The 72089-nt window shown below is 45.2% G+C and overlaps 1 non-coding gene across 1 annotated transcript; it reads right to left on the bottom strand.

Annotated features, from left to right (window-relative positions):
- Positions 1-41818: 41818 nt before the first annotated feature.
- On the bottom strand, positions 41819-41891 carry trnaf-gaa (transfer RNA phenylalanine (anticodon GAA)). Its single transcript has one exon. It is a non-coding gene; the product is annotated as a tRNA-Phe (tRNA).
- Between the last annotated feature and the right edge of the window lie 30198 nt (positions 41892-72089).

Genomic DNA, 72089 nt, shown 5'->3' with positions numbered 1-72089 from the left:
CATGGGAGCTCACCCTGGATGCCACCTCCTCCCAGGCATGTTTGGTGAGGTGGGTGGGGTGTCCTCCTCCTCCCGTCCCTGGGGACAAGGATCTCTCTCCGTGCTGCCACCTCCTGCAGGAGGGCAGCAAAACAATCATCAGATAAACGCTGGGCCGACTGGCCCTGCTGACCTGCCCTCCCTCCACTTGCCATGTTCACCAGTAACCAGCTCCACGAGGAGGTGCTTGTGTTTCGCTGGCAGCCTTGGCATGGCTGCTATGGCCGCTTCTGAATCATCCGCTGGGTCACCATTGGACCCGACGGACATTGAGCTCCCACCCCTGCCTGGCCCGGCCCTTCTCCCTGTTGCCGTTTTTGCGTCTTACACCGGGCAGGCCTTAATTAGGCCCGCCCGTGTAAAACCGCGGTGTGGAGCCAATCGCGGGCGGCAGTCAGCTTCCCTACCGCTCCCGCCAAGTCCCCCGCACGCCGAACCTAAAATTCTGGCCCATGTGACAGAGTCACATTTGGGGACATGTTTTCCTTATTTTTATTTATATCTCATGTTAAAAACCTTCAGCCCCCTGAGGCAGCTCTGTGCCTTCAGGGAGCTTTCACTGAGCGCGCCCCAGCGCACGCGCCCACTGCAGCGCATGTGCTCCTCCCGCCACCCCCCCCAACCCCGGCAGCGCTGAGGTTATCAATGCGCGATTCACGCTCACTGGCCGTTAATTGACCAGCCAGTGTGACATCGCGGTCGGGGCCCGATCGCAGGCGGCAGAGACCATTGCACAATCGCTCTGGGGCCCACCCACGGCTCCCACCCAACGAGGGGAAAATCCTCCCCATAACTTCCCAGCTTTTCAGTTCCACAGCCTCAGAAATGAATTCCATTGTTTTGTTTGCTTTCTTTTTGGCCTATTTAACCTCTGCCGCTACTTTTAGCGATTTGAGTATCTGGTGTCTGATTTTTTTTCTTCTGTGTGCGGTAAAATGATTGTTAAAGAATGTCTCAATGCAATGCATTAATCAATCTTCAGTTAGCTGAGCAGGAACCAAAGGCCACTGTGGCTCTCTCTGCTGCTCTTTGGCATTGACATCCAATGCACTCCATCCGTTTCCAGTCTATATATTGATCGATTGTAGTAGTCCTCCACATTGCATCTGTCCATTATATTGCATCAGCTAGTCATGTTCCACTTGGATTTTGATCTATTATCAGCAACCTTTCCCAAACAGTAACAATTATGACAGCCTAACGCTGTGGGCACATTACACAGTTGGAAGTTCCCCTCCAAGCCACCCACCATCCTGACTGGAAACGTATTGCCGTTCCTTCACTGTCGCTGGGTCAAAATCCTGGAACTCCCTCCCTAACAGCACTGTGGGTGTACCCACACCACCTGGACTGCAGCACTTCAAGAAGGCAGCTCACCACCACCTTCTCAAGGGGCAATTAGGGATGAGAAATAAATGCTGGCCTAGCCAGCGATGCCCACATGCCATGAATGAATGAATAAAAAAAAATACAGCAATCACAGGGAATTGTTTCTGTTAATGTTTCTCATCTTCTGCCTACTTCAACATCCTCATTCGCTTATGTCTGACTTATTCCTGCATATCGCATCAGAGCTTGCCTTTCACAAGCCCTCAGTCTCCTCAGTTCAAAGTTCAATTTTCACATCTCTACAACGTGGTTGACCACTGGAGCATTGTGTCCAGGATCCACGCTCTTTTATTTCAGAACTGTGCATTTTGTGGCAATGAGTGGCCAGTCAGGAATAAAAGTTTGTGAAATATTAACTTCAAAAGTGCAGCAGGTGGGCTGCAGTAATCTTCATATGATGGATACAAGTGAGGAGTGAGTTTCACAAGATCCTTCACCCAGAAGGAAAGAGAGAACTTGCATCTGTTTTGGGCCTTCACAAACTTGAGATAGCAAAAAGTGGTTCATAGCAACGGTAAACCCTTATCTCACACAGGAAAATGTGCCAGCCAATGTGTAAACAATGCCAACCAAACCAATCCTCCTCCACCCTCAACTAGTCACAACCATAGCCTGTTTCTTAGATGATGTCCCAAGTCTTTGACCAAATCACCTGACACCGAAGGCCACTCTTTTGGGGTCAATTACCTGAAACTAGCCTCTCCTCATTTAGGGGAATGGTTGTGTGGTGCTAATGTCACTGGACTAGTAATCCAGAGGCCTAGGCTAATGCTTTGGGGACATGGGTTCAAATCCCACCATGGCAACTATTGGACTTTAAATTCAATTAATGAACAAAAAATCTGGAATTAAAAGCTAGTCTGAGTAATGGTGACCATGAAAATATTGGATTGTCCTTACCTGAACTGACCAACATGTGACTCCCAAACAATGGAGGTTGTCTGAAATGGCCTAGCATGCCAATTAGTTGTATCAAACTACTACAGGATGGTTATAGGAGAAGGAATAAATCTGGACATACCACAATCAGGAGTGTGTTGTATGTTACAAACAGGAGGGGTGTTAATTAAAACAACACTAATTTCTCATCTCACCACCCATCCATAAACAGAAAGGTGCTTTGATTGGTTTCCCTCTTTATAAGCAGTGGCGTATTTCCCAACCCCTGCGTTTTTGTGTGATCCAATTTTCTATTAACAACCCCACAGCGAACTCAAGATAGGATGGACGCAAAGGGATAGTTTATTTGCACACACTCAACACATGAAAGGAGGGTTGAAACTTAGCCTCCACGGTCAGACAGTAAAGAGAGGGATAGAGAAAAGAAGGTTTTACAGTACAGAGACCAAAGAGAAAATAATTTTTTTTTCACATGGGTTCCAGAGTGAAGAATTAAAGTCCAATGAGGTATTCCTTCATGGAGGTTGGTGGGTTGAAAACCAATGCTGGATAATTCACTTTACCAGTAGTGTTCACTTCACACAATGAGATAGGTATGCAGAGATGAATCAGTCTTGTAGGTGATGGTACAGAATTTCCAGCAGAAGCAGCGTAGATGGGGGTTAGGTATTCCACCTGGGCAGAGTTCCTTGTCTGTGAGGCTGTTAGTTAGATGGTAAACAGCGAACTGAACTATACAGTTCAGCAAGGCAAGAGTACTTGTTCCACAAGCCAGAGGCCCATGTCACATGATTCCTACCTCTCCACCATCTTTGACAAAGGATGTGTATCCATTGTCTGGATTCCAAAGACTGCTAAATGTCTCAGCCATTAGGAATTGAAAGGAAGGTTGCGGGGCCTTTGTCTTAGCAGATGATCCATCTCCTTCTGGCCAGCCTGGGTTATTAAATTCAGGTGGCCTTTGTATAGCTCTCTTTGAAGTTGGGCTGTATAGTCCACAGGCGGTCATTAGTGGCTCCTCAGGGCTAATGCGGTGTGAGTTTTCTTAAAACTGCCCTGTAGCTTCTTTTGTCCAGGGGTCACAGGCACACTTAGGTTCAGCCATTTTAAAGGTCTTTGTTCAGTTTTAAAATTTTAGAAATAGTAATGAGCATGTCTATATATGTTTTATAAAAATATGCGGTGTGAGGTCTTTGTCCCTCACATGGGATATTTTCCACCTGCCCGGTTCCAACAACACTCAAGAAGCTCAACGCCATCCAGGACAAAGGAGCCTGCCTGATTGACACCCTCTCCAGCATCTTAAATATTCACTCCCTCTGCCACTAGCACACCATGGCTGCAAAGCAGGGCAGAGTTCTCCCAGATATGCACTAAGTGCAGTAGCAGGTGGGGAAAAGAAGGTTTTACCCGCCGACCGCAATGGTGGCTTTTCACGCTGTATTGCCCCACTGCCACCTCATTAATCATGCATTCCCAGGAAACACGCTGTTTGGATGGCGGGCTGTCACCTTGCTGCTTCGTCACGCCAACAGCCATATTTAAAGTGCAGCCGTGCGCATACCTCTCAGTGCTTCCAGCCCAAGGACTGCTGCACAGGAGACATGGCCCCCGAAAGGCAAGAAGACTGCAGCTACCTGCCCCCCCCCCACCCCACCAATTCAGAGATGCGGCCTTTTGGATGCCATGGAGGCCCGCCATGATGTCCTCTGCCCCTGCTCTGCCCGCAGGATGGGCAGCAATCTCACCATTCTGACTTGGTAGGTGATGGCAGGGGTGATCTGTGTCAATGCTGCACAGAAGCATTTTTTTTTATCCATTCATGGGACATGGGCTTCGCTGGCTGGGCCAGCATTTATTGCCCATCCCTAGTTGCCCTTGAGAAGGTGGTGGTGAGCTGCCTTCTTGAACCGCTGCAGTCCATATGGTGTAGGTACACCCACAGTGCTGTTAGGAAGGGAGTTCCATGATTTTGACCCAGTGACAGTGAAGGAACGGCGATAGATTTCCAAGTCAGGATGGTGAGTGACTTGGAGGGGAACTTCTAGGTGGTGGTGTTCCCATCTACCTGCTGCCCTTGTCCTTCTAGCTGGTAGCTGTCGTGAGTTTGGAAGGTGCTGTCGAAGGAGCCTTGTTGAATTCCTGCAGTGCATCTTGTAGATGGTACACACTGCTGGTACTATGCATTGGTGGTGCAGAGGGTAAATGTTTGTTGACATAGTGCCAATCAAGCAGGCTGCTTTGTCCTGGACAGTGTCAAGCTTCTTGAGTGGTGTGGGAGCTGCACTCATCCAAACAAGTGGGGAGTTTTCCATCACACTCCTGACCTGAGCCTTGTATATGGTGAACAGGCTTTGGGGAGTCTAGAGGTGAGTTACTCGTCGCAGGATTCCTAGCCTCTGACCTGCTTTTGTCGCCACAGTATTCATATGGCTAGTTCAGTTCAGTTTCTGGTCAATGGTAACCCCCAGGATGTTGATAGTGAGGGATTCAGTGATGGTAATGCCATTGGAAGTCAAGGAGCGATGGTTGGATTCTCTCTTGTTGGAGATGGTCATTACCTGGCACTTGTGTAGTGCGACTGTTACTTGCCACTTGTCAGCCCAAGGCTGGATATTGTCCAGGTCTTGCTGCATTTGGACATAGACTGCTTCAGTATCCGGGGTTTCACAAATGGTGCTGAACATTGTGCAATCATCATCGAACATCCCCACTTCTGACCTTATGATAGAAGGAAGATTATTGATGAAGCAGCTGAAGATGGTTGGGCCTAGGACAATACCCTGAGGAACTCCTGCGGTGATGTCCTGGAGCTGAGATGGCTGACTTCCAACAACCACAACCATATTCCATTGTGCTAGGTATGACACCAACCAGCGGAGAGTTTTCCCCAGATTCCCTTTAACTTCAGTTTTGCTAGGACTCCTTGATGGGCAGTCACTCTCGCCTCATCTCGGGAGTTCGGCTCTTTAGTCCATATTTCAACCAAGGCTGTAATGAGATCAGGAGCTGAGTGGTCCTGCCAGAACCCAACCTTGGCGTCAGTGAGCAGGTTATTGCTAAGCAAGTGCCACTTGATAGCACTGTTGATGACCCTTTCCATTACTTTACTGATGATCGAAAGTAGGCTGATGGGGCGGTAATTGGCCGGGTTGGATTTGTCCTGCTTTTTGTGTACAGGACATACCTGCGCAATTTTCCACATAGCCGAATAGATGCCAGTGTTGTAGCTGGTCTGAAACAGCTTGGCAAGGGGTGCGGCAAGTTCTGGAGCACAAATCTTCAGCACTGTTGCCAGAATATTGTCAGGGCCCATAGCCTTTGCAGTATCCAGTACCTTCAGCCATTTCTTGACATCACATGGAATGGATCAAATTGGCTGAAGACTGGCATATATGATGCAGGGGACCTCTGGAGGAAGCCGAGATGGATCATCCACTCGGCACTTCTGGCTGAAGATTGTAGCAAATGCTTCAGCCTTAGCTTTTGCACTGATGTGCTGGGCTCCTCCATCATTGAGGATGGGGATATTTGTGGAGCCTCCTCCACCAGTGAGTTGTTTAATTATCCACCACCATTCACGACTGGATGTGGCAGGGCTGCAGAGCTTAGATTTGATCCGTTGGTTGTGACATCACTTAGCTCTGTCTATCACTTGCTGCATATGTTGCTTGGCACGCAAGTAGTCCTGCGTTATAAATTGACCAGGTTTTAGGTATGACTGGTGCTGCTCCTGGCATGCCCTCCTACACTCTTCATTGAAACAGAGTTGATTCCCCTGGCTTGATGGTAATGGTAGAGTGGGGGATATGCCAGGACATGAGGTTCCAGATTGTGTTCGAGTACAATCCTGCTGCTGCTGGTGGCCCACAGCGCCTCATGGATTACCCAGTCTTGAGTTGATAGATCTGTTCGAAACAGTTAGCATTTAGTATACCGTTTAGCACAGTGGTAGTGCCACACAACACAATGGAGGGTATCCTCAATGTGAAGGCAGTACTCCGTCTCCACAATGACTGTGTGGTTGTCACTCCTACCGATAATGTCATGGACTGATGGATCTGCGCCAGGCAGGCTGGTGAGGATGACGTCAAATATGTTTTTCCCTCTTGTTGGTTCCCTCACCACCTGCCGCAGACCCAGTCTATCATATTAGGACTCGGCCAGTAGTGATGCTACCGAGCCACACTTGGTGATAGACATTGAAGTCCTCCACCCAGAGTACATTCTGTACCCTTGCCACCCTTAGTGCCCAGTGCTTCCACCAAGTGGTGTTCAACATGGAGGAGCATTGATTCATCAGCTGAGAGAGGGCAGTACATGGTAATCAGCAGGAAGTTTCCTTGCCCACGTTTGACCTGATGCCATGAGAGTTCGTGGGGTCAGGAGTCTATGTTGAGGACTCCCAGGGCAATTCCCTCCTGACTGTTTACCATGGTGCCACTGCCTCTGCAGGTGGGACAGAGGTCGATATCAGGTGGTCCGTCCAGTTTCATTCCTTTTTTTGTGACTTTGTAGCGGTTTGTTACAACTGAGTGGCTTGCTAGACCATTTCAGAGGGCATTTAAGAGGCAACCACATCTCCATAGGCCAGACAGGTCTCCTTCCCTAAAGGATATTAGTGAACCAGATGGGTTTTTACAACAATCAACAACGGTTATCATCAGACTTTTAAATTTTATTGGATTTAAATTCCACCATCTGTCATGGCGGCTTTCAAACCCGGGTCCACAGAGCATTATCCTGGGTCTCTGGAATACTAGTTCAGCGACACCACTACACCATTGCCTCCCCCCAGGTTGGCCACCCAATGCAGAAAAAGGATGAATGATCTCATCCGTGCTGCCAGGGTAATGCAGACGTCTTATCACTCTAAACTCACACACTCAAGTCCAGCACACATTCACTGGCATCTCACTCATTGCCAAAGCAAGGGACATCACCACTCACACACAACCCCTCATATCTCCATCTGGCCTCATCTCCTCTGGAGACTGCCTCCTCAGCCCTCACCATCTTGAGGCCACTTGCACAAATCAACTTGTGCCCCTTCACACACCCTGGGATACTCCCCCGCCACTTCCCCAGTACATCCCTAACCCTGCAGCCTCTCCTCTTACTTAAGGCCACTTCTCCCTCTTCCCCAAGCAAACCGTAGCCCTGCAGCCATTGAAAAGCTACCCCTGCCTCACGGCTGGACTGGTAAGTAGAGACCTGCCCATCTGGCCCTTAAAAGCGATGTGGTGTTGCCTGTGAAGCCTGGCGTTGATGACCGCGAGTGCTGCCCGATCCAAGGTAGGCAAACAAACCTCGAAGTCCCGAGTGAAGTGCAGCCTGCCAGGTGCACATCACTTGTGTACAGTTGTGAAACGCATTGGCGTGCAATCATGCCAACATGCTCGGAAGATCCAGCGTCGGGGGGGATGATTCTGGCAAGCTGGTCTTATAACGATATGCAGATGTATCCCAATGAAGTTCCCGATGTCCGACGGTGGGAAACACGGCCCACCATTGACGGTCGGAGCAGACATTTGCAAACTGGTTTCACAATGTCACGAAAGCGATTTTTGGCCTTCTCGCCCTATTGTCTGCTCAGGCCGTCAAGCATGCCTGCCACTAACGGGCACGGAAAATTAGAGTCATAGAGGTCAACAGCACAGAAAAAGGCCCTTCGGCCCATCGAGTCGGCACCAGTCAAACAAGTACCTGACTATTCTAATTCCATTTTCCAGCACTAGGCCCATAGCCTTCTAAGCCATGGCATCGCAAGTGCACATACAAATACTTCTTAAATGTTATGAGGGTTTCTGCCTCTACCACCCTTTCAGGTAGTGAGTTCTAGATTCTATGCTAATTTCTTTTAATTATATCACAGTCCTTCTGCCTGATTTCCATACCCATGTCGTCCCTCTCACTTGGGAACACCGACACAAAGTATTCATTTAGAACCCTACCTACGTCTTCCGGCTCCACACACAAATTACCACTATGGTCCTTAATGGGCCCTATTCTTTCCCCAGTTATCCTCTTACTCTTAATGTGCTTGTAAAATAACTTTGGATTTTCCTTTATTTTACTTCCCAATGTTTTTTCATGCCCCCTTTTTGCTCTCCTAATTTCCTTTTTAAGTCCCCCCCTACACATTCTATACTCTGCTAGGGCTTCTGCTGTTTTGAGCCCTTGGTATCTGCCATAAGCCTCCCTTTTAACTCTTTATCCAATCCTGTATATCCCTCAATATCCAGGGTTCTGTGGATTTGTTGGTCCTACCCTTTATCTTTTCTGGAATATGTTGGCCCTGTACTCTCCCTATTTCCTTCTTGAATGAGTCCCACTGCCCTGACGCAGATTTACCTAAAAGTAGCTGTTCCCAATCCACTCTGGCCAAATCATATCTGATCTTATTAAAATCGGCCTTCCCCCAATTTAGAACACTGATTTCTGGCCCATCTTTGTCCTTTTCCATAACAACCTTGAATACAACGGAGTTATGATCACTATCTGCAAAATGCTCCCCCACTGATACCTCTACCACTTGCCTGGCTTCATTCCCTGAAATTAAATCCAGGACCACCCCCTCTCTTGTAGGACCTTCTACGTATTGGCTTAAAATGCTCTCCTGGATGCATTTTAAGAATTCTACTCCCTCTAAACCTATCACACTATGACGAACCCAGTTAATGTGGAGAAGTTGAAATCCCCCACTATTACTACCCTATTATTTTTACACTTCTCTGAATTTTGCCTACATATCTGCTCTTCTATTTCTCTCGGGCTGTTTGGGGGCCTATAGTACACTCCCAGCAATGTGATTGCTCCTTTTTTGTTTTTACGTTCTACCCATATGGCTTCAATTGAGGAGCCTTCTAAGATGTCATCCCTCATTACTGATGTAATTGATTCCTTGATCAATAATGCGATACCCCCCCTTCTTTTACCTTCTTCCCTGTCTTGCCTGAAGACCCTTTGCCCTGGAATATTGAGCTGCCAACCCTGTTCCTCTCTCAACCATGTCTCTGTGACAGCAATGACATCATACTTCCATGTCTTAATTTGTGCCCTCAACTCATCTGTCTTATTCATCAGAGTCCTTGCATTAAAATAAATACCATCCAACCTTGGCAAACTCCCTTGTGCCTTAACTGGCCTATAATTTCTATGCCTTCCAGACTCACTTGCTCTCTCTTCTAATTTTGGCTGTGCATCTCTCCCTGCTGAACCTCCTCTCAGGATCGCATCCCCCTGCCAATTTGTTTAACAGTGTGTACAAGTACAAGATGCACAGAAGCAACTTGCCAAGCCTCCTATTGACAGCAACTTTCCAACCCCATGATCTCTACCACCTCATAGGACAAGGTCCCTGCAAGTTCCCCTCCAATTTACACACCATCCTCACTTGGAACTCTATTGCCATTCCTTCCTTGCTGTTGGATCAAAATCCTGGAACTCCCTCCATAACAGCACTGGGTGTACCTGTACCAGATGGACTGCAGCAGTTCAAGAATGTGGCTCACCATCTCCGTCTGAAGGGCAATTAGGGATGGGCAACAAATGTTGGCCTCACCAGTGATGCTCAAATCTCATGAAAGGATAAAAAGAAACACTTTGTACTCTCTGTCCTTCTTTCACAGTTTAACTTGAATTAATGTTCTGGATTTAACTTAATCACAGGTGTTCTTTTTGCTTGGTCAGTTATTCTAAAAAAGAAATTCAATTGGAAAGCAAAATATTAGAATGCATTCACTTTTACATACATTGTTGATAGAGTGCCTTATACTCTCAGAGTTCCTACTGCAGTTTATTTTTTGTTGTCCCAATCTTTTCTCATTTTATCCATTCACTAATTCTGTCTTGTTCTTGTTGTAATATGCCTTTGAGGGACAGCAACAAACCATCACTAGAAGGGAAATGTGATCCAGTCTCATTTGCTTTGACCTGTGAGCAGAACACAACATACACATTATATCTTCAAACTTTCTACATTTGTATAGCTGTTTTTATGTGCCTCATCTAAATAATTGAACCCACAACGTGTTTACCCAATCCCTTGTGAGAGATCGGTGCCTTTATATCATTATAAAAGCACCACATACTGGTAGCAGTGCGATACAAACCCATACCAATGAAATAACTGGGTATACATGATAACCATCCGTGGTGACAAGGCTTTGTTCAGAACTAAGGCTCTATGAAGTCACTACACACAAAAGTACAATGGTGAGGCTTAGCCGAGCACATATCAGGTCCATTCCAGCTCCCTGAACACCGTACAGTCCTATTACATTGAGGACACGATCCCAAACACAACAAGGGACAACATCCAAGAATGACAACCTCATAGGTCATTGTAAGCAATTCCAGAAACCTCCAGGCAAGGTTACCATCACAAGACCTGGGCATACCAGCAGGTCACCTTTAAGCTTTGTGAGACTCATAGATTCACACTTATGTAATGGTAACTAAACATGAACATGTATTGTAAATATCTATACTTCTTTGGAAGGGAGGAGGGAAAGTATCTTTAAAAAGAAAGGGCGATGTTGTAATATGCCTTTAAGGGATAGCAGTATGTCATCACCAGAAGGGAAGTGCGTCATGTGATCCAGTCTCAGTTTCACTTTGGCCTGTGAGCAGAACACAACATACACAGCTCTGCTGCTAATGTCTTCAAGCATTGTTCCTTTGTATAGCTATTATTCTGTGACTACTCCAAATAAGTGAACCCACAAAATGTTTACACAATCCCTGATGAGTGACCGGTGCCTTTATATCATCGTAAAAATGCAACATGGTGTTCAGCAGTGGTCAAACAGTGTGGCTGCAAGATTAAGTACAGGTATGACATGGTGAACAGCCTTAGATTGTGCTACATAGCATGAGACGACCCTCGATGTTTTTCTCAGACCGCAATGACCTTGCAGCATCGGAGTGTTGAAATCGCAGTGTGGTGACTGCACAGGAAAGCCTTGAAGACACAGGCTGAGGTACCGCTTAAGTGAAGAGCTGGCAAGCAGACGGATTCCTCACAGTGAGATTGCAGTGCATAGCCTGTTAGTTCCGTGAATGGGACACTTCGTGGAGAGGGCCAGCACCTGGTTAGCTCAGCTGGGAAAGGCGAGTGACCAGATTGTGGGCCAGATCGATAGTGAGTGAGGGAGAGTCAGATGAAAAGAAAAACAAAACAAAGCCGTCACAAATATTGAGCCAGAGAAGGTTGCAATTATAACAGGTGACTTCGGGAGCTGCTGAACAATAAATTGAATAAAACAAGGAGGGAGGTCAAAGGGATATTGTCAAAATGTCCACAAAATTCCCCAGGTTGAATTGGGATGCAGCTGACCTGCTATCTGAATTCAAAATGTTTAAACAGCGTACAGAGCTATGATTTTTTGATTCAGGTATGTCTGAGCCAGACAAGCAAACCATAAAAATTCACCGGCAATTAGGAATGAAGGTCTGTACGGGCTGCATATGTCAGGATTATTGAAGAAGAGCTAAAGAATCCCCAAAAGATATGGGCCAGAATTTTACATTACCCCACCGGTGGGTTCTGAGGTGGGGGGGGGGGTCGGGGGATTGTGAAATTGCATGGACGGGATTCCCTCTGGGATCACACCTGCCCCGACCTGGTTGTGATTTTACGATGGGGCGGGCAGGGCCTAAGGGGGGAAAACTCGCCCTTGCCCCAATTAATGCCTTTAAATGGCCACTTGAGGGATTTTCCTCCCCAGCCTCAATTTTCAGGCTGGAGGGCAAATGACAGATCAGAGGGGCAAACCCGAAAATGTACAGAGTTTGGTCTTGGATGGGTAGGTGGGGGATGGGGCTTCGCTCCGGGCAGCTCCCTGCAGTGCCTTTTCCGGCCACTGCAGCGCTGTTCCTGGAGGACCTGGAGAGATGCTGGCCAATCAGATTGGCTGGCAGCTCTCCGAGGCAAGACTTCCTCTCGGTGACGGGCAGAAGTCCCGCCTTATGCAAATGAACTCTTATTAGAGCATGAAATGGAATCAGGACTGCTGGCGTGGATGTGTTCCCAGATGACCCTTCAGATGTTGGGGGTTGAGCCTCCACCATCCTGAAAATTCAGGCCATAGATTACATTGGAAGACCAGTTCAAAGTCAGGTTAAACTTCTGAATTCATTAATTAGAGTTCTTGTCATTTCGACAACTGCCTACCAGAATCCATAGACCACTTTGTCAGGAGACGCAGAGAAAAGGGGTGCATACTGTGATTTTTCAAATGCAGGGCCAGCAGACAGCATTGTTGAGTTGGTGATTGTGTCCACCCCCATGGAAGTATCCCAGAAAGCTCTGCTAGACAAGCCCAAAACATATAGCATTGCCGGCCTACTCAAGGATGGGTGTAAGTACGAAGCGATTCTGGTAGGCTGATGAAGCTTACAGGTCCTAAGTACAACCACAATTGTTGACACACTCACTAGAACATGCAAACCCAGCAAGACATGTGGAAGGTGTGGCCTTCTGCTTGCACCAAGGAAATGCTCAGCTTCTAAGCAATCCTGCAAGGTGTGTGGCAGAAAGGGCCATTGGCAGCAGCAGTGCACTACAGAAAGGCTGATGTAGCTACAAAGAGCCACTCACTGATCCAAACAGACCATGTACACTATGGGTACCTTCAAGTAGTAAGAATGACCATTTGGTATCCTGTCAGAAACATATACATGAGGTGATTGACAAACCCAAAATTGATGATGATGCGCACGACGAGACAATGAGCGGTGAACACGTTTCACACCGGCAATCTCGTGGGAAACCTAAATGCCATCACACCGTCCAAAGTGTTTGCCAAGCTTAAAATTATCTGCCCTAAGAAAGTTGGCATCTATTTGTTATTGGTCAAGGTGGACACAGGGACAAATGCCAACATCCTACCTCTGTAGATTCTAAAAGATATGTATCCACAGGTGTGGCGGGCCATGGCAAAACCTAACACGGTGCAATTTTCAGCGTACAACAGTTCACTTATTCCATGTGTAGGATCCGTAGTTCTGGAGTGCAAGTACAATCAATCCTCCTGGGCCTCACTGATGTTCTACATCATGGAGACTACAGGCCCAGTGATTGTAGGTCTACCGGCATGATGTGACCTTACACAAGTGACAATCAAACCTCACAAGGCAGGACAACCTCAGAATCTACTCCTATCCATTCAATTCACAAATTAACATTGGGACGCCCAGAATGTTTTGACGAAATTGGCAGTTTCAAGGAAGCTGTGACATGACACTTACAGGAGAATGCAAGTCTGTCAATTGATCTGGCACATTTTGTGCAACTCAAATGTCAGCAGCTACAAGAAGAAATGGCAAAAGATTCAACATTACTAAACTGTGGGAAACCATCATCCAAGGATGGCCTCATTCAATTCTGCATGTTCACGAGCACATGACCACTTTTTCTTTAATGGGATGAGCTAGGCATCTCCCCGGAATCATTTCTAAAAGCAGGCTGGTCATCAAACCGGAATCTTTGCAAATCGATACTCTTCAACAGCTTTATCAACCAGCTGAGGTGGCGAGCATTTGTTTAGAACAAAGGTCCTATGAAGTCATTACACACGATGGCGAGGTGTAACCAAGGGCAAAACAGATTCATTCCAGCTCTTCGACCACCAAAAAGTCCTATTGCGCCAAGGGCAAGATCCCAAACGCAATCAGGAACAACATCCAAGAATGACAATTGCACAGATCACTGAGAGCAATAGGGGTGGAAGGGAGCAAGATGGTGGCATAGAGGTAATGTCACTGGATTAGTAAGCCAGAGGCCCCAATGCTATGGGGACATGGGTTCAAATTCTACTATAGCAGTTGGTGGAATATAAATTCAATTCATGAAATTTGGAACTAAAAGCTAGTGACCATGAAACCATTAAAAAGAAACAATGGCTCACTGATGTCCTGTAGAAAAGGAAATCTTCTTAAAATTAGGATTTCTCCTTTCAGGACAGAGATGAGGAGAATGTTTTTCTCTCAGAGGTTTGTGCGACTTTGGAACCCTCTGCCTCAGAAGGCGGTGGAGGGGGGGGTCATTGAATATTTTTAAGGCTGAGGTAAGGAGATTCTTGTTAGGCAAGGGAGTCAAAGGTGATCGGGGTAGTTGGAAATGTGGAATTCAAAACACAAACAGATCAAACATGATCTTATTGAGTGGCAGAGCAGGTTTGAGGAGCTGAATGGCCTACTTCTGCTCCTATTTTGTTAGTTCATATGTAAACCTCCAGACAAGGTTACCATCGCAAGATGTGGGTGTACCAGCAGATTACATCCATGCTTTAAAGATTCATAGGTTCGCCAGTCCCACACACCTATGTAATGGTAATTAAACATTAACATATTGTAAATAGTTATATTTCTTTGGAAGGGGGAAAGTATCTTTAAAAATTAAAGGGGGGGGGGTGTTGAAATGTGCCTTTTAGGGATAGCAGCATGATATCACTAGAAAGGAAGTGTGTCATGTGATCCTGGTTCGGTTACACTTTAGCCTGTGAACATAATGCAGTACACACAGCTCTGCTGCTGATGTCTTCAACCTTCCTACATTTGTATAGCGGTTCTTTTGTGCCTAGTCTAAATACATAAACCCACAACATGTTTACCCAATCCCTTATGAGTGATTGGTGTCTTTATATTATTATAAAAGTACAACAATTTTCTTCAAACCATTCCCTGTCCTTCTCTTGCATACGCTCTCTCCCCTTTCGACTTATCCATATTTCATTACCTCTGTTCACCTTTTCCATCAATGCGCTAAAGACCAGAAAGTATGGGCAGAATTTTGCCCTCGGTTGGCGGGCGGGCCCCACCAGCTCGGCGGCGGGCGGGTAGCCAAACTCCGCCGCCGAAACGGGGCCCGCCACCATTTTGAGTGTGCGGGCCAATTAAGGCCTGCCCGACAGGAAGCGCTATGTGCTTCCTGTGCCGGGGAGGGGAGGGATTCCCAATCTGTCAAAGTGCTCACTGCTCCCTGAGGCAAAGTGCTGTCTCAGGGAGATTAGTGACAACTTAAAAATCATGAAAAATAGAAAAATAAAAAAATTATTAACATGTCCCCCTCATGGGACAATGTCACACGAGATGGGACATGTTAAGAAATCTCACATAAACTTTATTAAAGTTTTTAAAACGAACATGAAACCTCATCCCGCCAGTGGATGAGGTTTCATGTTTTTTCAGAAGCCCGCTGGGGCTCCTGGTCCCCCCGCCAGCCTTAAGGTTGGACGGGCAGGTCTTTAATTATCTGAATGACCCCGTCAATGGCCTCAATTGGCTATTGACAGGTCGGCGGGTGGACAGCTGATTTCGCTGTCCGCCTGCCTTCCTAAAAATTTAAAGGGACCGGGATGATGTCGGGGGTTCCTCCTGATGTCATCCTGCATTATTTTCCCCTCGGCGAGCGGGCCCCGCCCCCAAATCGCTGATGGGAAAATTCTGGCCTATGTTTTGGTAGCACTGGTTGCACAATAAATATTAGCCGATGCACTGGAGAGAAATCCCCTGCTCTTGGAAGTAGTGTCATGGGCTATTTTATATCTGCCTGATAGGGTAACAGGGGATTGTTTTCTGTCTCATCTCAAATATGACACATCTGACAGTGCAGCTCTCCTTCAGTACTGCACTGGAGTGTCAGCTGAGATTTTGTACTCTGGTTTCCCGAGTGGGAATGTCACTATTTTTGGAATCAGTGTTGCCTGGTGTTTTGCTTTATAATGCATGCCTAATGCTGGCTTTACTCCAAAGTTGTGATCACTTTGGTGTATGCTAAGGTTTCCCATTACGGAATTTAAGAACAGACCTAATGGCTCTAGTGCGAGAAAATGAAATGACTTTCTTTTATACAACCTTCCTCTGAAACCTAATGTCTTCTGAGTACTTCAGAAAGAGAAAGTAAAGCAATTCAGCAGGAAGACTGAGTTCAATATTTTCTTTTGCTTTGTACATGTATCAAAAAATATGGAGCTCTGGAGCAGATTAGCCACGGGTGGAGAAAGTGTGAGGAGCTGAGTGGTTTATTGCTGTTCCTATGTCCCTATGAACAGAACAGAGAAAAAAAAATCAAAAACTGAACAGTGAAGCTAAATTTGGGTTTCAATAGACTGTCATTGGTAAGACTGAAAGAAGTGAGACACAGTTAGTTTAGGAGGTGGAACTAATGTGCATAGAGGTTCTCCAAATTAATAAAAAAAAAACATTTATGTTGGGTAGAATTATTTAAAGCTAACATTTCTGACACTTCTGTACACATGAATTTTCAGAAGGCATATGGTGAGGTGCCACATGGAGGATGTGTCATGAAAACTATGATACAACAGAGAATATAGCCACAAAGCTTGAGGGATGGGCAGGATACAGGGTGCAAAGTATCGGGTTAAGTGGTGTTAATTGGGTTAGTAGGGTGTGGGCAGTGCTACGGCTAAGGCTCTGTGCCGAGACTCCTTTTGCTTTTCCCATTCATGTTTCTGGTCTCGAGAGATGATGTAGAAATTTTCTGCTGATGCCAAACATAAGAAACATAAGAAGAAGGAGCAGGAGTAGACTATTTGGCCCCTTGAGCCATTTTAAGAAAGGAAGAGTTCAGGAGGACATAAAGAGGATGACAAAGGCAGCAGGTGCATAAAAATCTGAAGTTGTGTGTATTGAAGAGAAAGAATGTTGGAAAATGTATAAACTTATGGGAATGAAAGCTCAAAGATCTACGGAGGAAGATTGATAGATATTTAAAGGTTGAGATTGCAGATTTGAAAAAAAAGGCCACTAAAAAAAAAGCAGATGGGATTCTGGGTTTTAAGCATAAAATAAATCCTTGCATTTATATAATGACTTTCACTTCCTCAGGATGTCCCAACATGCTTTACAACCAATTAAATGCAGTCACAGTTGGAAGATGGGAGACATCATGCCAATTTGTGCACTGTAAAATCCCAAAATGAGCAATGAGTTAAAGACCAGATGCTATATTGTTGTTTGAGGGATAAATGTTGGCCAGGACACTCTCCTGATCTTCTTCAAACTAATTGCACAGGACCTTTACACCCATCTGAGAGGACTGGCAGGACCTCAGTTTTTTATTTATTCATTCACAGGATGTGGCGCGTCGCTGGCTAGGCCAGCATTTATTGCCCATCCCGAATTCACAGAATCACTCAGTGCAAAAGAGGCCCTTCAGCCCATCGAGTCTGCACTGACACGTGAGAAACACCTGACCTACCTACCTAATCCCAATTGCCCTTGAAAAGGTGGTGGTGGTGAGCTGCCTTCTTGAGCTGCTGCAATCCCTGTGCTGTTAGGAAGTGAGGTCCAGGATTTCAACCAAGCGACAGTAAAGGAACGGTGATATATTTCCAAGTCAGGTGAGTGGCTTGAAGCAGAATTGCAGGTGGTGGTGTTCCCATGTATCTATGTTCTAGATGGTAGAGGTTGCAGGTTTGGAAGGTACTGTCGAAGGAGCCTTGATGAGTTCCTGTAGGGCATCTTGTAGATGATACACACAGCTGCCACTGTGTATCAGTGATGAAGGGAGCGAATGTTTAAGATGATGGATGAGGTGCCAATCAAGTGGGCTGCTTCTTTGAGTGTTTCTTGAGTGTTGTTGGAGCTGCACGCATCCAGGCAAGTGAAGAGTAACCCATCTCACTTGTGCCTTGTAGATTGTGGACAGGTTTGCGGAATCAGTAGGTGAGTTAATCGCCGCAGAATTCACAGCCTCTGACCTACTTCTGTAGCCACAGTATTTATATAGCTAGTCCAGTTTAGTTTCTGATAATGTAATTGAATACCAAGTGGTGATGGTTAAATTCTCTCTTGTTGGAGATGGTCATTGCCTGGCACTTGTGTGGCATGAGTGTTACTTGCTACTTGTCAGTATAAGCCTGGATATTGTCCAGGCCTTGCTGCATAGGGGCACGGCTGCTTCAATTTCTGAAGAGTTGCGAGTGGTGCTAAATATTGTGCAATCATCTGCAAACATCCCCATTCCTGATCTTATGATGAAAGGTTGTTCATTGATGAAGGTGGGTGGGCTTAGGACACTGCCCTGAGGAACTCCTGCAGTCATGTCCTGGAACTGAGATGATTGGCCTCCAACAATCACAACCATAAGACCATAAGATATAGGAGCAGAAATTAGGCCATTCGGCCCATTGAGCCTGTTCCGCCATTCAATCACGGCTGATAAGTTTCTCAACCCCATTCTCCCGCCTTCTCCCCGTAACCTTTGATCCCCTTACCAATCAAGAACCTATCTATCTCGCTCTTAAATACACTCAATGACCTGGCCTCCACAGCCTTCTGTGGCAATGAATTCCATAGTTTCACCACTCTCTGGTTAAAGAAGTTGCTCCTCATCTCTGTTCTAAACTGTCTTCCCTTTGCTCTGAGGCTGTGCCTTCGGGTCCTAGTCTCTCCTACTAATGGAAACATCTTCCCCACGTCCACTCTATCCAGGCCTTTCAGCATTCTGTAAGTTTCAAACAGATCCCACTCATCCTTCTAAACTCCATCGAGTATAGACCCAGAGTCCTCAAACGTTCCTCATATGTTAAGCCTTTCATTCCTGGGATCATTCTCATGAACCTCCTCTGGACCCTCTCCAGGACCAGAACATCCTTCCTGAGATACAGGGCCCAAAATTGCTCACAATATTCTAAATGTGGTCTGACCAGAGCCTTATAAAGCCCCAGCAGCACATCCCTGCTTTTATATTCTAGTCCTCTTGAAATAAATGCCAACATTGCATTTGCCTTCCTAACTACCGACTCAACCTGCAAGTTAACCTTAAGAGAATCCTGGACTAGGACTCCCAAGTCCCTTTGCAATCCAGATTTCTGAAATCTCTCCCCATTTAGAAAATAGTCTATGCCTCTATTCTTCCTACCAAAATGCATGACCTCACACTTCCCCACGTTGTATTCCATCTGCCACTTCTTTGCCCATTCTGCTAACCTGTCTAAATCCTTCTGCAGCCTCCCCACCTCCTCAATACTACCTGTCCCTCCACCTATCTTTGTATCATCTGCAAACTTAGCCAGAATGCCCTCAGTTCCTTCATCTAGATCACTAATGTATAAAGTGAAAAGTTGTGGTCCCAACACGGACCCCTGCGGAACTCCACTAGTCACCAGCCGCCATCCTGAGAAGGACCCCCTTATCCCCACTCTCTGCCTCCTGCCACACAGCCAGTCTTTTATCCATGCTAGTACCTTGCCTCTAGCACCATGGGCTCTTATCTTACTGAGCAGCCTCCTGTGCGGCACCTTGTCAAAGGCCTTCTGGAAGTAAAAGTAGATAACATCCATTGGCTCTCCTTTGTCTAACCTGCTCGTTACCTCCTCAAAGAATTCTAACAGATTTGTCAGGCATGACCTCCCCTTGATGAAACCATGCTGACTTTGCCCTATTTTACCATGCACTTCCAAGTATTCTGAAATCTCATCCTTAATAATGGACTCTAAAATCTTACCAACGACCGAGGTCAGGCTAATCGGCCTGTAATTTCCCGTCTTTTGCCTCACTCCCTTCTTAAACCGGGGGGGTTACATTAGCGATTTTCCAGTCCTCTGGGACCCTCCCTGACTCCAGTGATTCCTGAAAGATCACCACTAACGCCCCCACTATCTCTTCAGCTATCTCCTTCAGAACTCTGGGGTGTAATCCATCTGGTCCGGGTGATTTAGCCACCCTCAGACCTTTCAGTTTTCCTAGCACCTTCTCCTTGGTAATGGCCACCATACTCACCTCTGCCCCCGCGACTCTCTTGAACCATCTTACTTTGTGCTGGGTATGACTTCAATCAGCGGAGAGTTTTCCCCCTGATTCCCATTGACTCCAGTTTTGCTAGGGCTCCTTGATGCCACACTCGGTCAAATGCCACCTTGATGTCAAGGGTAGTCACTCTCACTTCACCTCAAGTTTAGCTCTTTTGTCTATGTTTCAGTCAAGGCTGTAATGAGGTCAGGAGCTGAGTGGCTCTTGTGGAACCCAAACTGAGCATCACTGAGCAGGTTATTGCTGAGAAGTTCTGTTTGATAGCACTGTCGATGACACCTTCCCATTTTGCTAATGATCGAGAGTAGATTGATGGGGCAGTAATTGGTTGGTTTGAATTTATCCTGCTTTCTGTGGACAGGACATACCTGGGAAATTTTCCACATTGCCAGATAGATGCCAGTGTTGCACCTGTACTAAAACTAATACCAAAACTGGGGAATTTGTAATAAGAAATAAGGAGATGGCATATTAATTGAACTGGTATTTTGCATCGGACTTCATTATAGAGTGTACAAGTAACATCCCAGAAATTGCTGTAAATCAGGAATTTTAAGGGAGGCAGCAAAATTACAATCACCAGGAAAGTGATACTTAGCAAATTGTTGTAGCTTTGGGCTGACAAATCCCCGGGTCCTGATGGGCTTCATCCTAGGGTCTTGAAAGAAGTGGCTAGTGAGATAGTTGATGTGTTGGTTTTAATTTCCCAAAATTCCCTAGGTTCAGGGAAGGTTCCATTAGATTGAAAATAGCAAATGTAACTACTCTATTCAAAAAGGGAGGGAAACAGAAAACAGGAAACTATAGGCCAGTTGGCTTAACATCTGTCATAGGGTAAGTTTTAGAAGCTATTATTAAAGATGTTATGGCAGGACAGATAGAAAACATCAAGGCAATCAGGCAGAGTCAACATGGTTTTGTGAAGGGGAAATCATGTTTAACCAATTATTGGAATTCTTTGAAGGAGTAACATGTTCTGTGGATAAAGGGGAGCCTGTAGATGTACTGTACTTAGTTTGAGAAGCAAGGGGGTGAAAGGTTATCAGGGGCAGGCAGGAAGTTACAATCAGACCAGCCATGATCTTATTGAATGGCCAAGCAGGCCATTAGCCAAGTAGCCTTCTCCTGATCCTAATTCATAAGCTTGTATGTGAAACAGTTTGGCTCGGGGCGCAACTAGTCTTCAGTTCAATTACCGGAATGTTATCAGGGCTCTTTGCCTTTGCAGCATCCAGTGCCTTCAGCTGTTTCTTGATATCATGTCGAGTGAACCGAATTGGCTGAAGACTGGCATCTGTAATGCTGGGGACCTCTAATATCCAACCTGGATTTTGTGTTCAGGTCTCTGCAGTGGGTCACAAAACCACAATATTCAGACTTCTGAAGTCTGAGTTCTATCAGATAAGCCACAGTTGATATTGCGAGTAGCAAAAGGAAATGATCTTAATTTTGTACAAAATATTGGTTGGCAGTATTGGTACGGTAGGTACCATTGTAGGAAATATATCAGAACTTTATCAAATCCCTTCAAAAATTCATATATGCAAGGAATTAGACAATTTTTACAATGCAGTAAAAGATTGACCAAGTCTATCCCTTTTAGATGTCATGAGATATTGGAGCCATGGGAAGGATACAGCAAAGATACAAGCAATAAGCAGTTATTGTTTTTTTGAAGGAAGGCTAAAAAGTTCAGCATTTTTTTGTCAGAGAGTTCTCAAAGTTTTTCAAAATTATGAAAGTTTTCATGAAGAGAAATATTGAAAGATTGTTTCCACTGCTTAGGAATGGATAACAAGAAACCAGACATTCAGTTATCTCAGGAGAATGAAAGAGGAAATTGGAAGAAAATTTTGCACGGAATGGATTGCTAGAACACAATGCCATGCTAAAAGTGGTTATTGAGGAAGGAGCTATAACATTATTCAAAAGGGAATCAGTAGGCATTTCAAGAATATATACAAAGATCTGGAACTGGGATTACAATTGACTGCTGCAGTTGAAGAGTTTACACTAGGACCAGAGTGATGGGCCAAATGGCCTCTTGCCCTGCTGTAAACCCCAGAAGTGCTGATGCTTGTTTAATACACAATGGGACACATCAAGGGAGTGCAGTCAGAATCCTGAGACTTCATTGAGAATCACTGCTCCTTTCCTACGCAACTCAATCTACATCCTGCTATCATCTGACAATTTGGGCTCGATTCTCAGTCTGGGGTAAGGAACCCGACACCTGGATCATTTCCGGGTCCTGACCTTGTGCTGCGTCTTATGTTACTTCTAAACGCAGATCCCCAAATTGGGCCAGAGGTGAGCTTGGCCCCCATTAGGGGCACCGGGCACCACCCAGGAGACAGGAACTGACTCCAGGGTACAGTGCTCATTTAAGCAGCCGGCAGGCAGGAGCAGGCTTGCCACTGCCTCGCAGAATAGAGGAGACAGGAGGGCCAGCCACCTCACAGATCAGCCAAACAGCCAGATGGTCAATGAGAAGTTACTAGAGCCGCTCCGTGTGAATAATTCTTCGTTTCCAAAAGGTTTTATGCAGCAGAAACATCAGTTAATGGCACTCAGCATTGCACTTGGTAGCTGTGCGCAAACATGCACCAGACTGTTCAGGTTTGCCAATCCACAATTTAAGAATCGCCTTTTGGGCCCCTTCCAAGCCCATTAACAAGCTCCTCAGAGAGTTTAGGGGGCAGTTAATTGGAGGCAAGTGGGTTGCCGGCTCCCTCTCTCCACCTTGACTTTGAAAATTCCAGCATATTCCTGAGACATTGGGACATGGAGACGATCTGGGAGCGCTATTTTCAAAGTGAACCTGCACCAGACCTTGGGCCAATGAAAATCAAGCCCTCAAGGTTGCCCTACAGGATCATAGAATAATACATCACAGAAAGAGGCCATATAGCTCACTCAGCTTGCGCCAGCTCTTTGAAAGGCTTATCCAAGTAATCTTGTGTCTCGACTCTGTCCCCCATAGGCCTGTTTAGAGAAAAAAAAATGCTCTTCAAAGTAAATTTTTTTTTACCATATTTCTTCTAATTTTCTCACCTATCATTTTAAATCTGTGTCTTCTGGTCAATGACCCTACTATCATTGGAAACAGTTTCTCTTTTATTTATTTTATCAAAACTCTTCATGGCTTGGAACAACTCCATCCAACGTCCCCTTAAACTTCCTCACGCTAAAGACAGCAATCCCAACTTCTGCACGTGACTGAAATACCACATCTCTGGCATCTTTATAGCACATCTTCACTGCACCCTCTCCAAGGCCTTGACCAGTGGGAGATGCCGTGCATTCAAGGGAATTGGAAGCTCTTTCGATGGCTCGGCCAGGACCAGTTTTGATCCCTGGTCTGCACCGACTTTGTGCGCCTTGGCTGTTGTTTCTGGTGGGAAACTCCAGGCGGCTGCAGATCACCAGGGCTAGGGGGAGGAAAAATCGGCCAAGGTTCCACCTCACATCACGGTGCTATATTCCTAGAATTGGACACAATGCTCCACCTGATGCCCATGCTGTCATTTTATAACGGTTTAGCACAACCTCCTGGCGTGACACGCTCCAGCACAGTTATCATGGTCAAACATTTTATTTTTGATCAATCAGTGTCGCCAAGGGCAGCCTTACTGGTCCTCACCTCATTGCCGTTTATGGGACGTTGCTGGTGAAGGCCTTTCCAACACAACTGTTGTTGTAATTCACTTTGCTATAATGCGCCACGAGGCGTTATACCTGTTTATTTCCTGGGTTTAGCATCCCAGTGAAGGCTGAGATATCAGGTACATGTTTTTTTTTTCCCTTTTCATTGATGATCTGAAGATCAAATGACTTTTGAGAGGACAGGAGGCATAGGATTTCCTGGGGCTATTGGAGAACCGAGCGCAACACATAGATGGAGACTGTACAAGAGGAACATAACAATTGTAAATGAATTAATGGAATACCAGACAATCTCCACTAGGGGGTCCTCCCTGCCCAAATTTCCTGTACTCACTGCACCCAGGTCATCCAACAGCCCCAGCGATAGGAGCCCCCAAACCTCACCTTGTATTTTCCAGCCACTTCTTCGATGGTACAACGGCCAAGAAACAGAATAAATTCTATTATTTTTACCCCTAAGTTTTAAAACAAAATCTTTGTCTGCATCATTCCACTTCCTTCACTTTACAGCTTTTGCAAAAGCACTGAGTTCTTTTTTAAATAGTTTTGCTCCTATTTTCTTCGATACTTTATTTCTGACCTTTTCTTAACGCTCTGACCCCACATTTTTAAATGAGCCGCAGGTCAGATTTGCTCCAATTACCCTGTCGAATAAATCAAGGGAACCTACCTGATAATTAAGCTTGAAAAATCAAGGGAACCTACCTGATAATTAAGCTCGTGAACAATGTAATGATTAAGAAGAATGTACTTGCATTTAGATAGCACCTTCCAAGAATTCAGGACAATCCAAAATGTTTTACGGACTGTGAAGTACTTTGGAAGTGTAGGGACTGTTGTAATGCAGTGAAACGTGGCAGCCAATATGGGCATAACAAGATCCCATAGATTACCAGAGCTACATTTGTTATATGTCCTTGTGTATATAATCCCTATCCCTATTTTTGGATTGAAAATGTTAGGGAAAATGCAGTGCTTATGTATGATGCCTCCTTGTTTCCACTGTCCACTCTACACATATATACACACATTCGACTTTAGAATTGTTGATGTAAAGTTACTGGCCAAATGCCCTATAGAAAGTAGCAGCACAGAAGGGGAAGCTATAAGTTAATTACGTTATGTGGACATATATACAACAATACAAACTTTGGGTACGAGTCCCAGGTAAATTAATTGAACATGCAACCCAAGACTTCACCCCCCAAAATTAAAAGCATCTCTCCCTGAGTCGCTTTTAAATGGGTGTTAATTTAATATCTGTGCATCATGTGCACTCTTTGGGCAATTGTGTGGGTTGTGGTGGCTAGGAGGAAGCTACACATTTTGAAATGCCAGCCACAACTCAATTGGTACCACTCTCAACTCTGAGTCAAAAGATTCCAGGTCTGAGTGCCGGTCCAGGATTTGAGCGCAGAAGTCAAGGCTGACACTCCAGTGCAGTGCTGAGGGAGTGCCGCACTGGCGGAGGTGCCAACTTTCAGATGAGATGTTAAGCTGAGGCCCAATGTCCCTCCTTGGGGTGGGGGGGGGTTGATCCTGGGACACTATTTCAAAGAAGAGCAGGGGAGTTCTCCTTGGGTGTCTTAACCAGTATTTATCCCTCAACCAAAATCGCAAAGTAAAACAGAGAATCTGGTTATTATCAGAATACTGTTTGAAAGTTTGCTGTGCGTATACTAGCTGCCTCGATACCTACATTACAAGCATGACTATGCTTCAAAAAATACTTTATTGGCTGTAAAGCATTTTGAGATATCTGGTTGTTACGAAAAGCGCTATGTAAATGCAAGTCTTTCTTTTTTTCTTTTATTATCTTTAATACTTGGAACAATTGCAAATTAAAGTTTTATAGGTTTTTTCCAACAGATCCCCCATGGCAGTGCATCCAAGGGTTCAGAGGATTATGCCGAAAGCAGGGGAGCTTACAAAACAGCAAGCCCTGGCATGCTCCATGAATAGCCAAGCTTGCTGGCGATCATTAACAAAAATTAATCCTAAGATGTGCGTGTGCAAGATGTAGCCTAGGTTTTGTTGAGTTTCTTTAGTGGAAATTAGACCCGGGAACACCTCAGGAACTTGTGCCTTCACCTCTTAAGACAAACACAGTGCTTCAGTGGGAAACCTAATGTTGGGTTTTATTGACTCGTTGCACTGCATTGAAGCACTGTGCACCTGTTTAGCTGTGATTTGTCAGTGTCTAATGAATTCGGAGCCAATCAAGTGTAACTGCGGCTTTGACTTCGCATATCAAGTGCGACACATGAGGTGTGACACTGAAAGTGGGGCAGATGATAAAAAGCACACTGTTCACTTTATATATTCAGCAAAATTGTGCTTGCAAATGAGTAAACCTTGCCAGTTGTGTCCTAGTAACAGACCGTTGGCAGGATTTGAAATTAATTTTAAAGTAATATGTGAGAATGTCACATGATTTGCAGGTTTGACTGACATTTTAAGACTATTTTCACTACAATCTTACTGAAGGCAATCAGATAATTAATAAAGGTTAACGTTTAAATCCATATTTATCCAGCGATTGAATATCAGTGATGGTTCACAGAACAGCTGCCAGGTTCCATCCCGGATGGAATTGACTGATAACTGATTAAGAACCGTCACAATACACAGCTTCGAGCAGAAGCAGTTTAGAAGATAAAGGCGTTTTATATAGGAAAGCAGAATCTAAAAACAAAATATTGTGATACTGGGAATATAAAACAAAAATGGGAAATGCTGGAGAAGGCCAGGAAGCATCTGTGGTGACAGAGAAGCAGTTAATATTTCAGGTTGATAACCTCTCATCACAGCCCCTTTATATAATACCTTCTCACAACTTCAGGGTCTTACAAGTGACATATTATTTTTAAATATGGTCACTGTTGTGCAGACCACCATAGCAGCTAATGTCCGCATTCTGATCCTTAAGCAACGCATCAAATGTTTGTTGATCAGCCTCTTTAAGGGTGTTGTTGAGAGAGGAATTTTGGTTCAGCTTTTTCCTTGCCCTTTCTCAAAGTGACTACAGGCAAAGCTTTGAAACTTTTGGGCTCACTTGTAGTGGGCAAAGGCCAGCAGCAGGTAAACCGAAAGTTTGTGGAGAGCATTTGGCCATATGGTTCTTTTAACTCAGCCACAGGCTTTCCCTCTCTGGGTTTCTTGACCAATTGGAGCAAGAGGGCTTGTTTCACGACCAGCACTTTATCTCTGCGCAACCCTGTGTTTCACCCAAGTCAGCTCTGTTACCATCTCAAATGGTAAGTTTGAGGTGGAAAAGCTCTTCAAATAAGGAATTTTGTTTTGATGGTGAAGGGAGGAACATAGAAGCAAAATCCAAATGGGAGTCGGGCGATTACTTGAATAGTTTAAAACCCAAAAATACCACGGGATGATAGTTTCCTTCAACTCTTTCCCAACACAGCTCTCCCCTTTTGACCCAGTGAGTCTTCCAGGCTATTTCAATGTTTCACTGGTGTTGAACTTGGTGATATATCACTCTCTCTACTTTTATTCCTTCACCAACAAACAACGACACATGTGACTGACTCTCATTAGTCACAACCACACATCATCTTCCTAATTCCAGTCTTTTTATTAAAAAAAACTGTTCATAATATTTTATGACATTAATGCAATGCGAACGAGGAATGGAGGTTAAAATAAGTTCAGCATAGTCCACATTACAATAAATTTACTCTTATGGAAAGATCAGCAAAACATTACTGATTTTGCTCTATATCAGAATTTATGTAAATGTCACAAAGTCTGGTCAGACTGCTGAGGTTGAATTGCCTCTTTCAGCAACTTTACTGGAATAATATTATTGTGATATGAAAAGTGAGAAATGGCAATATTTCCTTGAGTATTCATGTTTTAACACATTTAACTTTTTAGTAAAAAAATATAATCTTAGATGTAGTAGATGATTAAATTGAAATTCCTACCTCGTCCTTTAAAATAAAATGCATTCAGTTGAATTCCACCACAATCTTTTGAAGTATGCTCCAATTATCCTTTACGCAATCTGCTTCAGGAAACTCATTTAATAACTAGCATTTTTATCCACATACTCTGCGGAGTGGAGACAGCGGTGTAGTGGCAATGTCATTAGACGCATCATCCAGGGGCCTGGGCTAATGCTCCAGGAAATTGGGTTCACACAGCAGCTGGGAGAATTTGAATTCAATTAATAAATCTGGAATATCAAGCTAATTTCAGTAATGGTGGCCATGACAAACCCATGTCAAAATCGACCTGGTTCACTCATGTCCTTTCGCGAAGGAAATCTGCCATCCTTACCTGGTCTGGCCCACTTGTGACTCCAGACCCACAGCCATGTGGTTGACTCTTAACTGCCCTCTGAAATGGTCGAGGAAGCCACTCGGGTTCAAGGGCAATTAGGGGTGAGCCACAGATGCTGGCTTTGCCAGTGATGCCCACATCCCATGAAAGGGCAGAGAAAATTTAAAAATTGATGCGTGTCACTTCCCTCAGTCAGAATTTGCAACGGAGATCTCAAAAGCAAGGAGTGATTATTGCGATTTGGGGTGGGATAGGCTATGGGCAGCAGAGTTTATGATGCTGAAATTCACAGGGCATGGAGAATGGGAAGTCATCCAGGCTGGCACTGGAGAAATTGGGCTGCATTTTGCATGCCCAGGCTGGGTGTGTTTTCGGCGACAAGGTGGGGGGTGGAGCATGTAAAATAGGGCGGGTGCCCATCCCACTACCTTCCTGCCCACCCTCAAGACCACCCCCATAATCCAGGGGCTGGGCAGGCGCTGAAATTGGCAGCCTATTTAAATATATAATCAAGGGTCAATTCGGCTTGTTATCAAGTCAATTGACTGCGATAATATGCTGCCCATGCCATAAAACATTTTGCGTGGGCAGTCACACAACGGTAAGCCCAATTTTTGAAAAGAACGTTTTCAAAGGGCAGGGAGGAAGAGGGGGTACTATCTTCAGGGGTTGCCCTTTTCCAATCAGGGAATGGCTCCCCTAAGATAGAACCCCCTCCCTTTCTTCCTATCCGCCTGTTGCATTAAACACACCACTCCCACAGCAACACCCCCCAGCTCTCCCTCCCTGACCTCCCCAAACCCGCCACTGCCCCCACCCCGCCCGTCCAAGACCCCGGCCTAATCTGTCCCTGGGTCTATTGGGCCTTCTTCTTCCTATCGGCAGCATGCACTAACGCACTTTTGGCGCTGCTAGGGCTGATGGTGCTGCCGGCCAATCGGATTGGCTGGCAACTCCTGAGGGTGGGACCTCCTCCCCTCCAGTGAGGGGTGGGTGTCTCACATTGCCCCTATGTAGCCCACCCGCAATGCATTATGGCTGCAGGCCAGACTGGCATGGAGTGGGTCAGCTCCACACTAACTTTGCTTCTGGAGATTGGGGTGGGTTTGGGGTGGGCATGTCCGCTCTCCCCCATAATATCCTGCTCCTTGAGTCCAGAGGTAAGAATGGTCAGGATAAGCGTGTAAGGTGTTGAGCTTATTCCTTATCTGGTCCGGGGAGCAAGGCCCTTTTAACATCAGACACCACAATGACCCACTCCGCCACCATTTCCACCACCTCCTCCAGCCCGCTAGCCTTCTGCACGCCTGTAACGTGGAAAGGGTCTTCAGCATGCCTCTGATAAAAATTGTCCTCATTTCCAATCTGTTCTGGTATAGGAGGTCGCCATTTATTTTGCACTAGTGTCGACTTGCATTTGCCAATAACATCAACCGAGGAAGATTCTACCGAGATTTGGTATAATTGGAAGCAAAGCATATCTCCAGGAAGCCCTGCTAAACTTTGCATCTGGATTGAGCTTTCATATAGCTGCAGATGGCAGTTCTATCCAAAGGAATATTTTAGAAAGAAGAAAATATCTTTGATACTTGCCATGTACTGCCCGTGAATGCTTAGGTTTTTTTTTCCGCCCTTGTAGTTGCTTGTCTTTTGATTCTCTTCGTTTCTGGAAAGAGAAAGCCTTGAACTGCAGGTAGTTACTTACTTTTGAGTTGCTAGGAAACAGCCAATCCCCAGAGCAACAGGAAGAACAGAGGAATTGTAAATGTGTGGAAATCCAAAGTTAAAGGAGGTGTAAGGCCTGTCAATATTGGAGGCAGATAGGTTAACGTTTTCAGGTGTAGTCCCTTTGGTCAAGAGCTCGATACAGACATGAAGCATTCGCTTTCAATCTCCAAGCCCTGACTGTATCTCAGGTAGCTGAATTCCTGCCAGATGTTTGGGGCCCTAGCTTCCTGCTGATCGCTTGAGATCTGGGCCACTTACAGTTGACAGTCGGACAGCTGTGTCTCTTTAGATTAGGCACCATGACAGCACGGATGCTGCCAAATCATTACATCATTTTTATAATGCTGGAAACATTTACCAGATCAGGCAGCATCTGCAGAGAGGTAACAGTCAGGCTAACATTTTAGGATGGTGGCCTTTCTTCAGATGCAGCTGGGAGGTCACATATTTAGGGTGCAACCATTTTAGGGTTAAAATCAAAAGGAAAAATTCCTTTTCAAGCTCTCCTCAAATATCATGGTTCTTGGAAAGGAACATGCATTTATAAAGTTCCTTTTGTGCATCTTGGGATAATAGCACAGGCATAATGGAAAATAGCTCCCTTCTGAGCTGTAGAATTCTATGTCCCAAAGCACTTTATAGCCAATGAAGCACTTTTGAAATGTAGTCACTGTTATAATGTAAGAAATGTGGCAGCTGATCTTACACACCACGGTTTGTCTTTCCCTCTTGGTATGGCTCTATTTTGCTGATGGACCTCTGATTGGAAAAAAAAACATTTATGGGATGTGGGCTTCGCTAGCTGGGCCAGTATTTATTGCCCATCCCTAGTTGCCCTTGAGAAGGTGTTGATGAGCTGCCTTCTTGAACTGCTGCATCCCATGTGGTGTAGGTACACCCAAAGTGCTGTTAGGAAGGGAGTTCAAGGACTTTGACCCAGCGACAGTGAAGGAACGGCAATATATTTCCAAGTCAGGATGGTGAGTGACTTGGAGGGGAACTTCTAGGTGATGGTTTTCCCATCTACCTGCTGCCCTCGTCCTTCTAGATGATAGTGGTCATGAGTTTGGAACATGCAGTTTGACTGGTTGTCTGACTAGCTGTATCACCTTCTCCAAATTTAAGTCTTCTTTGGATTGCAGTGGTCAGATAGGGTGTCATCGATAACTCTGTCTACAATGCAGACTCGTAGCAGCTCAGTTTTAAGATCACCATATTTGCAACCTTCAGCCAGTCAATACAATTAATTGATAAATGTATCCTCTGGTTCACCTGGTTTCTGGGGCCTTTTGTTAAACTTGGCTCTTTCTAATATCTCGTTACTCCATAAATTAAAACCTCTTTGAATTTATCTGATGTTTTATTAATGCCTTGTCTTGCTATAAACATCATCAGCAATTGCTCCAATGGAGCGCAATAATGTATTGACTTGTTCAGCCTCCGACTTAGTGTCCCATCCGGATGCGATTCTGAATCTTAAAAATCTCTTCCTCCGTAATGGCTAATTCTGTTTGATCTGGCCGTACCCTATTCCCAAATCGCTCAGCAAGATAAATTTGGAGTCCATAGCTGTTTTAAGCTCTTAGGAGGTTTATCTTGATCTTTTAAAACTACTGCGGCAGTGGTGGTGTTCTCCCGTGCTTACGCGGCTTTTACTGACACCCGCTGCAGTCGCTGAACCTCTTTGGTAATTGTTCCTAAGCTTCGCGGAATTTTGGAACGGATCACCCGGAAGTCACTATACAGCCCCATTCACTGCTTTCCTCCTGCTGGGGAATCATGTTTAAGCTGCAGGATTTTTTTTTTCTATCTCAATTGGCTGCCTCGCAGTCACCACGTGTCATGGTGCTGAACTCGGACCTGAGCTGCAGGATATATCGAAACCTGCGCTCTCTAAAAATGGAATTTGCTGAGCGATTTGGGAATAGGGAACGGCCAGATCAAACAGAATTAGCCATTACGGAGGAAGAGATTTTTAAGATTCAGAATTGTTCCATCCGGAGGCTGAACAAGTCAATACATTATTGCGCTCTATTGGAGCAATTGCTGATGATATTTATAGCAAGACAAGGCATTAATAAAACATCAGGCAAATTCAAAGAGATTTTAATTTATGGAGTAACGAGATATTAGAAAGAGCCAAGTTTAACATAAGGCCCCAGAAACCAGGTGAACCAGCTGCCTGCTGCTTCCTGTGCCATTAATATGAAGGTTTTGTGCCTTTTTCAAGGCTTTCCCACCCTTCCTCAATCGTCGCTAAGATTTTTGGCTCTGCTGCCGGATCGGGATTTTTCACGGGCCACCGCATGCTACGGTTGTAGCCCTTAGCCAGCTGAATGGTTGCTTTTTTTTTCTGCTTCTCGCTCTGCCCCCATGTCTTCCATGGAGCTCTTCTAGAAATTTTCAACTGTCTTACGGAAGTTTTCAGCCTTTTTTTTCAGGTCAGACTGGCAAGCTTTTTTTTTTAAAGTTGGGCGTTCAGAGATTTTTGGGTCCTTCGTAGCTGCCACGATGTTGTTTGCTGGTTTTGACTGGCTAACGAATGGTTGCAGAGTTATGCATCCCTCTTGCATCATCACGTGGCTGCTACTGTTTCTCCAATTGCACGCATTAACCCATTCGGCCCTGAACACCCTAGTACTACAGTAATGACTTGTGGGGCAGGGGAGGGTGTGGTGGGTGGGGTGTACCTCCGATGGACACTGGGAATCCCCAAATGAGGCCACTCCCTTGCCCTAAAGCAGCCCACGTAGCTACAGTTGCTGGGCTACCCGCTTCCCATGGGCCTTCCACTGCTACGGGTAAAATAGTGGCAAGGGCGGGATGAGGCATTTAAGTGCCCATTAATTGGCCGGCTAAGAGCCCCCAAAGGCCCAAGGATAGGCGGGCCACCCAACACTCCCTCAACCCCACCATAAATTGAGAGGCACATTGCGTGTGGGTGGGTATGTGATGGGCAAGCCAGGCACTCCAGTTGACGAGCACATCCCCCTTCAAACTCACCAGCAGGGGACCGTAAAATTCCACCCATGGTTACTATTGATATTTGCAGTTTATTCTAGATTTTTATTCAATTAAACAAACTTAAATTTCCGAACTGCTACAGTGGGATTTGAATTCACATCTCCTGTTCATTAGTGCAAGTTTTGGGATTACTAGTCTAGTAATATAACACTATTATTGTAGTTACTGCCATACGAGCAAACGAGCATACGAAATAAGAGCAGAAGTAGGTCATTCAGCCCCTCAGCCCCTCCAGCCTGCTCCCCCATTCAATAAGATCATGGCTGATCTGTTTGTGTTTCGAGTTCCATATTCCAATCTACCCCCGATAACCTTTGATTCCCTTACCTAACATGAATCTATCTACATCTGCCTTAAAAATATTCAATGACCTCGCCTCCACCACCTTCTGAGGCACAGAGTTCCAAAGTCGCTCACCCCTCTGAAAGAAAAAAGTTCTCCTCATCTCTGTCCTAAAAGGGAAACCCCTAATTTTAAAACAGTGCCCCCTAGTTCTGGACTCAACCACAAGAGGAAACATCCTTTCCACATCCACCTTGTCAATACCATTCAGGATCTTGTACACTTCAATCAAGTCATACCTCACTCTTCTAAATTCCAGTGGAAAGAAGCCCAGTCTGTCCAACCTTTCCTCAATAAGACAACCCGCTCATTCCAGATGTCAATCTAGTAAAGCACCTTTAAATCGCCTCCAACACATTTACATCCTTCCTTAAATAAGGAGACCAAAATTGCACAGAGCATTCGAGGTGTGGTCTCACCAATGCTCTGTTTAACTGAAGCATAGGATCCTTACTTTTATGTTCACTTCCTCTCATAATAAAGGCGAGCATTCCATTAGCCTTCTTATTTATTTGCTGAACCTGCATATTAACATTTTGTGACTCATGCACTAGAACACCTAGATCCCTCTGCAGCTCGGATTTCAGCAGCCGTTCACCATTTAAGTAATATTCTGCTTTTTTATTCTTCCTGCCAAAGTGAACAACTTCACATTTTCCCACATTATACTCCATCTGCCATATTTTTGCCACTCACTCAAGCTATCTATATCCGTCAGCAACCTCCTTATGTCCTGTTCACAACATAATTCCAGTATTTTCTGTTTTTATTTCAGGTTATCAACAGTTGCAGTTATATTTTGCTTTTTTATTTAAGAAACAAAGCTGTAAAGGGGTGATGGGAGGGAAGGAGCAACTGTTGAATTGTTTCCTGATTTGGGTACCTATAACTTCTTTCCACAAGTATCTTGTGGTTGTGTATCCTAATAACCATCACTGAATCTCCCACTATCAGCATGTTGGGGTTACCATTGACCAGAAACTGAACTGGACTAGCCATATAAATACGGTGACTACAAGAGCAGGTCAGAGGCTGGGAATCCTGCAGTGAGTAATTCACCTCGTGACTCACCAAAGCCTGTCCACCATCTACAAGGCACAAGTCAGGAGTTGATGGAATACTCTCCACTTGCCTGGATGAGTGCAGCTCCCACAATACTCAAGAAGCTTGACACCATCCAGGACAAAGCAGTCTGCTTGATTGGCACCCCATCCACAAACATTCACTCCCTCCACCACCGACGCACAGTAGCAGCAGTGTGTACCATCTACAAGATGCACTGCAGGAACTCACCAAGCCTCCTTAGACAGCACCTCCCAAACCCACAATCTTTACCATCTAGAAGGTCAAGGGCAGCAGACACAGGAGAACACCACCACCCTGGAAGTTCCCCTCCAAGCCACTCACCATCCTGACTTGGAAATATATCGACCGTTCCTTCACTGTCCCTGGGTCAAAATTCTGGAACTCCCCCCCCCCCTAACAGCACAGTGGGTGTACCTACACCACATGGACTGCAGCGGTTCAAAAAGGCAGCTCACCAACCGCCTTCTCAAGGGTAATTAGGGATGGGTAATAAATGCTGGCCCAGCCAGCGACGCCCACATCCCGTGAATGAATGAAAAAAATACATAGCGGGGATGGAAAGAAGGAAAGACACAGCAGGAAGGAGAAAATTTAAGACCTTTCGTGACTGTCACTCAAAACATGTCTTAACCTTGACACTAAAGAGAAACTAAACGCCATTTATTTGCAATTTAACATTGTTCATAATAAAATTGTAGAATTCCACTTTGTCCTACCCTCAGCGAGGTCCTAACTCGAGGGCAGCATTTTAGGTTTTGGGCCAGGACCCTGACATCGTGGTCAGATGGGGTCCTAATCTCACACTATGTTGGGAGCAGTCACTTAGCAGTAATTATTTCCCATGAATTAGCTAAGTACTGGCCAGAGGCCATGCTCACTGTCCAATTAAGGATGGCAGATGGGCTCTCAAATCTGGAGGGCCAGAAGGAGCCACTCCTGTATGGGAGGAGGCGGGGGGGAGATGTAGCCCTGCTGTCACATATTGAGGGACCTGCCAAGAGACTTATAACATTTCTGAATTTTAAAAAAAAGGCTACATCTGCCAGACCAGCATTGTAGTTGGGGCACCCCTCCACAGGGTGACTTGTGGACACAAGTGTAGTTAAGCAGGCTGGGAGGGCATCAAAGCCTGCCTGGTGTGCTGCCACCCTTCCCTGCCCCCCCAACCCTTTAAACTCCCCCCCACCCCCCCACCCCCCCACCCCGGAGTCTGCCACCACCATCTCCAGACAGCTGGCCTGTTCCCAAAAATTCTATTCAACTCTGATAATCATCGGCCTGTTACTTGCCTTAATTGGCCACACACCACTTGTGGCCCTTCCTCTCCAGATACTGCCTCTGGGAAAATGGCCTTCGGGGGGGCAGGATTAATGCCGGCCAGCTGGTACGTCAGCTGGCAATGCAAAATTACGCACCCTCTCGCCTCCGTACCAGCCCCCACATCCGGGTGAAAATTCTGCCCCAAGTCTCCTGCGAAAATCTTGAGCTGCTGATTAGGGAGGGGTAGCCGAAATGGGATTCACATCGCCTTGCACCCCCTCAGGCACGAGTAATCTGACCGCGCGTCAAATCAGCATTCAGAGCCGACACTCTGAGGATTTGGAACTGTCACAGGATGGGGCTCCAGGCTAATCTTTCTGATTCAAGGCCAAAAGTGCCACCATTGTGCCAATAGTCACCCTGACCATCCATTGGATGTCGAGCCAGTATTTAGAGACCACGGCCTGAATTTTCACTGAGTCACGTTGGCTCAGGAGCCCTTCAAAAATGGCGGGTGGGTCCGGATTCTGGGATTCCTGACCCCATTCCTGGGCTACCTGATTTTCGGGTGTGCCTTTACAGGGTGCGGGCTGGTCCCTGTCAGAAGCACGCACCCGGAAACCCCCACCTGGCCGGATCCATTGCAGAGACAAACCAGTCCAACTGCTCCGTAATTTTCATGGAGTCGGGCCAGGGTTTTAAAGAGTCATCATTCACCACCCCTCAGAGGAGTCGTGAATCCTAGTCTGCATGAGGGGACTTTTTGAAAGGTGAGTTCAGGAGGTGTTCCTCATGTCCCCTATGCCAAGCTATGCCGCTATACCCACTCCCTGTGGTCCCTCATGCCTTCTATGTCAAGCTATGCCCCACCTATCCCCTATGTCCCCTCATACACCCTACGCCAAGCTATGGCGCTCCCATGCCTATTGATCCACTGTATAGAACAAATGAACCCTATAGTGACAGTAGGATGTTCAAAAAAAGCTTTTTAAAAAATGGATTCATTCATAACTTTCTGCTATTTTAAAAAAAAAAGTCATTTCACTACAAGGCAATAAATGTGTCAATCACTCAGACTCTTTAAAGTATCAATAGCAAAAACCGTAAGTCCTTGAAAACTCAACTTTGTGTAAATAAACATTGTGAATTTGACCATCGAGATTAGATAGCCTGAGCTGTCAATCAAGCAACGTTTTCTCTGGGGCGCACTGTTTCAGCAGGAGTTATGGTTAACTGGGCTCTCAGTCAAGCCTCATTATGTATGCTTGGCTGAGGGCCCAGAAATGGGCCCCCATAATGAAGATCCCACCTTTGCAGGCACTTTCTCCCAAGGTGGGCAAGTCAAGCTGGGAATTTTCCAGACTCCTGCTACCCACCTTGAGGGTAGAAATTCAGGCTCATATTCTAGCTACTTCGCCAGAGGTGTATGGAATGGGATTCGAATACTGTACCTTCCAACTTAAAGGTGGGAATGCTGTCACTAATCCAAGGGCTCATTTCTGTTCTACTCAATACCATTCTTATGTTCTCAAGTAATACAAATGTAAAATGCCAATTAGGTTTCATCAAAAATGATCTAATTCTCTGAGGGCTGTAAGGCCCATGTACAGAGTTTTGTGTTGATGATGTTAAAGATTCATCATGTTTTTTTATCTCCTTTTAGAAGTACTCAGTATAGAATGTACAATTGGTTAGTGGATCAGCAGTCACACTATGGATGCTGTTACATTGCTCTTGTTTCAGTTGTGGGAGATTGCCACCTCTGCACTATAACTTGGCAGGTTCACTGTAGAGCAGCAATGAACAGATGTTGAAGAGGGATTCAACAACAGTTGTGTTTAATATATACAGTGTCCTTGACTGTACCTTGAGTCCTGTGTCCAGATTTGGTCACCGAGTCTGTAAGGAAAATCATACGGTAGCCTAGAGGTTACGGTAATCGACTAGCAAATCAGAGGTTGTGAGTTCAAATTTCAAAAATAAGACATCGTAAGTTCCAATTTCATTGTAGCAAATTGTGAAATTTGCATGAATTAATCTGTGGGCTAAAACTAGATAAGAGACCCCATGAAATGGATTACCATTTAAAAACCTACCTGTCGTTTTTTTTTTGATTGGATGTGGGTGTCACTGGCATGTATTGCCTGTCCCTATTTAAGAGTCAACCACATTGCTGTGGGTCTGGGTCACAAATAGGTCAGGACACTAGTGAACCAGATGGGTTCTTACGACAATCGTTTCATGATCATCATCATTAGACTTTTAATTACAGATTTTTATTGAATTCAAATTCCACCATTTGCCGTGGTGGGATTTAAACCCAGGTCACCAGAGCATTACCCTGGGTCTCTGGATTATTAGTCCAGCAACAATACCACAACACCACCGCCTCCCCTTGCCTGAAAGGGAGATTTGTCTGTCTTATGTATTGTGACCTCCCCCATGCTGTATTGTTGGTTCTTCATTTCATGAGGAAAACTGGGGATGGACAATAAATATTACCTTGTCACATCTCAAGAGTCACTAAAATAAAACAGGGCATGAAAGTAGCAGAGAAAAGAGCCACAGGGGCGTCAAAAGATTGAGCTTCAAGGGCAGGTAGGAAAACAAGATCTTCTCAGCCCTGGAAGAGGGCAAGAAAGAGGAGACCTTTAGAAAATATGTGATGGCAAATAAGAAAATGAAACTAAACTGCACAGATAACCAAGTGCACTATTTCAATATATACCGGAATAGGTTAAATGAGTGAAAGGGAAAAAAAAATAGGACAAATCTGCCAAGCAGGGGTAAAAATCCTGGACATTCAAAAAATGGGTTAGATGATGTGCTGGGGAAAAGTAGATCTTTTCTTCCAGATGAATAATTGGATAGTTCTACCAAAGAACCGACACAGGGTATAAGGACTGAGTGGTCTCCTATGCTGTATTCTATGATTGTTCAATTGAACAGTCTCCCTCATCTGCATTTATCTTATGAGCTCCCATGTTCAGACTCCACGAACGCCTCTTAAACTTCTTTGTTTTGACTGACCACACTTGCTCAGTCCTGACAGCCATTCCATACGTCAGAACAGGAGTCACTCAGCCCCTTGAGCCTGTCCTGCCATTTGATTAGTTCACAGCTGATCTGCTTATAAACTCCATGGCTCCATATCCCCTAATCTCCTTGCCTAAGAAAAATCTATCAATCTCAGCTTTGAAATTTTCAACTGACCGAAGAGCAGCAGCCTTTTGTGGAAGAGAGTTCCAAATTTCCACTAGTCTTCGTGTGAAGAAGTGCTTCCTGACATCACCCTTAACTGACCTGGCTCCAATTTTAAGGTTATTTCCCCTTGTTCTGATCTCTCCCACCTGAGGAAAATAGTTTCTATCTTCCCCATCTATTCCTTTGATCATCTTAAATACCTCAATTATATCAGCCCTTTATACTTGAGAGAATACAAGCCTAGTCCATGTAATCTGTGCTGATAATTTAACCCTTTTAGCCCGAGTATCCCTTTTACTTTGGAGAGCCAGGAAAATGAGACCTAAAACTGCTTTAACATACCAGGTGAGGAGCCAAAGGCAAACATGTGGCTTTCCCATTGCTGAATACACTCTTATTCCAAGCTCCCTTAATTACTTTGCAACGTGCATGGAAGATTTCGAACCTCTCTTTAATTAACAGAGCAGGGAATTAAGTTGGCTAATATTTGAGAGTCTACAAAACTTCTGAATGATTTGTGTTTGGCCTGGATTGTAGCATTCGTCTAGCAGCAGCGCTTTTGGAATTCCAGTCACATACTGCCCCTGGTTTAAAATAAATAGTTGGAAAATTATGGGAATGTGTGCACACATTTCTGATTTTAAAAATACTTCAGCACAAAGCTCTTGCACCTGGCTTCTCAAAATGAAAGAACAGCAGGCATTCATGTTTTGACTGAAGGTAGTTAACAAAATACATCTATTATCCCATTTGGTGCATCTCAGACTCCTCCACAAACTTCTATGTTAGCACAAAGGTGGGAGTCAGCTTGAAAAGTTTTAAGAGATTTTCCTCAGTCTTTATGTAGGTCCAATGTAAGTATAGTACTTATTATACAGGAAATGATGTTGAGATACAAAGGAGGACACAATCACTGTCTATAACACTTTCAGCTCTGCTGTTAATCTTACAAGGATAAGAATAGCTCCTTGTCTAAAATCAGTGAACAGTTTGGGGGATATGGTTCACAAGGCACGGCAGGAGGTAGGAGTCTCTCTCTATTTGTGGTCACTGGCATATAACTGAAAATTCTGTGGCTATAGTTCATTCAGACCCTGGCCTCTCAATGATTGAAAGGCATGGAATGACAGTACATCTCCTCTGACCTTTTTGGTGTTTGGAGGGGAACTGTTTTTTTTCCCCCTTCTACCTTTGAACAATGGCTCGAAGACACTGTCATCTGGAAGTCATGCAAGGCTGCAAGGTTCCTTTGTTCTGTGGCTAAATGGCAACATCTAAGTCGGTGTCTCAAGTGCTCCTAAAACACTATCATTGCCCTGCCTGTCTTTGGTATCAGTATTACAATGTCACCTGGACATGCTGACAAGGCATCAGGGGGAGGATAAAGGCTTCCATTGTTGCTGTTCAGTTTGGTAGATGTCTTCCACGACTTGATTTTGCAGTTTCACTTCCTTTTGGCTTTGGTAAATATGCAGTGTTGAGTCATGGAAAACGGTTTCTGTTTTCAAAATCATTCTTTTCTCCAGTGGAATGCTACAAATCGACAGCAAAACCCTTGTGTCCCAAGTGAGGTATTTGTTTTGAGGAATAATGCTAATGGAAAGTCTTGGCTGGACATCAATATCTGTTGGAAATTTGGGGACTTTTTTTTCCTGACTTAGGTTGATGGTCAAGGAAAATTATGTGCTTTTTTTCTTCCTTCATGGGGTGTGAGCGTCGTTGGCAATGTCAGAATTTGTTGCTCATCCCTAACTGTTCTTGAGAAGGTGCTGGTGCTACAGTCCATGTATGTACACCTACAGTGCTGTTAGAGAGTTCCAGGATTTTTGACCCAGCGACGGTGAAGGAATGGCGATATAGTTCCAGCACAGGATACTGTGTGACTTGGAGGGGAACTTGACAGATGGTGGCATTCCCATATATCTGCTGCCCTTATCCTTTTAGGTGTAGTGGTCATGGGTTTGCAAGGTGCTGTCAAAGGAGCCTTGCTTAATTGCTGCTGTGCATCTTGTACACACTGATGCCACTATGTCAACGTGGTGAGAGTGAATGTTTAAGGTGGTGGATGGGGTACTAATCAAACAGGCTGCTTTGTCGTGGTTGGTGTTGAGCTTCTTGGATGTTGTTGAAACTGCACTCATCCAGGCAAGCGGGGAGTATTCCATCACACTCCTGACTTGTGCTTTGTAGATGGTGGACAGGCTTTGGGGAGTCAGGAGGTGTGTTATTCACCACTGACCTGCTTTTGCAGCCAAAATATTTATATGGCTAGTCCATTTAAGTTTCTGGTCAATGGTAACTCCCAGGGTCTTGATAGTGGGGGGATTTAGAAATGCTAATGCCATTGAATGTCGGTTCTCTCATGTTGGAAATGGCACTTACGCAGCGCAAATATTACTTGTCAGTAATTAGCCCAAACCTGAATATGTGTCTGATTCTTGCTGTAAATGGACACAGACTGCTGCAATATTTGAGGAGTTGTGAATGGTACTGAACACTGTGCAATCATTAGCAAATATTCCCACTTCTGACCTCAAGTTGGAGGTAAGGTCATTGATGAAGCAGCTGAAGATGGTTGGGCTGAGGACACCACCCTGAGGAACTCCTGCAGTGATTTTCTGGAACTGAGATGATTGACCTCCAACAACCACAACTATCTTCCTTTGTGCTAGTTATGACCCCAACCAGTGGAGAGTTTTCCCTCTGATTCCCATTGACTCCAGTTTTGTTAGGGCTCCTTGATGCCACACCTGGTCTAATGCTGCCTTAAAGTTAAGAGCAAGTCACTCTCATCTCACCTTTTAAGTTCAGTTCTTTTTTCCATGTTTGGATCCAACTGGCCCTGGTGAAACCCAAAATGAGCACTGGTGAGCAGGTTATTACTGGTAAGTGTTTGATAGCACTGTGTCGATGACACCTTCCATCAATTTACTGATGATCAAGAGCTGACTGATGAAATGGTAATTGGCTGGGTTGGATTTGTCTTGCTATTTGTGGACAGGACACACCTGGGCAATTTTCAACATTAATGGATAGATGCCAGTATTGTAACTCTTTTGGAGCAATAACGTGGAGACAAATAGACTTGAGGCTCTTTTGCTGAAACCCAGGATTGAACCAGGGGCCTTTAGATCTTCAGTCTAACGCTCTCCCAACTGAGCTATTTCGGCCGCCATGCCAGTATTGTAGCTGTACTGGAACAGCTTGGCTAGGGGCACAAGTAGTTCTGGAGTAGAAGTCTTCAGTACTATTGCTGGAATATTGTCAGGGCCCATAGCCTTTGCAAATCCAGTGCATTGAGCCATTTCCTGCTATCACGTGGAATGAATCAAATTGGCTGAGGACTGACACCTGTAATGTTGGGGACCTCAGGAGGAGCCCGAGATGGATCATCCACTCAGCACTTCTGGCTGAAGTCATGGCTCTGCTAGCCACAGCTACATTTCCCACAGATGTTTCCTGTGAATGGGGCAGCAGCCCAAGTCAAAAATCACCTTGCTACATATTGGCAGTGCCAGCGCAGTTATAAAGAGCTGAAAGGTTTTGATCATATTCTTTTCTCAAAATGTTAGCCGTGGCTCAAAGTTCGCACTCTAACCTTTGAGCACGAAAGCCATGAGCTCATTTCCCCAGAGCATTTTTTTGTTTCCTTTTCAAGTATTTATCCAATTCCCTATTTGTTCAGTAGTTGTTTTATTCAACCACGAGATGTGGATGTCACTAAGGCCATCATTTATTATCCATCCTTAATTTCCCTTGAGAAGGTTCTATTCTTGAGTAGAACTGAGTGGCTTGCTAGGCCATTTCAGAGTTAACCACATTTTCGTGGGCCTGGAGTGGGACGCTGGGCATAAAGACAACAGGTTTACTTCCCTGAAGGGCCTTAGCAAACCAGAGGGGTCTTTTTATTTGACCATCCAGTCGTTTCATGGTCACCATTACTGACAGTAGCTTTATCATTCCACATTCTATTTAATTAACTACATTTACATTCCCTAGCTGCTATGCTGTAATTTGGATTCATGGCTGCAAATGACTTGCCCAGACCTTGGAATATCTGGTCCAGTAGCTTCACCATTGTATCACCATCCCCTTTCACCAATGGCATGTATGTTATCAGGGACATTTAAAAGGTCAACAGCCAGTTAACCAGTTGCAAAGAGCCTCCTGTATCCCTGGAAGAGATTAAAGGCATGCTGTGAAAATGCTAAAATAAAAGCAGAAAATGCTGGGAATACTCGGCATGTCTGACAGGAGCTATGGTGAGAGAAGCAGAGTTAACTTTTCAGGTCAATGAGTTTCATCAGAACTGGGAACAGTTAGAAATATTATGGTTTTTTTATTCATTCACGGGATGTGGGCATTGCTGGCTTGGTCAGCACTTATTGCCCATCCTTAATTGCCCTTGAGAAGGCAGTGGTGCACCGTTGCAGTCCATGTGGTGTAGAATTCAAAAAATGTTGGAACAGGCCTGGTTGGTGCACCAGCTTGTGGTGATGTCATGAAACTACAGATTGAAGTGGACGATAATGGGAAAATTGTTGATGCAAGATTTGATGAAAATTGATGAAGCAAGATCCACAGCGCTGCTAGGGAGAGAGTTCCAGGATCTTGATGCAACAACAGTGAAGAAACAGCGATATATTTCCAAGTCAGGATGGTGAGTGACTTGGAAGGGATCTTCCAGATGGTGGTGTTCCCATGTGTCTTGTCCTCCTAGATGGTAGAGGTTGTAGGTTTGGGAGGTGCTGTCTAAGGAGGCTTGATTAATTCCCGCAGTGCATCTTGTAGATGGTGCACACTGCTGCTACTGTGCGTCGGTGGTGGAGGGAGTGAATGTTTGTGGATTGGGTGCCAATCAATCGGGGCTGCTTTGTCCTGGATGGTGTCAAGCTTCTTGAGTGTTGTGGGAGCTGCGCTCATCCAGGCAAGTGGAGAGTATTTCATCACATTCCTGACTTTTTAAACAAGCAAAAAGGGGCAGGGTGGGGAAAAAAGACCATGGGAAAGGTCTGTGATAGACTGGAGAGATTACATGAAAAAAGTGTTGTTGGTGCAGGGCCAAAGGCCATGTAAATACTTTCTGTGCTATGGGATGATTCAATAGCAATCAACTGGCAAAGGTTACTTTCTGATTCCACAACCAAGCCAAGCCCAAGGGAAGGAGTGGCTTGAGGGAGGAATGGGAATGCTTTTCTTTAGTGTTGCTGCTCCATTCGTCAATCACATTTGATTATGGTGTCAATAATACCCACAGTCCCTTGCATCCCAGAAAGCCCCTCATCTATCGGACAGATCTATTGGTGAGAGCGCAGGAGTTCAGCAGTGAGCTCAAACTCTGAAAGTCGGGAGTGCATGGACTGATATAGTTACACATGCAACACGTAGACAGGGGCCAAAAAATACATTGGTTCTGGCCTACATGTGACTCCAGACCCACAGCAATGTGGTTGACTCTTAACTGCCCTCTGAACTGACCAAGTAAGCCATTCAGTTCAAGGGCATCTAGGGCTGGGCAACAAATGCTGGCCTGGCCGGTGATGTCCACAGCCCAATAAAAAAGAACGATTTATGAATATGTCACAAAAATGGACACTTCAGTCCAAAGCCAGCCAGGTGGCAAAATGAGCTCAGGCATGAAAGGAATAAATAAGGAACTATTTGAATGAAGGGAAAAGAGTGGGATATTTATACTCTTAATTGATATCCTTTTACTATCCCGTTCAATTGAACTACTCAAGCAAGACAGACAACAACAGGTAAATCCCGTGTTTACATAGAGAGATTCAATTTAGTGCTGAACATTGGATTCAAACTGAATTTGACCTGTTCTATATTCCCCCACACCTGTAGCCAGACATGTGCCAGACAGTATTCCATCACCTGTCACCCATATGTACTCTGTAAAAGACCAAGCAGAAAGAAATCTGGCTTGCAAGCATTGGTAAAAGGGAGGTGAAAATACTTATAGCTGAAGCCCCGGGCCATTATTTTAAATAAAAATATATTAATTCTGCACACAAAATTATTCAGCATAAACCAATGATCTAAATTTGGAGCTGTGCTGTATAAACTATTAATGAACTTCTATAGTGTAAATGCTTGTGTTGCTTTGAATGAATGATATTCAAGATGACATTTTGTTTCTTCCTTCTCATCAACTACTATCAATGCTGATGCCTCGCTGGTGTCTATTGAGCAGTCCGTTTAGTTATGGGGTGCATCACAACTGAACCCCAAACCTGGTTTCAACTGACGCCCAATTCCAGTATGGGAGAAGAAGAGGGCAGGTGCTCCCTAAGCAGTGATTGAGAGTGGGACTGCTGGCTAATCGTCAAATACGCACTCCTCTGAATAAATAGGGGTAGGGATGGAACCCAAAACCTTTCTGCTCTACATGACTCCTTCTCTGTTGAAGCAATAGAGAACGTACAACACAGATTGGGTGGGGTAATACCAGCTTCACAAAGCAGCAGTTATGAGGAGACTTAAGATATGCGCACTACTACCCGTTCCTCGTCGGCTGGTATTTGAGGCGGTCTCCATTTCCTCATTCACGCTTTGCCTTTTGGAAATAACCCTCAGGCATTAGTTCCGATTCAGTCTCTGAGTGGGCCGTTTGATGCAGCTCTCTCAGCTCCAGATCAGCCTGTTGCATTTCCACTAAGGAAGATGGGCTAAACATGTCAGCCTCGTTGACTTTGCACTGCTCCTTTTTGATCAGGTTTTCGAAAATAGCGTCCGATAACTGAACACGCTGAAACTCTTTCGAGTTATCAACAGTCACAGATTGCAACTCTTTCGAGTACAATCACAGTTCTTGGTTTCCGGGAGTGGGACATGAACCCACAACCCTCTGATTCAAAGGCGAGGGTGCTATGAACTGAGCCACAGCTGACACCTCTGAACAGGCTGAAGATGCACACATGCATGGCAATCTTAATGGGCCCGCACCATGCAACCAGCAGGCCGCACACAGCAGAAAAAAGTTCCAGGGAACATTGCCCATACCCCTGACAATCTTTTTCTCCATCAAGCCTCTTATCTCTCTCTTCTCATTCCAGTCACCTGCCTGTGCATAATTTATTGACTATATTATGGTTTAATGTTTTAACTACATTCTATAAAATATTTTCATGTTCATCCTGAAGTGTGTAGGATGCTTAATTTCATTTCTTTTAATGACTGAAATAATTATCAGCATATCAATTTCTCAAATTTATGAACAATTGTTAATTTTTTTAGCCCCCATTAATAAATTTAATACCCCTTACACCTGCCAGTTACTCCAATTCGCGTGGATAATTATAATTACTAATGTATTCTGTAATTAAGAAAATAAAATTGCCTTGATCAACAATAACTTTATTTGCCTTGGCTTTTTTGCTTATGCAAAGTTAGATTAATTTAAATACAAATCAGAAAAATGCTGGAAACACTCAGCAGCATCTGTGGAGAGGGAAAAACTTTAACGTTTTCAGGTTGACTACTTTTCATCAGAACCCATTCATCTTAAGCTTTATTCTACTTAGTTAGGGGTGATGCCAATGGACATTCTCCTGGTGGTGGTGCCTACAAACAATGTACCAGATAGTGCCAGTGTATGTTCACCAGAGAAGGCGATTTGATGTCCTTGCGGACCAGAAAAAAAAATAGCTGGTGGTTTTCAGAAGGAACAAAAAAGCTTCAACGCGTTCAGTATCGCAACGAACAAGGCATTCTGGCTGCAGAAAATGCAACTCTCTGCATTTTTTCATCTTCTATCACACAGCCCATGTTAATGCAGTGCCTGAAAAGATAGTGGAAGCAGATCCAAGAGCAACTTTCAAAGGGAAACTGGGAAATTTAGCAGGTCCAAGGGGAAAGAGCAGGAAGGGGAGTGGGACTAGCTCAAAGAGCCACTAGCACAAGCATGATGGGCTTATCGGCCTCCTCGTGTGCTGTGCTATCCTGTGACTCTATGGGCTTGTATTGAGATTTGTAGTCCTGAGGGTGAGGCTGTTGACATTTCAGCCTCCACGATTGACTTTTGTTTTGGGAGTGAGCCCAAAAGTTGCAGAGAACCTGACTCTCAGAAGCCCGAGGCTGAATATGAATCTTGCACCATGAAATTGGAGGATTCTCCAAGGATAAATGTTACCAAGGAGATTGTGTGAAGATGTTTATCACTTGTGGACAGTTCACACATGAGGGAGCTTCATTTGTGCGATTCAGTTGAGACCTGAGGGTGGAGGGGGTGGGGGGTCAAAATAAAAGGCACACTTGTACATTTGGCTACAGGCAACATTTCATCGATGAGATATTGTAGTATTATACAAACTTTTAATTATACAAACTGATAATTCCCTGCCAAAAGATAGCACATTGTGTGCCTGCTCTCCACTATGTAGAATGTCTTTGATGTTTCTTCATATGTACTGGTGATGTTAACTCTCTCAGGTAATGACTAGGCAGTTGACACCAACTCTGCTGCATTTCTGACGGAAAGAAAAGAAAAAATCTTGCATCTGTATAACACCTTTGTATCCCATTGCACTTTCCAGCACATAAGGTACTTCAGACTTCATTGAGGACTGAGATGAAGAGAAATTACTTCACTCAAAAGGTTGTGAATCTTTGGAATTCTCTACCCTAGAGGGTTATGGATGCTCCATCATTGAATACATTTAAGGCTGGGTGGGATAGACAGAGTTTTGGTCTTTTAGGAAATTAAGGGATATGGGGAGCGGGCGGAAAATTGCATTTGAAGCTGAAGATCAGCCATGATCGTATTGAATGGCGGAACAGGCTCGATGGGCCAGATGGTCTACTCCTGCTCCTATTTATTGCTTTCTCATTCCCTGAGGTGTAGTCACTGTTGTGATGTAGGAAGCTCTGCAGCCACTAAGTGCACAGCAAGCTCCCAAAAGCAACGTTTCGACAATGACCAGATAATCCGTTTTTGTGATGTTCATTGAGGGATAAATATAGGCCAGTACGCTGGGGATAAGTCCCCTGCTCCTATTCAAAATAGCGCCATGGGATCTTTTAACTCCGCTTGAAGGGGCCTTGGTTTAACATCTTGTCTGAAAGATGGCTCCTCCAGCAGTGCAGCACTCCCTCCGTCCTGCCAGCCTGCACTTATGTGCTCAAGTCCCTGGCGTGGGACTTGAACCTGCTGAACCTGAGATGAGAGTGCTGTGAGCAGAGCCAACACAGATGAAGAATGTGTAACAAAGCCAGACCAGTCAATGTCCGGTTAGGCAAGCTAATTTCGAAGAGTCTTGACTTTGGGAAAATGCATTCAAACTCACACTCATGCGGTTAATGCTGCAGTAATGGGCTTTAGCAGACAGCTAAAGCTACTATTCACCACACACGCACAGAAATATATTCGTTCAGAAATATGCAGATGCTAGTAACATTAGTGGTTGGGATTCAGCATTTGAGTGATGAACAGAGGCTCAACAAATAATCTGGAATCTTTGAATGCTGGAGACGAGAAATCTTGGGGTGACCTTGCGGAAGTACTGAAGGCAGATTCTACAACAAGGAAGGGTAGGATGAAAAGGCAGTTTAGAGTTGACTGTTACACTGAGCTTGAATTTATTGCTGAAAAGAGACACATTTTGCCGAGACCATCCTGTGCTTACAAAACATGGAACAAAAGGTCTACACTTGCTGAACAACCTTGAGTGCACTTATAGTGACACCAACAATCAATTTAAGACAATCAGTCAAGCTCATAATGTGGCTCATTTATGTTTGCTAGCAGTGATGTACACAGGGACCCGTTCTCTGCAAACAAAATGAATATGTTCAAGTCTTGTACCATTTTTTGAATTACCCAGAATCATGGGAGTCCATAGTCATAGAAAGCCCCCATTGCTTTCTCCATGGCAACGCCTCGGCGTCAACTTGTCGACCAACCAGGGTTTGGGTCATCCGAGCCCCGAGGCAGCATCAAATGAGTTTGAGTGCTGAAGTCTGCTGGTTAGAAGGACCACCTTAGTTTGCTGGGACATCAGTTCAACCCTCCAACATAGTTCTTATATCCGCTAACCCGCACTCTCGCCACACATGCCCCAGGCCCCATTAATGCCTTCCCATAACATCCAAGTCCACATATCCCACATATTCCCTGGGCCCCGTCATAACCCCTCATACTACCCATGCCTCCTTCATGCCCCCTTATATCTCCTATGCCCCTTCACATCTTCCATGCCCCCCATAAGTGCTCCATAGCCACTAACCCAATACCGACTATGGGCAGACTTCAAAACATCTTTGAAATGGACATTGAAAAGAACAAACTTCTAACAATCTAATAAAGGTGCCATATTCTAAATCCTAAAAACCCCTCAAGTAGTCAATCTGTTGAAAAAACAAACACTTATTCACTTACAACATAAAAGACAGATAATAACCTCTTCAAACTGCCAAACAAAATGTAAACAGGGTTCTCATGCTGAGTTTTTAAAAATTCACTCACAGGATATGGGCTTCGCTGGCTGGGCCAGCATTTATTGCCTATCCCTAGTTGCCCTTGAGAAGGTGGTGATGGGCTGCCTTCTTGAACCACTGCAGTCCATGTGGTGTAGGTACACCCACTGTTAGGAAGGGAGTTCGAGGATTTTGACCCAGCGACAGTGAAGGAACAGTGATATATTTCCAAGTCAGGTTGGTGAGTGACTTGCAGGGGAACTTCCAGGTGGTGGTGTTCCCATCTATCTGCTGTCCTTGTCGTTCTAGATGGTAGTGGCTGTGCGTTTGGAAGGTGCTGACTAAGAAGCCTTGGTGAATTCGTGCAGTGCATCTTGTAGATGGTACACACTGCTGCTACTATGCATCTGTGGTGGAGGGAGTGACTGTTTGTGGTTGTGGTGCCAATCAAGCGGACTGCTTTGTCCTGGATGGTGTCCAGCTTCCTCAGTGTTGTAGGAGCTGCACTCATCCAGGCAAGAGGGAGTATTCTATCATATTCCTGACTTGTGTCGTGTAGTTAGTGGACAAGCTTTTGGGAGTCAAGAGGTGAGTTACTCGTCGCACGATTCCTAGCCTCTGACCTGCTCTTGTAGCCACAGTATATATAAAGCTAGCCCAGTTCAGTTTCTGGTAAATGGTAACCCCCAGGATATTGATAGTGGGGGATTCAGCGATGGTAATGCCATTGAACATCAAGGGATGATGGTTAGTTTCTCTCTTGTTGGAGATGGTCATTGCCTGACACTTGTGTGGCACGAATGTTACTTGCCACTTGTTAGCCCAAGCCTGGATATTGTCCAGGTCTTGCTGCATTTGGACTTGGACTGCTTCAGTATCTGAGGAGTCATGAATGGTGCTGAACATTGTGCAGTCATCAGTGAACATCCCCATTTCTGACCTTATGATGGAAGGAAGGTCATTGATGAAGAAGCTGAAGATGGTTGGGTTGAGGACACTAGCCTGAGGAACTCTTGCAGTGATATCCTGGAGCTGATCTCCAACAACCACAACCATCTTCCTTTGTGCTAGGTATGACTCCAACCAGCGGATAATTTTCCCCCAATTCCCATTGACTCCAGTTTTGCTAGGGCTCCTTGATGCCACACTCCATTAAATGCTGCCTTGATGTCAAGGGCAGTCATTCTTACCTCACCCCAGGGGTTCAGCTATTTTGCCCATGTTTGAACCAAGGCTGTAATGAAGTCAGGAGCTAAGTGGCCCTGGCAGAATCCAAACTGGGCATCAGTGAGCAGGTTATTGCTAAGCAAATGCCGCTTGATAGCACTGTTGATGACCCCTTCTATCACTTTACTGATGATGGAGAATAGATTGATGGGGCGGTAATTGACGGGGTTGTATTTATCCTGCTTTTTGTGTACAGAATATACCTGGGCAATTTTCCACATAGCCGGGTAGATGCCAGTGTTGTAGCTGTACTGGAACAGCTTGTCTGGGGGCACGGCATGTTCTGGAGCACAAGTCTTCAGTACTATTGCCAGAATATTGTCAGGGCCCATAGTCTTTGCAGTATCCAGTACCTTCAGCCGTTTCTTGATATCATGTGGAGTGAATCAAATTGGCTGAAAACTGGCATCTGTGTTTCTGGGGATCTCCGGAGGAGGCAGAGATGGATCATCCACTCAGTACTTCTGGCTGAAGATTGTTGCAAATGCTTCAGCCTTATCTCTTGCACTGCTGTGCTGGGCTCCTCCATCAATGAAGATGGGGATATTTGTGGATCCTCCTCCTCCAATGTGTTGTTTAATTGTCTACCACCATTCACAACTGGATGTGGCAGGACTGCAGAGCTTAGATCTGATCCGTTGGTTGTGGGATCGCTTAGATCTATCACTTGCTGCTTATGCCGTTTGGCACATAAGTAGTCCTGTGTTATAGCCTCACCAGGTTGACACCTCATTTTTAGGTATGCCTGGTGCTGCTCCTGTTATGCCCTCCTGCACTCTTCATTGAACCAGGGTTGATCTCCTGGCCTGATGGTAATGGAAGAGTGGGGGAATATGCCGGGCCATGAGGTTACAGATTGTGTTCGAGTACAATTCTACTGCTGCTGATGGCCCATAGCGCCTCATGGGTGCCCAGTCTTGAGTTGTTAGGTCTGTTCAAAATCTATCCTATTTAGCACAGTAGTAGTGCCACACAACACGATGGAGGGTATCCTCAATGCAAAGGCGAGACTTTGTCTCCACCATGACCATGCGGTTGTCACTCCTACCGATACTGTCACGGACAGATGCATCTGCCACAGGCAGGTTGGTGAGGATGAGGTCAAGTCTGTTTTTCCCTCTTGTTGGTTCCCTCACCACCTGCCATCTAGCAGCTATGTCCTTTAGGACTCGGTCAGCAATAGTGCTACCGAGACACTTTTGATGATGCACATTGATGTCCCCCACCCAGAGTACATTCTGTGCCCTTGCCACCCTCAGTGCTTCATCCAAGTGACGTTCAACATGGAAAAGCATTGATTCATCAGCTGAAGGAGGGCGGTACATGGTAATCAAGGTTTCCTTGCCCATTTTTGACCTGATGCCATGAGGCTTCATGGGGTCCAGAGTCGACATTGAGCACTCCCAGGGCAACTCCCTCTCAACTGTATACCACTGTGTCACCACCTCTGCTGGGCCTGGTGTGCCGGTGGAATAGAATATACCCGGGGATGGTGATGGTGGAGCCTGGGACATTATCTGTTAGGTATGATTCCTTGATGATGGCTATACCAGGCTGTTGCTTGACTGGTCTAGTCTAGCCTAGTCTAGGAGACAGCTCCTTTGGCACTAGTCTCCAGGTGTTAGTAAGGAGAACTTTGCAGGATCAACAGGGCTGCGATTGCCATCGTTTCCAGTGCCTAGGTCGTCCATCCGGTTTAATTCCTTTTTTGTGACTTGTAGCAGTTTGTTACAACTGAGTGGTGGCTTGCTAGCCATTTCAGAGGTCATTTAAGAGTCAACCTGTGGGTCTGGTGTCACATGTGGCTAGGCCAGACCAGGTAAGGACAACAGATTTCCTTCCCCTTAAAGGGCATTAGTGAACCAGATGGGTTTTTACGACACACGACCATGGCTTCATGGTCATTTTAATTCCAGATTTTTATTGAATTCAAATTCCACTATCTGCCATGGTGGGATTCGAATCCAGGTCCCCAGAGCTTTACTCTGGGTCTTTGGCGTACTAGTCCAGCGACAATACCACTACGCCTCCCCTAAAGTGGTTCTGGATCTTTTTAGACTCAGCCAAACATTCACAATTCCCCCAGCTATCAAAACAAAACCTGGCAAATGTCAACAACACTGAAACTGAAATGCCAGGCGGCCTTTTTTTAAAGCTGCAGATTTTGTTTGGATCCATTTTAAAGCAGATTGCCAGTCAATAAATAGAGTGTATCAGGTGCTTCGATTTACTTTTTACCTTCAACAGCAGAGCCTTTTTTTTTTCAAAACTAAAGATCGCTGGACATTTAAATCACAGTACAAAACATGAAAGGAGAGTTGTCGAGCACATTTTTCTACAGTTTCGAATGCATTATGTCAGTTTCTCCATTGGGGAAAATTGCTGTAATGCAAGTCAACACTTACACAATGGTGGTCAATGCAATGATCAACTTACCTTTTCAGGGCAGAGCCCTATGAAGAATCACTATTTTCAAAACTTATCGACATTGCAGTGTAGCTTCTAATAGTGACATTTGAAGGCGTCAAAGCATTTAACACTTACCTGTCCAAATGTTCCAGACTCCTCAACAGGCGGCTCTAGTGGTCACAAACTGGCTTTTCAGGCTTCCAAAATCTACACACAAAAATAGCATGGGGAAGGAAATTCAAATTGCCTATGGTCATCACAATGGCGATCCCGGTTTCAGAAGAGGTGCTTGTGGGGTGGGCATTCAAGACCTGAGAGAAGGCCACATAAAAACAGTGTGGGGTTTGGAAGGCACTGCAAGTGGAATTTGTCCTCAAAAATCCAAATTTCTTTACTTTCCTGATCCCATTCCTGTAGTGTTCAATGAATCCGTGTTTGATTACGTGAGTTTGGTAGTTGATTTATGCTCATTGTGTTTGATTGGTTAAGCCTGGGTGTTCATTCAGAGAAAAGTAAACCACAGAAAGCTGCTAGAAGCTGAACTGAGAAGCATGAGTGCAGACATTTTGTGATTGAAGGGGCGTTTTAAAACTCTTGTAAATAAACCAGTTGCGCACTTAGAAACTAGTTTCATCTCTGCATTGCTCTGAGCTAAAATATACAACGATTCCTGCTTCTACTGGAAGACAAAAACCCAGCCCCCAATAATAAAATAAGAACTAGACCAATCAGAAAGCACTTTTTCACACAAAGAATGTTCTACCCACCCCTCCCTCCCTCCCCACAAAGGACTGTGGAGCTTTTAAGATAAATCGATATTTCTTAGGTAAGAAGAGGTATGGAGAAAAGTTGGGAAAATGGAGATGAGGTGCAAATACACTGCCTGACATGGTGTCAAATGCCGCTTTAATAATGGCTTTCAAAGGGAATTGGAAATATACTTGAAAAATTGGAAAGGTTGTGATGTTAGAGCAGGGGAAATGGAATCAATTCGATTGCTCTTTCAAAGAGCTGACACAGGTGGGATGGGCCAAGTGGCCTCCCTCTGTGCTGTTTGATTCTAAGATCAGCCATGATTGCAAGTAATTGAATGTTAGAGCTAGCCCAAGGGGCTGAATGAACTACCCCTGCTACTATATTGCTATGCATGCTGCGAGACATCTCTGACGAGGTGATAAAGCTTTAAATAAATGCAGGCTCTTTCTTTTATGGGTTTAGCTGCGGCTTTGTTTAAAAGGCAAAGTCTAGTGTGGAAAGGGAACGTCATCCACACTTGACTTTAGCGAGTGATTCGTGGACTTTAGCTTGGGCTGAACAAATCCAGATTCAGCAAACTTAATTCCAGCTAGTTTGTTTATGGGGGAAGACAAATTCCTCCTTGAGGGGTTTGAAGGCTTGCTTAACTGCTCAATAAATGCATTCACGGTAGGTGATATGTGTCACCTGTCAAAAGAGTAAAGGCTCAGTTGATTGACAGCCCCATGGCTATGAGTTCAGAGAGCGATGATGCGTGGCGTGTCAAGATGTCAACAAGAAGTTTGTGAGCAACAGCACAGAATGGTAGGAAAAGGTTTTTTCTTTGAGTTTCTCCACAGTCGACCTATTCCCAGACCTGCCTCACGAGGCTCGCAACCCAAGGAAAAATAAGTCAGAATCATTCCTTCTCCGTTGGAGGAAAAACAGGAGTTGACATTCATTTTGCCATAATGCATGTCAACTTTTTTTTTAAAAGCCTGTCATTTCATACTTTCGAAAATTGTTCCCTTAAGAAATCGCGGCATATACCTTCCCCGAGACTCAAGGCAAACAGACAGTGATGATAGCTGACCTAGCATATTGCTGCTTTGGTCTTAAATTGGCAATAAAATGCAGCTAAGACGGCGCCGTGACACAAATATTAAGTTGGAGTGAAGTTGTGTCGTGCAGTATTAAATTGTGAACACTGGACCCCTTTGGTGAGGGAGTCCTGTTTTTGCAATAAACTGCTTTGCACATGTTTAATTTGTAATTAGAAATCACTAAAATTATTTTTTTTATTTGCTCATCGGATGTGGGCATCGCTGGCTAGGCCAGCATTTATTGCCTGTCCCTAATTGCCCTTGTTCAGAGGGCATTTAAGAGTCAACCACATTGCCATGCGTCTGGAGTCACATGTGGGCCAGACCAGGGAAGGGTGGCAGATTTCCTTCCCCAAAAGTCATTACTGAACCAGATGGGTTTTTATGACAATTGGCAATGGTGATGATCCCATGGGATCCAAGGCAAAATGGCACGTTGGATCCAAAATTGGCTGCGAGGCAGGAGCAGAGGGTGATGGTCGAGGGATGTTTCTGTGACTGGAGGTCTGTTTCCAGTGGGGTTCCACGGGACTCAGTGCAGGGGCCCTTGCTGTTTGTGGTGTACATAAATGATTTGGACCTAAATGTAGGGGGTATGATCAAGAAGTTCACAGATGACACGAGAATTGGCAGGGTGGTAAATAGTGAGGAGGATAGCCATAACTTGCAGGAGGATATCAACAGACTGGTCAGTTGGGCAGAGCAGTGGTAAATGGAATTCAACTCAGAAAACTGTGGGGCAATGAACTTGGGGAGGGCTGACAAGGCAAGGGAATACACTATGAATGGTAGGACCCTGGAAAGTGCTGAAGAATAGAGGGACCTCAATGTGCATATCCGCAGATCCCTGGAGGTAGCAGGGCAGGTAGGTAAGGTGGTTAAAAGGCATATGGAATAATTGCCTTTATTAGCCAATGCATAGAATACAAGAACAGGGAGGTTATGCTGGAACTGTATAAAATGCTGGTTAGGCCACAACTGGAGTACTGCGTGCAGTTCTGGTCACAACATTACAGGAAGGATGTGATTGCATTGGAGAGGGTGCAGAGGAGATTTGTCAGGATGCTGCCTGGGCTGGAGGGTCTGAGCTATGAGGAAAGATTGGATAGGCTGGGTTTTTGTTCCTTGGAGCAGCGGAGGTTGAGAGGGAACCTGATAGAGGTGTGTAAGATTATGAGGTGGATAGGAAGGCACTTTTTCCATTAGTAGAGGGGGGCCAATAACCAGGGGGCAAAGATTTAAGGTAAGAGGTAGAAGACTAAGAGAGAAGTTGAGGAGAAATCTTTTCACCCAGAGGGTGGTGGGAGTCTGGAACTCACTGTCTGAAAGGGTGGTTGGGTCAGAAACTCTCATAACATTTAAGGAGTATTTAGATATTCACTTGTGTTGCCTTAGCCTCCAGGCCTATCGACCAAGTGCTGGAAATTGGGATTAGTGTATTCAGATCTTTGTTGACCAGCATGGACACGATGGGCCAAATGGCCTCCTTCAGTGTTGTAAATGTCTATAAATGTTCATCATCAGACTCTTAATTCCAGATTTTTATTGATTCAAATTTCACCGTCTGCCGTGGTGGGATTTGAACCCAGGTCCCCAGAGTATTACCCTGGGTCTCTGGAATACTAATCCAGTGACAATACCGCTATGCCACCCCTTCCCTATAAATTATTAAATGAATAAATAATTATTAACTTATTAATTGCAATGATAGATATTCATAGGGCAGAAATTTCTGCCTATCAAGCGGGCGGGCCCGACCCAATCTCCGGAGGGTGGGGAGCAAACTGGAGGAACAGCACCTCATCTTCCCATTAGGCACTTTACAGCCTTCCGGACTTAACGTTGAGTTCAACAACTTCAGACCATGAACTCTCTCCTCCATCCTCTCCCCTTTTTGACCTCTTTTTTTCAAATATTTATTCTTAAATTTTTATTTATATATATATTTTTCCCACCTATTTTTATTATTATTTTAAAAATGTATTTCCATTTTTTTATTCATTGTTTTATCCCCACCTTTGAGTCTATTTTGATCTTTTCTCCCACCACCATCCCCTCCCTCAGCCCCACCCCCACTCGGGCCGTCTGTCACTTGCCCATCCTGCTTTCTACTCTTAATGTCACCATCGGCACCTCCTTTAGCCAGTACCACCACCATCAACAACCCTTCGGCCTTTTGTTCATGACATCTTTTGCAATCTCTCCATTGCCTCCACCTATCACTGGCCTTCTATCCAGCTTCACCTGTCCAACCCCCCTTAAACAGTAGATATTTCACCATTTTTTTACTTCTCTTAGTTCTGAAGAAGAGTCATACGGACACAAAACCTTAACTCTTTCTTTCTCTCCACAGATGCTGAGTTTTTCCAGCAATTTTTGTTTCAATCCATAAGGGTAGCAGTGTGAAACTCCCTTCCGCATACAACAGTTGGTGTTAGGTTAATTGTTCATTTTAAATCTGAGATTTAAGAGAGTGCTAAGGGAACTGGGGCAAAGTTAGGTAAATGGAATGAGGTCGCAGATCAGCCACGGTCTATATCATCAAGTGGCAGAACAGGTTTGATGGGCTAAATGGCCTCCTCCTGTTCCTATTAAATTGGCTGCCACGTTTCCCTATATTACATCACAGTGACTACATTAATAAAGCTTTTTTATTAGGCGTAAAACATGTCCTGAGGTCATGGAAGGCATTATATAAATGCATAAACTTCCTTCAAGCCAGGCCATTCGGGAGAGAAGATTCTGGAGGGATGAGTCAGTCCTCGACATCTGAAGTGGAAAATATTCCCCAGCGTTAACATCTCGCCTCCGTGGAGCACAGGAGAGGTGGTAGATAAAGAAAGGCAATTTGCCCTCGCTGAAGAAATACAAATCCATGTATCACAGCCACAGCAGGGAATGAATCATCAGAGATGTAGCCTTAGTAGGCACTGAATTCAGTACTTTTCCCATGCAAATGAATGTACTATGGATGTGCCTGCAATTTAAAAGCGTATGAGAAAGTTTGAACTGAGAATATCCCACTCAGTGGCACCTTGTCTCCAGCTCCCTCTCCTGCGACCCCCAGATCACGACTCCCATCCCGCTCTCAAGCCCCTTCCGCCTGTGGCACTGCCTACTGGTCTCTGACTGACCAGCAGCTCTTGGTGGGGGGTCGGGTTTCCACCCCCGGGGTCCTTAATCCTGGGGAAAGCCCGAAGGAACCCTAAATACAACAAGGCTTCTCCAACAGAAGTGATGCGGCGCTCTCACCAACCCTCCAGCCAGTGGACGAGACCCCTGCCGCCTGGGTTAAATTCCACCCACTTCTCTTCCTTAACCCTATATGAAAGAACTCCTCTACAATCTAGCAGGGGGGCAGAATAATCTCTTTCTTTTCAATTTCCTAATTTTATGTCCAATATTCTCCCTCCCCTTAAACATAAGCAAAATACTGCAAGAGTCGAAAATATGTAATAAAAATAGAAAATGCTGGCAAAGCTCAACTCCTCCAACAGCAACTGTGGAGAGAGAAATAATATTCTGATGAAAAAATGTTGGTGGAAGGAAGCAAATTGAAAAAAACCTTTCCATCGACACTTGTTATAGGATAATGTTTTACCAGGAAGTGCAATTTCCTGGTTAGGGACAAGATTGGTTATTCTGTCATTCATAACTGGATTAACCAAAATGCTAACTCTTTTTTCTCTCTTCATCTTCTCAGATGCTGCTGAACTTGCTGAGTATTTCCAGCATTTTCTGGCTTTTCCCTTCCTCTGCGCAAAAACAGTGATACTAGCATTTCCCCCAATTGGCCATGTTGCAACAATTTATGGCTGAACCTTGCAAGTGACTGTGGCCAAGTCAATCCAGTATGAATGGTTCAATTATCCCTGTCATAGAAACATAGAAAATAGGAGCAGGGGTAGGTCATTCAGCCCTTCGAGCCTGCTACACCATTCAATATGATCATGGCTGATTCTCTATCTCAACGCCGTACTCCCACACTCTCCCCATACCCCTTGATGCCTTTAGAGTCTAGAAATCTATCTATTTCCTTCTTAAATACATTCAGTAACTTGGCCTCCACAGCCTCCTGTGGTAGAGAACTCCACAGGTTCACCACCCTGAGAGTGGAGAAGTTCCTCCTCATCTCAGTCCTAAGTGGTCTACCCTGTATCCTGAGATTGTGATCCCTTGTTCTAGACTCCCCCAGCCAGAGGAAACATCATCCCTGCACCCAGTCTGTCCAGCCCTTTCAGAATTTTATACGTTTCAATGAGATCTTCACTCATTCTTCTAAGCTCCAGTGAATACAGGCCTAGTCGGCCCAATCGCTCCTCATACGACAATTCTGCCATCCCAGGAATCAGCCTGGTGAACCTTTGCTGAACTCCCTCTATGGCAAGTATATCCTTTCTTAGGTAAGGAGACCAAAACTGCACACAGTACTCCTGGTGTGGTCTCACCAGGTGTGAACCTCTGAGGAACTTACTCTTGAAACACGCGTTGATGGAAACCATTTTTTGCACTTCCATCCAACAGTGGTCTCACCAACTTCAAAGTCTTCAGCATGAAATCTGATCTGGGATTCCAGTGCTGTACTGAAGAGGTGCCACTCTGTTGGAGGTACTAGCTTTTGGATGACGTGTTAACCTGAACCCTTGTCTTCCCTGTCAGATAGATACAAAGTAACCATGGCACTATTTTGAAGGAGAATCAGGGAGTTCTCTCCTGTGAATAATCACATTGCTGTTTGTGGGAGCTTGCTGTGCGCAAATTGTTTGCTGCATCACAACAGTGACTATGGGTGGAATTGTCCCAGATTTGCACTAAATGCGGTAGTGGACGGGTTGAAACAACGTTTTACCCGTCGCCCGCAATGGTGGCTTTTCACGCCATAGCGTGCCAAAGCCGCATTCATTATGCTTCCCAGGAAACACACCATTTCCATGGTGCATGGGCAATCATTCACCTGCCACGCCATCGCCTCACAGCTCCATCATGCCAGGCGCCAATATTTAAAGTCCAGCCACGAGCACACATCTCAGCGCTTACAACCCACAACTGCTGCAAAGACTGTAACCCCCAGCTTGAATGATAGGTCCCTTGGGTGCCTTTTGGATACAGTGGAGGCTCGCCGTGATGATATCTCTACCCCCGCTCTGGCCACAGGGTGGGCAGCAGCAGCACTAATCTGGCCTGGGAGGCAGTGATGGTCAGTGCCAATGCCCTTCAAAAGAGGACAGCTGCCCTCTGCCTCAAGAGGATGAATGATCTCCTCCGTTCTGCCAGGGTAAGTCACTCTTCTCATCATTCTCAACACACACACTCACAAACCCATCACACATCCACAGGGCGTTCACTCACTGCCAATTCAAGGGACATCATCATTCACTCTCTCACATACACTTTCAGTGTCCTCATCCCATCCATGGGACCACTCACCACCCACACATGCCAGGCATACTTATCATCTGGCCTGGCAGGCATCCTGCTTACACGCTCTCCATCTCTATTCATAAAGGACAGGCTGGCACACAACAAGTGGGAGAGGTCGCAGACAAATGGAGGAATGCCTGAAATCAAGGTCCTCATGGACTTTGAAAACAGAGCCATCCAGCTGGCCGGCGAGGATCTGGACCGGTCCTGTGCTGACGGTGAGGTTGGCGCTGCTCTACCAAGTGAGGGTCCAGCAGTGCAACATCCATCAGACAACCATGCTGTGAGCGATGTGTCCTGTTACACGGGCCACTGCCATGCACTAATTATCTCCCCTTGCTTCTGCAGGCACATCTGGGAAACAGCAGAAATTGTGTACCTGAGTCACTTTCATGGCCACTGGCAGTGGGTGTCCTCCATGTCCCCATGGTGACAAATCCTGCAGCAAGTGGCAGATGTGACCAACCAGTTCCCTAAACATGTGTAGCCTTCGGCGACACTGGTTCTCAGTCATCTGCAGGAATGATAAGTGCCGTCTATAGACCCTGGGTCTCGCGAGGCGTTGACCAGCGATGGATTGCTGTGGCTTTTCGGTTACATGTGCTGGAGCCCCAGCCGCCCCTTCTTCCAGAGGGTGCTGCTCCTCCCTCTGCACAGCCAGATGCATCAGTCGCTCTCTCCTCTGTAGTCTTGCTCTCTGTAAGCCATGAGGCATACAGCTAGGTCACCAGGCTCCATGCTCCTGATGTACTCCTCCTGCAGATTGAAAGGGAGAGGTGTGTGAGTTAGCATGGGTGTACTAAGGACCTCTTTTGGTTAAGTCTGAAGGCCCCATAGTGCATCCCAGGGAGTGCTGGCCACCACTCAGATGGCCAGAGTTTAGTGCGCTACTTGGCTGCCCAAAACCCCACCCACCTCGACCCAACTCCACCTGACTGGTTAGCGGCAGCTTCACCCACTGGACTGCATGCTGTGCTCTCAGCTCAGGCACAGGCACTCTCCTAACCCGCACTGCAAGGCTGCACTGTTAGCTTGAACCATGGGGGGAGACTGGTCCAAACTGGAATGAATACATTGCAAGGGGCTGTGTGCGTCTCCACCAGTAACTGCTCCACGACCAGCTTTAGCGAGGAGAGTGTACAATGCGTCCAGTCATCCAACCGCCCACTAAAATGCTCATTAGTTTGCAGCCTGTGCCCTAGGGGTGAAAAGTTCTGGAGCACTTGGTGGCACTTGGGTGCCTCTGTGTTACTTGAGTGGGCAGAGAAGCTCGAGACCTAACTCCAGTCATATCAAAGTGGCTACACCTGAACTGTCTCAGCTGCAGAGAAATGGTCACTTTATACAAGGTTTCTCTAATGCGTGGCCGCTTCCCTCGCCCACCACATCCCACATCCCACATATGTTGCGCACTACCTTCAACCTCAGGACAGCCCTTGCCCACTATTCCCCCCCTCCCAAGTCACCTCAACTGCAGGGCAGCCCTTGCCCACTACATCCCCCAAGTCACCTCAACCGCAGGCAGCCTTTGCCGCCACCCCCTCCAATGCACCTCAACCACAGGGCAGCCCATTCCCTCCCCCAACACACCTCAACCGTAGGGCATCTCTTGCCCCCACCCCCCCCACAATGTGCCTCAACCGCAGGGCAGCCCTTGTCCTCCCCCAACGCACCTTAACCTTGAAGTCCAACAGGCGACCATTGCGAGCGTTCCACAATGTTATTGTGCACTCATCTCCATGTTCCCCATAAAGCGCAGCCTGCCAAGTGCACGCCTTTTATATGTTGCCGTGAAACACATCGGCGTGCAATTGCACCGACATGGGCAGACAATCCAGTGGGGGAGGGGGGTGGGGGGTGCGGGGGGAAACGATTCTGGAGGGCCCGGCTTATAATGATATGCGGATGTATTACAATGAAGTTCTCAACGATCAATGGCAGGAAACGTGGCCCCCCCATCGGTGGGCAGAGCGGACAATCGCAAACTGGTTTCACGGCGTCGAGGAACCGATTTTTGGCCTTCTCGCCATATTGTCCGCTCACGCCACTGAACATGCCCGCACCAGCGGGCACAGAAATCCCTGGCCTATGCTTGAAAAGAGCCCTTCATTTACTGAAAAGCTCCTTGGAACACCCCGAGGTGGTGAAAGGTGCCAGGTTTAGATGAGAGGAAATGGGGCTCCCTCCACTCGAGCTGAGAAAGGAAAGCGGAGATCCAACTGAGTTGTTCAAAATTACGAGAAAGTTTGATTGGAGCTAAATCTGGAAAATTATTTTCAATGCTCGTGAGGCAGCAACCGGGGAACAATAATTTAATATCCTATTCAAACAAATGGGCTCGGGCTATTTTTATTTGTCAAAGGCTATTGTCTTGACGTGGAAATGCCTATTGGAAACCGGGTGGAGCATAATCTGCCATTGCTTTTCAAAGGAAATTAAAATAAATGGTTCAAAGGGTAGATGGAAAGAACAAGAGAATGGGCCTGAGAGAATGGTATGTGTGTGGTTGAGCAAACAGCTTGGTTCTATGCCGTAAAATTAAAACTTTTAACCAAACAAAATTGAGGCCTGTGCCTAACAGCTTGGAAAGAAAACACATACCAGACCACGCAGAAGCAGCAGCAGCAGCAACAGTTACTGTTTCTGGTCAATTTCAGTCATTAAGTTTGGATTTGCCAATGGCACTGAGCTCACTTACACATGGAATGCCAGAGATAAGTGCAAGGGGTAGGATTCAGTTGATAAATGACCCATGAAGCTAACATTTACTGATTCGCTTTCTCCTAATGTGACGGAAAGGCCTGGATTTCTCGGCTGAGCTGAAGCCTCTGCATTCGAGGTAGCGGGCATCAAGGAAACCAGGCATTTTAGGAAGTTAATGGATGGTGTAGGACGGTGTGCTCAGAGGCTAGGCAATGAAAATCAGAAGTTTCATAGTGACAGCCAGAAGGGGAGCAAACTGAAGTGCTTTTGGTCATGTGAATTTAATGGTTGATAATATTGAGATGGAGGGTTGAAACTGCATGGTTGTAGCTTATCTAGTACTCCATCAGAAATCACCCCGCTACCCTGTGTGAAATAAATTGGTCAATGCCTCCCTAGAGGAATTGTGCATCAGTTTGATTTCGCTCCATTCGAAATAGGAGTTGGAGTCGGCCATTTGACCCCTTGAGCCTACTCAATCATTCAATAATCTGATCTTTGGCCCTAGCTATATCTCCTCAAACTGAGCCCACATCCCTAGATCCAAAAATCGGTCAATCTCTGTCTTGAATATGCTCAATGACCGACCATCTATGTATGGCTCTCTGGGGTAGAGAATTCCAAAGATTCACAACTCTCTGGCTGAAGAAATTTCTCCTTGCCTCAGTCCGAAATGGCTGATCCTTTGTTCTGAGGCTGTGACCCCTAGTTCTCAGTTCCCAAGTCAGGCCAAATATCCTCCCAGCATCTACCCTGTAAAGGCCCTTAAAAATGTTATATGTTCCAATGAGATCAACTCTCATTCTTCTAAACTCCAGGGATTACGAGCGCAGCCCACCAAACCTCTCCTCATAGGGCATTCCCTCAACTCAGGAAACAGTCCTGATGACCCTTCATTGCATTCCCTCCAAGGCTGTTATATCCTTCCTTCCTTTGGTTAAAAAGACCAAAAGCTATCAACAGTACTCCAGGTGTAGACTCATCAAGGTCCTATACAATTACAGTAAGAATCCTATATACTCAAATTCCTTTGTAATAAAGGCTAACATACCATTTACTTAATTGGTCACTGTACCTGCATGTTAACATTCTGTGCTTTGTGTATAGGTCCCTCTGAATGTCAACGTTTCCCAGCCCTTCACCGTTTAAAAATATTCTGTTTTTCTGATTTTCCTATCAAAGTGGATAACTTAACATTTCTTCACATTATATTCCATCTGCCACATTTTTCTCATCCACTCAATCTGCCTGAGTCCTTTGGCAACTTCTTCACATGCTCCTCACAGCTCACTTTCCCACCGAACTTTGTATCATTAGCAAACTCATTTGAATTATGCTTGGTCCTTTTCATCTAAATCATTGATATTCTGAGTCAGAGGCATGATTTGCACTTTCCACGTTGGAGCACAAAGGTTGTATTCAATGGAAACACGCTCACTTTCCCCAGTAAGTCAAGGATTACGCAGCATGGAGCTACATGACTTTGAGTCTTCATTACTACAATGCTGCTTTAGGGGAGGTGAAGATCAAATGCTTATAACTTAATTGCATGTGACATTGCCTTTGGCCAGTTAGCAAATATATATTCCCTAAAAATGTGCTTGGAAATGGAGTTGGGAGGAAGACTTCAGAAACTCCTTCCATAGGGTCACCTGGTGGCGAGCGCCTGCAACTACATTGTGACAGTTGACATGCCAAAATTGAATAGGTTCACATTGACAACAATTTCCAGTGGCGCACGTTGGCTTGAACTGCATTACAAAACCTTATGATATTGCTGCTATCAGTAAATGTGACCAGGAAGCTGCCAGATTGTTATAAAAATCATAACTTGTCATTATCATAACTGGACATTAGTTTATTTTAGGCAAGGAAATCTATTGTCCTTACCTGGTTTTGTTTAAATATAACTCCAGTTCAATACCAACCTGGTTGACTCATAACTCCCTAACAGCACTGTGGGAGTACCTACACCACAGGGGCTGCAGCAGTTCACCACCACCTTCTCAAGGGCAACTAGAGATGGGCAATAAATGCTGGCCCTGCCAGTGAAGCCCACATCCCGTGAATGAACAAAAAAATACAAATAACTGCTCTTGGAAGTAATCTAATAAGCCAGTCAGTTGTATTAAACTTTCTCAGGGCTGCCAGGGATGGGCAATAAATGCCAGCCTTGTCAGCAATGCCCACATCCCAATATAATCTTTTGTGAATAGGAAGTATATTGAATGTGCCAGATTTTCAATAATACGCAGACATTATTAGCATTTATTAACAATAGTAATCTTGGTGAAAAATGATTTTTTAAATTCATTTACAGGATGTGGGTGTCCGCTGGCTAGGCCAGCATTTATTTCCCATCCCAAATTGCCCTTGAGAAGGTGGCAATGAGCTGCCATCTTGAACCACTGCAGTCCATGTGGTGTAGGTACACCCACAGTGCTGTTAGGGAGGGAGTTCCAGGACTTTGACCCAGCGACGGTGAAGGAGCGGTGATATATTTCCAAGTCAGGATGGTGAGTGGCTTGGAGGAGAACTTCCAGGTGGTGGTGTTCCCATGTGCCAGCTGCCCTTGTCTTTCTATATGATCCATAACTAACGGCAAGGAGCATAATAAAATCTACAGTTGTCCTAAAGGTCTACCTCTTTGACCAAAATGCTTGGACACCTGTTGTAATGTCTCCTTATGTGGCTCAGAGTCAGATGTTGCCGAATCTGTAAAGTGCCTTGTGATGTTTGTTATTGATTGGCTTTGGCCTGCTGGATCTCACGCTAAACAAATTAGTCATGGCATCAGTTTTTAATCTATTGCGTTGTTAGTGAAACAATTTGGTGCCTCAGTTTTAAATGAGTCTTTATTCTGTTTCTTTGGACAGTATCTTGTGGAGGTTAAGGACTTTTGGCCGCTGGCTGGGGAGCCAATGAGAGCCATGCGCCGCTTTTTTTCAGGAAGGCCTGCTGCATGACAGGCCAATACTGTGCCTTCTCCCGGGATCAAGAACCTCGGGATAGGAAGCCCTGCCCACACAGCGCTGTCGGCCAATCAGAGGCTGGCAGCTCTTTACACTCAGCAGTGCCACGGAGGAGGTGGTGGCTGCTGCCGGAACTACACCCACCTGAGGCCTTGAATCGAGGAGGGACTCAGGCGAGCGCTAGCAGGAAGCGGGTGAGGGTTGTGGTGGAGGGATGGGGAGGGTGGCCAGCAGCAAGGGCAGGGGAGTGGCTTTCAGTGGGCCCTCCCCTCCCTTCCCAATGCCAGGTTCCTCGATCAGGCGCTGAATGCCTTTGAACGAGGGACACCTGACCCCCAGAGCCCACAGGCAATCACAGCAGAGTTTACTTGTTGGGTCCCCTGCATGGCAAGCCCCCTGCATTAACACCAGCAGTGGCTGCGTGAGGCCATGGCGGGTGGGCATCAATTGGCTACGTAAGGGCCTCAATTGATGATGGAGCGTGAAGGCCATTCATACTGCTACTCCTACTCCGACTTAATCAGGGAGGAGGCGGGAAGGTGGTGGGGGTCCTCACCTGCTGCCCTCCCACCTAATTAAACACTCCCTATGCCACAGAGGAGGGCAAAAGGTTCTGGCCATTGTTTCAGCTTTGTCATTTACTCCATGTTGGCAAGCTTTGATTGTGCTGAGCTTGTTTCTGGCATTCCCTTGACCTGTAGCGCTGCAATACTCTAGGACCTTATGTACATGTATGAATATCTGATCATGCTCTTCTTGAGCTTTGAGCAATCAATCATATTGGCACAACTAGAAACAAGCAACCATTCAGTGCCCATTGCACATCCGGAGTCAGCAACTGTTGTAAGCAGGTCGGCAAAGTGTTTCCTCAGTTGTGGCACCTTTGGTAGCAATTGCACCTCTGAGTCACTGAGGTTGTGGGTTCCAATGCCACTCCCAGAACTTGATCCAGGCTAATGCTCCAGTGCTCCAGAGGGAGTGCTGCACTGTCAGAAGTGCTTTCCTTTGGATGAGCCGTTAAACTGAAGCCCTGTCTGCCCCTTTGGATGGATATAAAACATTGCATGGCACTCTTTGGAAGAACAGCAGTGTTGTGGCCAAAATCTACCCTTCAACCAACATCATTGATACATATTATCTGGCCATTTATTCACATTTTCTTACAGGACTTTACTGTGTGCATATTGGCCGTTGCTTTTCCCTTCATTACAGCAGTGATTAGATAGTGCATTGGTTGTAAAGCACTTTAGAATTTCCTAAGGCTGTGAACGGTACTGTATAAATGCAAGTCATTCTTTTTATAAGAGATATTTGCCCAATTGAGGGCGGTGTGTAAGCTGATTGATGATTTGCCATATTGAAGATCCATGCATGTACACACTGAGTCTGGTAAATCGAAGGAGTCACTGACTTATAATAGAATTGTTTTCGGAGTCTGAAACGTTCATGTGAGCGAGTGCGACAGGCTGCCCAGAAAAATATCCCTTAAAGTTAAATAAGAAAAGAAGCTGCAGGTGCAATGGAACGTTTTCAGAAGAAGCAGCTCGGTATTGATGAAACTGTCTGTACAGTGCAGCGAGAAGGAAGTGTTGTCAATAAAGCCATTGAGCAGAAGCCTAAGCTAATTAGAGAGGAAATTGACTCCTTTTGCGCTGCAAACAATCTTGTAAAAATGTTTAGAGTTTGGCGTGCTATGTAATGAGTGTGTCGAAACAAAGGCAAAGAAGCAACTAGTACTCCAGGCAGGCAGGTAAATGAACAAAATAATGAATACATCTTCGCACTGCGTGAATGGGAAATATGTTCCAGCAAAAAGTAGCAGTGACAATGTAAATCCTAATGCATGCAGTGCTATGCTTAATATACACCCCCTCAAATATTGCACATGCACTATGAAAAATCAGGTAACTCGAAAGATATAAAGCCAAGCTGGAATTGTATAATAGGCCTCTGAAGTATCAGCTGTAAATGCAGGCTGAGCTCTCCTGGGAGAAGAGTTGCATACATTCTTGACAAGCGGCAGATAAAGATATCAAACCTTTGATAAGTGCAACCTCATGTCAGGTGCTTAACTCACTGAAGTTTCTCTTGGCTGATGGGCTGTCATGATGTAAATACTGTTCACAACTAATAACCCACTGACTTACGAAATTATGTACGGTGATGTATATTTAGCCTTTGGCCACCTGTAGGGAAGGTCTGACATTGGAATAGGCCTACATGGGGAATTCATCCCTTGCTCAGTATCCCTGCTTGTCTAAAAGAGCCTCTGAAGAAATTGGCAGAGCTCCTTGATGCTGGGAGTGACCCCACAGGGACAGACTCTAGTCTGGTCACAATAAGCTGACAATCTGCACCAATCTTGCAGTTAGGAGGTCTCATTATCCACCAACAATTGAATGGGTTGTCGCACAGCCTAATAAAGCTGACAGGTCAAAGATGGATTCTGGGAAGGTAACTTGAATTTGGCAAGCTAAGTATGTGTGACTGTGCCCATGACTGGCATTATAACAACTCCAGACATGCCAATAAGATGAAACTCTAGTGTCATCTCACTGGTGTTCCTCAAGAATCTGCTTGATGGAGCACTTAAGAGAAACTTAAAAAGGAGCTGAGCTGTGTCACAGAAGCATCATGCATTTTTTAACTGCTATAAAAGCAAAATGCTGCAATTGCAGGAAATCTGAAATAAAAACAGAAAATGCTGGAAATACCCAGCCAGTCAGGCAGCATCTGTGGAGAGAGAAACAGAACTAATGTTTACAGGTTGATGATCTTTCATAGAAATATCCTAACAAAAGATAATTGACTGGAAGCATTAACTCCATTTGTCCCTTCACTTACCTACTGCTAATGGATTGGAACCAGATCCAATGAAGATTGAAGTTATCCTACAGATGCCTGAGCTGTATGAAATACATTCACTTGAGAACCGCTCTGGTGTGGTGAATTATCATTCAAAGTTTCTAGCACAAGTGATAACCATAGCTGAACCATTGAGATGTCAAAAGGTTACCAAGATATGGTCAGAGACCCGCAAAGAAACTATAATTGTTAACTGTAGCACATCCAGTATCAGATGCCAGTACAGCTTTGATGTAAAAGGTGGCGTAAGCTTCCAGGGCTTTAGGGATGTCCTCAAAGCATCCCTGAAGGGGTCATACATCCCCGCTGACTCATGGGGGACCCTGGTCTTGCAACCGAACAAAATGGCAAGGAAAGCACTGAACACATCGAGACTTCGTTGGGAAGGTGCAGGTGCAAAGTCCAAGGTGTCAGCAGGAGCGCACAAACCTCCAAACTACCCATCTCGCTGACCCTTCAAGTGACACCTGCCACCCTTATGTGGCAGAATCTGCAGTCAGGCATTGAACCTGTGAGCCAACTCGGAACCCATCGGACCGGAGTGGAAGCAAGTCATCCTTTGTCCCGAAGGACTGCCTAAGGAGGAGGGACAAGCTTCCAAAGTACCCCATCAAACAGAAACAAAGTACTAATTCAGAAAGAGATGTTTATTGGTTGAAGCTGCAAGTGTTTTGTTTTTGGAGGTGTTTATGGATGGTTTTGTATGTTTATTGCGTGCCTGTGTCTCTGCATGTTAGGTTGCAAATATATACGTGTATATTATGTTGCAGCTTTATGTGTGGGAATAGTTGGAGGTATATGTGTGCGAAGCTGGATCTGTGTGTGTGTGTGTGGGAGTGGTTGGTGCTATTTGTGTAGAGAGGGCGAGTTATGACTGAAGCTGAGAGAACTGCTAATCCTCTCTTAACCACAATTGAAAAATTGCAAAGAAAACTGTTATTATTGCAGAATTACGCTCTAAAAACAAGGCGTAAGTACAGAAAGAATTGTGTGCCCTGTGCATTACCATTGAGTAAGGCCACCTTATATAACCGGGTAAAATAAAAAGAAAACAATAATGAAGAAGCATTCCTGGCGGCAGGTGAAATGAAGCTCTTTGAGGAGATTAAGGGTAACATCTTCCAACTTCAGAACCTGGTCTGGCTTAATTCCAGCTGAAACACAAAAGAGTTGAAGCCCAAGCAAAGCATGAAGTGTACTGTTCTAAATGAATGGTCAAGATGCAAAATTTATGACCCTCCTTGCCATCTTGCTTCCAGGGACTTACTGCAGCATTGATCCTGCAAAGAAGCACACCTGCGTCTCACATCTCTCTCTCTAGTTCAGTGGTTCTGTTTTGCAGGACTTAGGTATTGTTGCCAACTCTGGAATGATGTATCCCCGGAGCTTTTACCACATATCCTCCTGCCTCTGCCCAGTTAAATTGCCCGTTGTCCCCCATGGCCAATATGTTCAAAGGAAATGGAAAAGTGCACAACCGGCTTTGCATTTTTGAATTTTCTTCCAGGTTTGCTTGCAGAATTGTCCAGGGGATTCATTGTTAAGTTCCTAGAGACTCCAGGACAACCTTGGAGGGCTTGCAACCCTAAAAAAAAATCACCACGGCAGCATGTGCCAAATTGTGATAATGATACATATAAAACAAGTAATCATAATTCATATCAAAAACAGAAACAGAAATACCTGGAAAAGCTGAGCAGGTCTGGCAGCATCGGCGGAGAAGAGTACAGTTGACGTTTCGAGTCCTCATGACCCTTCAACAGAACTCATATCATATCAGAATTCATATCATAGCTATAGACAATGATTAAAATAACAATAAAGCGTAAACTCATAAAAGGATGGCACAATATGAACATTACTATGTACAAATACTTACATTATGGTGCAAAATGTTGGTCTGCTTAATTTAAAGAATAAAAATGAAAGGCCTACTGCAACCTGAATTTTGTAATAACCTCCACAGATCATATATGTCACACTGAGTTCATTAAATTCTCAATCATTTACACACTATTTATGAGTTTTATAAAGTAAAGGATTGGACTGTCTTGGCGTCTATTCGTTCTATATCTTTGTTGTGGAATGGTGTCTTTTCTCCTTAATTCCACTGCACATTTACTTTCATGTGGTTGTGGCAAGCGATAGTGACAATGCAGAGGTGGGATTCAAGAGCTTTCTAGTGAGGTCCAGAGCATTGTCCACCTTTCAGCAAGGGATCACACATTCAGCTATCTGATTGTGTCAGAGTAACTTTGGTACATATCACCTAGGATCAGTTTCAGTTCTTGTTTCTGAACACTTCTGAGTTTGGCCCCACTATTCATGGGTGTTGCCATGGTGGTTGTCTTCAGTGAGCCAACTAACCGGAACACAAGGGCGACAAATTCAGCGATGAGCATTTGGCTCCTTACCATGTGTTCTCTGCTGAGTCAATCTAGCTATCAATGTACAGTAAAGGGATAACATCAGAAGCATCCATGATGCTGACGGAATAATGATGTCAGATCACATGACTAAGAAGTCAGAGAGATCTGGAAGGAGAAGAACCTCCAACCTCATGTAGAGGCCTAAGTTTGTTAATACTCACTCTAAGTAAAGAGTATAGAAACTATAGGCTCAAGCAGTGTACTTTGGGAGAATAGATAATTCCCAAAATCCCCTTTTTTTTTTGTTCATGGGATGTGGGCATTGCTGGCTAGGCCAGCATTTATTGCCCATCCCTAATCGCCCTTGTTCATTGGGAGTCAATCACATTGCTGTGGGTTTGGAGTCACATGAAGGCCAGACCAAGTAAAGATGGTAGATTTCTCCCCTAAAGGACGTTAGTGAACCAGATGGGTTTTTACAACAATGGTTTCATGGTCATCAATACATTTAATTCAAGATTTTTATTGAATTCAAATTCCACCATCTGCCATGGCAGCCTTTGAACCCAGGCCCCCAGGGCATTGCCCTGGGTCTCTGGATTACTAGTCCAGCGACAATACCACTACGCCATCGCTTCCCCCCGACCATGCAATGAAGCATGGTGGCAGTGAGTAAAAGATCCAGCGGACCTTAAAAGAAGATACAGGGCTGGCAAGAAATTAGATCCTTGAATGAAGGACAAAAAAAAAGTTTAAGACTCACCAAGGCTTGGGAATATTGTGGGCGGAACAGATACAAGCTGAGACACAGGCCTAGAGACCGGACAACAGTGAGCAGCAAGCAGCAGCACAGAAGTAGGAACAATTACAGGGCTCAGCAAAGCATGGAATCTACACTAGCACTGCCAGAGCCAACGGGACAACAGGAAAAAAAAGTTTGCAAGGTCCAGACCTGCCTCAGGATTACACAAAAAACATCAAAATGACTGGGTCAGTACATTACTTTATGCAGTAGGATCTATTGCTGATGATGTGATAGCAAGGCAGGGGGTTGATGAGACTTTAATTTCTTATGATGAAGTCCTGCAAGCTTTTGACTCTTAATTCATTGTCAGTTGGAATTTAATAATAGAGCGGGCTAA

The sequence above is a fragment of the Cetorhinus maximus genome, chromosome 17, assembly GCF_964194155.1.
Source record: "Cetorhinus maximus chromosome 17, sCetMax3.hap1.1, whole genome shotgun sequence".
NCBI lineage: Eukaryota > Metazoa > Chordata > Chondrichthyes > Lamniformes > Cetorhinidae > Cetorhinus > Cetorhinus maximus.
Note: the sequence above shows the minus strand (reverse complement) of the source record. Positions and strands in the feature narration are given on the sequence as shown.